This window comes from Solanum lycopersicum, chromosome 9, assembly GCF_036512215.1.
Source record: "Solanum lycopersicum chromosome 9, SLM_r2.1".
Taxonomy (NCBI): Eukaryota; Viridiplantae; Streptophyta; class Magnoliopsida; order Solanales; family Solanaceae; genus Solanum; species Solanum lycopersicum.
The window spans coordinates 6,671,744-6,743,832 of NC_090808.1; the positions used below are offsets into that span (position 1 = coordinate 6,671,744).

General features: G+C 30.5%; 3 protein-coding genes, 5 long non-coding RNA genes and 1 other non-coding gene across 9 annotated transcripts; 1 reads left to right on the forward strand and 8 right to left on the reverse strand.

The window, feature by feature from the left end:
- Window positions 1-7,634: 7,634 nt before the first annotated feature.
- LOC101249570 (protein yippee-like) lies at window positions 7,635-12,588 on the reverse strand. Its single transcript, XM_004246279.5, has 6 exons — window positions 12,403-12,588; window positions 12,177-12,295; window positions 8,714-8,757; window positions 8,285-8,393; window positions 8,131-8,186; window positions 7,635-7,959 (listed from the first exon to the last, which is right to left on the reverse strand). Exons 2-6 carry the CDS (start codon window positions 12,270-12,272, stop codon window positions 7,875-7,877), a joined length of 390 nt encoding a protein of 129 aa, XP_004246327.1. The 5' UTR covers window positions 12,273-12,295; window positions 12,403-12,588; the 3' UTR covers window positions 7,635-7,874.
- A 2,635-nt stretch (window positions 12,589-15,223) lies between these two features.
- LOC138338205 (uncharacterized) lies at window positions 15,224-16,379 on the reverse strand. Its single transcript, XR_011211631.1, has 2 exons — window positions 15,901-16,379; window positions 15,224-15,756 (listed from the first exon to the last, which is right to left on the reverse strand). It is a non-coding gene; the product is annotated as an uncharacterized lncRNA (long non-coding RNA).
- Window positions 16,380-18,068: 1,689 nt separating this feature from the next.
- Window positions 18,069-21,132, reverse strand: LOC101249291 (uncharacterized). Its single transcript, XM_004246278.5, has 5 exons — window positions 20,945-21,132; window positions 20,132-20,321; window positions 19,973-20,045; window positions 18,950-19,112; window positions 18,069-18,322 (listed from the first exon to the last, which is right to left on the reverse strand). Exons 2-5 carry the CDS (start codon window positions 20,295-20,297, stop codon window positions 18,218-18,220), a joined length of 507 nt encoding a protein of 168 aa, XP_004246326.1. The 5' UTR covers window positions 20,298-20,321; window positions 20,945-21,132; the 3' UTR covers window positions 18,069-18,217.
- Window positions 21,133-21,955: 823 nt separating this feature from the next.
- Window positions 21,956-24,016, reverse strand: LOC101249002 (chlorophyll a-b binding protein CP29.1, chloroplastic). Its single transcript, XM_004246277.5, has 2 exons — window positions 23,216-24,016; window positions 21,956-22,452 (listed from the first exon to the last, which is right to left on the reverse strand). Exons 1-2 carry the CDS (start codon window positions 23,705-23,707, stop codon window positions 22,087-22,089), a joined length of 858 nt encoding a protein of 285 aa, XP_004246325.1. The 5' UTR covers window positions 23,708-24,016; the 3' UTR covers window positions 21,956-22,086.
- A 377-nt stretch (window positions 24,017-24,393) lies between these two features.
- Window positions 24,394-24,465, reverse strand: TRNAM-CAU (transfer RNA methionine (anticodon CAU)). The gene has a single exon. It is a non-coding gene; the product is annotated as a tRNA-Met (tRNA).
- Window positions 24,466-25,334: 869 nt separating this feature from the next.
- On the reverse strand, window positions 25,335-27,129 carry LOC101248703 (uncharacterized). Its single transcript, XR_011211632.1, has 2 exons — window positions 26,768-27,129; window positions 25,335-25,818 (listed from the first exon to the last, which is right to left on the reverse strand). It is a non-coding gene; the product is annotated as an uncharacterized lncRNA (long non-coding RNA).
- A 15,520-nt stretch (window positions 27,130-42,649) lies between these two features.
- LOC138338265 (uncharacterized) lies at window positions 42,650-47,857 on the forward strand. Its single transcript, XR_011211702.1, has 2 exons — window positions 42,650-42,877; window positions 47,363-47,857. It is a non-coding gene; the product is annotated as an uncharacterized lncRNA (long non-coding RNA).
- Window positions 44,734-46,242, reverse strand: LOC138338266 (uncharacterized). Its single transcript, XR_011211703.1, has 2 exons — window positions 45,943-46,242; window positions 44,734-45,471 (listed from the first exon to the last, which is right to left on the reverse strand). It is a non-coding gene; the product is annotated as an uncharacterized lncRNA (long non-coding RNA).
- A 4,332-nt stretch (window positions 47,858-52,189) lies between the features above and the next one.
- Window positions 52,190-53,171, reverse strand: LOC104649051 (uncharacterized). Its single transcript, XR_011211484.1, has 2 exons — window positions 52,946-53,171; window positions 52,190-52,620 (listed from the first exon to the last, which is right to left on the reverse strand). It is a non-coding gene; the product is annotated as an uncharacterized lncRNA (long non-coding RNA).
- Between the last annotated feature and the right edge of the window lie 18,918 nt (window positions 53,172-72,089).

Consider the following 72,089-nt stretch of genomic DNA (forward strand, 5'->3'; position numbering starts at 1 on the left):
AAATAAACCACACATATGTATCAAATTAATTACATTATAAGAAATGTGTACAAGTTAAAGAATAAACAGATGTATCAAAATTTTTATTTTTTTTTTATTTTTGTAGATTACAAGGTTAGGCATATTCACACACTTTGACTGACTTTATTTTGTTGTGCTTATGGATCTTAAATTATTAAGTGTATTTATTTATATTAAAAAAAATTATATTTATTTTATTTGGAATAGATCTTGAATAAAGTCTTTAATATTATTAAAAAGATATATGTGAAAATTTTTCGACACTAGTCTATTCATAATAGTCGGTCATCATTATCAACTCTTTTTTTTAAAAAAAATTATGATTATCACTATATTAGTATTATCAACTATTCTCTTCGTTTAGAAAAAAAAATAGCCTAATTTAATTTAGAACGAAGTTTAAAATCTTTTAATTTTGTGGTTCTAAATTAAAGTATGTCAAATGTATCAAAATGTCCTTTAATTTTGTGATATTAAACATGTCACGTGGAAAGTTAAAGTCAAAGTGTTGCCAAAAAAGGAAGGGATCATTCTTTTTTAAACAAACTAAAAAGGAAATAGAGACATTCTTTTTGAAACAAAGGGAGTATAATTATCAATCATTTTTATCATCGCAATCATCATTGACAACTATATTGTTGTCAATCACTATTGACATTCGGTACCACACCTACCCACTGCCTCAAAATGATCTTTAGCGACAATTAATTAACGACAATAGTTTAATTGTCACTAAATATGTATTTTTAGCGGCAGTGCTTGTATACGTCCCTAAAGTCTTTAGCGACATTGAATCCAATGACAATTAACTAGTATCAATAAATACTTTAACACTTTTTGTTAATGTGTATATTTATTGCTGCAAAAAAAATTTTTTTTGTAGTGACTACATACATCATTATAATTATGGAATTGTGATGGTTGATGATAATGTTCGTTATAATGGTTGGTAGTATGGATTAAGTGTGGCAGCGGAACCGGTACCTACCGGTTTCTGGTCCGGTCCGTCCCGGTCCGGTTTGGTACCGGTTCGGACCGGATATTTCCGGTTCCGGAATAGGAACCGGGACGGAATTATGTAAATTCCGGAATTTACCGGTTCCGGTAATTACCGGTCCGGTCGGTCCGGTTAAATTTTTTTTTTAATAGAGCCGTTACTAGCCGTTGGGTAACGGCTAGTGAGTACATTCGTTTCTAAACATCAATTTTCAACTAACGTTCGGCTTTCGGCGGTCATAAACGTCTACTTTTTTAAGTAGACGTTCGGTACATTCGTTTTAACTTTTATTTTACGTTTTATTTATATTTAAATAACTATTTATTTATTTGTGATTTATTATTTGCATAATTGCATAACATTTTTCGTATTATATTTAATCTCACGTTTAATTTTTTAATATGAATTTCGGCAAAAATATTGTTCAAAAAGGAAAGGGGAAAAAAGTGCATTAGAGCGTGTAAGAAATATTTGTAACTTTACATCCTCCGATAATGCAAAAACCGATGGTGACGATGGGATTGAAGCAATGGAAGATCTTTCTATTCAACCTATTCCCGAACATGTTACTAAAGAAACGTTGAATGATTTACGAAGGGATTTATATGGTGGCACCAACTATTAATTCAAACTAATATTTTTGTAAATGTAATTGTAATATCAAATATATATTAATAAAAATATAGGCTATTCGCCTTAATTTGTTTTTTAATATTGTTGTATTAAATTTAATTTTTGATATAATCAATTTTAAATTTTATAACTTTAAAGTTTAAATTCAAAAATTTCAAACTTTAAAAGAGTTTGAAATTTAAATTTTATAACTTTAAAATTTGAATTTAAAATTTTCAAACTTTAAAAGTTTGAATTTAAAGTTTGAAATTTTAAATTTGAAACTTTAAAATTTAGAAAATTTTAAATTAAAACTTTAAAGTTTATAACTTAAAAGTTTGAAATTTAAATTTAACTTTAAAATTTTCAAACTAGTTTGAATTTAAAGTTTGAAAATTTAAATTTATGACTTTAAAGTTTGAAATTTAAAATTTTAAATTGCTTAATTATTATAATAAAAATTAGATTCAATTAATTTTTTTTTTTAAAAAAAATCCGGTTCGTCCCGGATACCGGTCCGGTCCGGTATAGTACCGGTTTACTACCGGACCGAGACAGAACAATAATTATTTTACCGGTTTCCCGGACCGGTCCGGTTCTGGTTCCGGAACTATACCGGTACACACAGTATCGGTTCCGGTAATTACCGGTCCGATTTTGCCGGTTCCGGTACCACTGCCACACATAGTATGGATAGAACGGAATGATCGTAGTGGTGATGGATGTGACAGTAACAATAATAACGATGATATTAATTGACATAAGTATAATGATGAAGATTATTTATTATAGTAAATGTGATTAGAAGTAGTGCTGCGTTAATGATTAACAAAAGTAATATTAATTGTGTTAGTGATAGTGATTGACGATTACGATAATAATAGTTATTAACAAAAGATAGAAATAATTTTTAACGAAAAATATATGGTCCGCTCCTCTCCCGTTAACAATGTGTTTTTTAATAACACAAAGAAAAGGATAGAAATCGAATAAGACAGTCAAATTATTGATGTGAAGAATATTTTGAAAAGGTGCACAAGGCCCTAGACTTAAACATGGGCTGTTTTGTGTATTTTTTTTTGTTATTTATTTTATAAAATAAATAAATAAAATAACTTGGGTATTTTTAATCTATGAAGTGTGGGCCATTCATTGCTTAACTGATTACTTGAAAAATATTTTGGGGCCCATCTTAAGGCCTAATGGGCCGGGTTGTTTTTTATTAGATGGTGATTGGTATAAATTTATACTATATAATATTTTATTAAAAGAAAAATTGTATATAGTAGCAAACTAATAATCTAAAATAAATAGAGTAGCTAGGGTTTGATTTAATCGTGCTTCATAACAAATGTTTGCAAAAAATTGTCACGCGCCTCTCTCCCAAATATCTCGCCCGCTACTCTCCTCCAATCTCTCGGTCGCTTCCTCACTTTGTATACAAACACAAGTGTATAAAAATTGTTTCTAATTGTATAAAGCAGAGAAAATTGTATAAATACATATATTTTTGTTCCCCTCTCTCCCCTCTTCCAGATCTCGTTCGCCACTCTCCCAAATCTCGCTCGCCACCCTCGCCTTTCTCACTTATACAAACAGAAGCGAAATGTATAAATTGCGTTTCTATTTGTATAAAACGTGAGAAAATTGTATATACACATGCAAGTACATATATTTTCGTCATATACACTTATAATTATACAATAAAAATACTCCCCTGCCTAGTTTCTTTTGTCTTTCTCTCTTTCTCGTTTTATACAATTTTCAAATTGTATCTAATTTCTCTCTTTCTCGTTTTATACAATTCAATTCGATTGTATATTCCTTGTCAAGTCTCTTTTGTCTTTCTCTCTTTCTCATTTTATACAAATTCAAATTGTATATAATCGTTATATACTTTTATAATAATACAATTCGTTTTATACACTTCGTTTTTATACAGTTCTCTGCCCTAGTGTCTTTCTCTTTCTTGTTTTATACACTTCGTTTATACAATTTGCTTCAACTGTATATGAATAGCGAATTATACAGTTTCGATGTTTGCTATGGAGCGCAATTATGCAAACTTTGCTATAACATACAAATATGAATTTTTTATTTGCTATATGTGAAAGTTGCCCTTTTTTATTAGATAGTGATTGGTATAAATTTATAGTATATTCTATTTTATAAAATTACGTAATAATAAAAATTGCATTAGCTTGATATAAATATCCAATATGAATAATTTTTATCCGTATTTGCATTTTTCATGAAAGAACATTTTGAGACCAAAAATCCATTAATAAGTTAAGATCATATATTATTAAAATAGATATAAATACATACATATGTACTTTTTCTTAGTTATCAAACATAACATGATTATATATTTATAGCATATCTAAAGAAAAGGCAATGTGAACGAACAGTTAGGAATGTCTATGACTTTTTTAAAATGGAATAAATATATACTACTTAATTATTCATCATATCTATAGTTTGTTATAATTATCATCAGTGGCGGGGGTCAGGATTTCTAATAAGGAAGTTCAAAATTCGTAGAAATAGACACACGGAGCAGCCGAAGAGGGTTCGACATCTACTATATATACATAAAAATATTATTTTAACCATATATAAATAGTTTAATTTTTCTTCGAAGGGGGTACGGATGAACCTTTTGAACTAAGGTGGCTCACAACTCACGACTAACATTATACATTAATTATGTGGACTTTTGAGTTGTATAATTTGCCACATTTGTATATAATTCACAGAATATGCAAATACATATGTATAATATACAATTATCTAATCAATATACATATACAATTCACCTCTCTCTCACTCTCTGCCTTCTCTCGCTCATCTCTCTCCTCTCTCTCCAAATCTCCCTAGCCTCTCTCCTCTCTTCCAGTCTCGTTTGCTTTTTATACAAATGCATATGTATAATATACAATGATCTAACCAATATATATATACAGTTCACCTCTCTCCCACTCCCTGCCCTCTCTCGCTCACCTCTCTCCTCCCTTTCCCAATCTCTCTCTCCTTTATCCTCTCTCTCCCGATCTCGCTTGCCATATATACAAATACATACGTATAATATACAATTATCTAACCAATATACATAAACAATTCATGTTTCTCCAACTTTTTGCTCTTTGTCACCTCTCTCCTCTCTCGTCTCTCCCAGTCTCTCTCCTCTCTCCTCCATATAACATGTAGCTACGAATTGTAATTATCAAACTATAGTTATGGAGAATAATTAGACTACATTTTAGTAGCTATATGTGAAAGTTTTCCTTTTTAAAATAATGAAACATTAATTTTTTAGCTTTGGAAGTATGAATTTGTCTAACATAATAAAACTAAATGATTAACTCATGTTTAAAGACCAATTAAATTAATCAAAATAAATTAATATATGTTTATTTATTAAAAACTTGATTACAATAGAACACTAAATAAGGGATATAATGGTAAAGTTACCTAATGTCTTAAAGAGACATAAACTCTAAATATGATCACATATAAATAGAAACGGAGGGAACATCTTATAAAACAAAATTAAAAACTAATAATCAGTTGATTGTTTTAAAATTTCTCAAAGAATAATTCACGCATTCGTTGACTGTCAAATTATTTTCTTAAAAAAGATTATTTTCTTTTAAAAATTACTTAATTTTTATGTGCACTTGTCGATAACAACGAAAAAAAATCTTTGTATTCCAATATACTATAAGCATGAAATGTGAATTCCAAAAAAGGGAATAAAAATATTTGAATAGCAAAAATAGAAATAACCTAAATTATCATCAATTTTATTTCCAAATTTGTCACTTTAAACATCAATAATAATTTTTATGTTTACACTTTTACCATATATAGAATATGTGAGTTTTCAGAGAAATGAGCTTGGTGTCTATAAATATGTAAAATTTTTAGTGTTGATGTGTATAATTCGGTATCTTCTTTTTTTTGCTAAACAAGTGAGATTTTTAAATTGAATTTTTCATTAGACTTTTTTTTTTGGGAGGCTAAAATTTACGTAAATTTGACATAGATTTTATTTCCTTCTTAAGAATGTCGAGTTCACACTTTATTTTGTTTCAATGCCCTTTATGTAACCAAATGATTCCCTCTAATCAAGACTTTATGAATCATTTTCAATCTCATCCAATGGAGCTACAACAACATTGGTACAAAATGAGACTATTAAACGATGAGAGTCAGGTATTTGGAGTACCACTGAATCATCATTATCCAATGAGTAATAACAACGTTGGCCAATGTGTGCAGGCCAACCGCGACGAACATGATGAACAATCAACAAGAAGAAACGATGGTCAAGTTTCAAATTTAACAATTACACAGAATTCTTCTGTGGTTACAAGACCTTTGATAGATCAATTGGATGTTCCTATCCAACGGGAACTTAATGTTGATGATGAAAATGACAAGTTAAACCTAACCTTAAGTCTTTGAAAGCAAATGTATCTGTGTCCAAGGGTTGGAGATTTAATTTTTGATTGTATGATATCCTAGGGATGATAATTGTGGATAATCAAATTATAAAATGAACCTTTTCAAGTATGTTTATATTCTGTCAAGGTATATTGTTGATAATCGAGGATATTTGTTACTTGTGGTTTACTATATATTATTGTGATTGTGATTGTGTTAGTGTGACTAACTATTAACTAGGATACCATACTTAATACATGATATTCACTGGTAGACTTAGATATCACGTCTTGTATATTGACACAATTATGCCTAGCTAGTACAGGGATGTCCATATGTGATTGGTTCGGGTACCATACCATTACATACTAACGGTTGGTACAAGTACATTAATAGTTTGTATTGCAAATTCCATGAAAAAAATTGAAGATATGTACTCCTTCGTGATGTAATTTTCTGAATGAACTAAATTTATTTATTGTGTTATATCTATCACATGTTTGATTCCTGGACTTTGGGGATAGTCCATGTGTAGGTCAGAATTGGATAGTAAATATCTTATTGATGTTTTAGAATCCTTGATGGTCTTAAGTTATCGAAAAGGTCTGTTTAAATGACGTTACGTGCCTCATGTAGATGTAGGTCACGATATTGACAAGGATTTTCACTTATGCACTGTACTGATTAGTCTAGGACAAATCTTATAATGGGGATGTAAGTCTAAGGTAAATTTAGTAAAAGTTTTGTAGGTTGTTTACTAAATTGGTCAAGAGCCATTGTATTGGTAAAAGAGCTTGAAAGCGAGTAGTAGAGTTGGTAAAAATCTTGTATTTGAGAAATCTCTGTGCGATAGAAGAATTAGGTTGTGATATGATATGATGATTGCATGACTTAGATGATGGAGTTGGCAAGTGAAAGGAGGTGGGGTGATTTGAGATAGAGCGTAGGGTTTCAAGGTAATAATACTTGTAGTACGAGTGGTGACTAAGTGGGTCGAAGTCCTAATTTTATCCCCAAGTCCATGTTTCTTTGATTTTTTGCATTAATGTTTATGTGGTGGATTCAAATCGATCGATGATGCCCTATCAATACGTGATGTATAGTTTAGTTGCAGGATGAGTATGTTACTTGGACAAACACAAAGACAAACTCCAACAACTTCTACTTTTTTTTAAAAAAAAAATTATAGTGGAAGTTGTGTCGTATTTCCTTTCATAGTTTGTACTCTCTTAGAAGTTGTTATACTTATTTAGGCTAGTTCTTAGAATGTAATACTTAACAAAAATACATTGTTTTAACTAATTTTGAGTATTTCTTTAGGGTGTTTAGTTTATATTTTCTTCAGGTTCACATTTATGTTTAAAATTAGGGTCTCCTATTTTAATGTTAAAATAGGTGTCAGCCGACTCGATGGTTTGGATTGTGATACCTATAGGCAAAAAAATAATCTAATTAGACAACTGTCACTTACAATTAAGTACATATCAGTGGATCATAATAAGCTTTAGTATGCAGGAACAGCTAAATACAAGTGATCAATTTACAGATTCTGTCGTTGAGGAATTAGGGGAAAATATAAGATATGAACAGTATTGGCCAAATATCAGATTTCGTCAAAAAGACTACAAGAGCAATTTCAGACCATAGAGACTAAAAGTAATTCGAAAATGATCCTGCAAAACTTGTCTATATATAAGCTACTTGCATCTGTACTAAAAGCAATTACAAATTGGAAGTTGAGAGGATGTACAGTTGTAATAGATCTTTGATTCTAAATGACAATGAATGGTGAAGCTCAAGGTTCATCTGTATCACTTCCTCCGAGTTGAGCATCTTCAAGTATTGAATAGTTGCTTCCATCTGGACCCAAGATCTTAAACCTAGAACAAAAAAAAAAAAACACAATTAGGTAATTTGAACATTATTTGGTTGAAAGTTGTTAAGAAGTATTTGGATGATCAGGTTGTGTTCACGACTCAGTATTGTGTGCGTTCAAACGTCTTGATACATGATCAGACACCAAATGTAAGATGAAAGTAACACTAAAATACCTCTCAAGGATGAACTTCCCTTCCTTGTACTTTTGGTCTCTCTCTTGCGCAGCTTCCTGAAATTATTCAGTTGATATTGGTATAACATATCATAGGATACATAAAAAGTCGAAGACTATTGCAGAGTCATGAAATAGTGAATAGGAGACTTTACATATTTCCACCCCACAATAGAGCCACATCCCACACAGAATATGTCAACAACAGTGTGCATTCCAGTTATCATCATCCGCTCTTCTTTCTCTCCAAGAGTAACATTCACACTGCAAAGCCAGCAAAGGAGTAGAACATAATAACACTCTTGCAAGTGGAAAGCATGTTATAGGATACAGTGACTAGGCACGTTTTCTGAGTTCCCGCAATACATAATTCTAGATATGAGTTTGGCTTTCTATTAGAGAGAGGATAAGACATTCTAATACTTCAAACATTCAAGCAAAATCCCAGCAGAAAGAAGTATTTATACAAATTTATAGGAATTTAGTTTCCCATATTTAATCTCAACCTTCAAGGGCCCCCCTGCAATAGCGTTAATAGAGTTGGGAAAATCCATCTGAAATTGTAGTTTATATTGAACACTTACACTTTATCAAAGAGGTAAGCCCTCCCATGCTTGCACTGAAATGCCTGGATAAAAGAGTGAAAGGGCGAATTAGGATACATGCCTGAGGTTGTAAACAGATAATACACGCCAGAAAGAATTACAATACAATCCAGCCAGTTTCCGAATAGTAGCATGAAGACAACATATACCAGAATCCAGCAATAGTACCACTCACAACAATTATAGATCATAAATCAGAATACATGAATGGTACCATTTAGGAATAATTCACTATGTAATCTAATATGTAACAACAAGAAGCAGTTAACCAACCTTGGCTCACCACGCATATAGTCAACTCCTCTCAGGCTGAGTGGTAATGCTTTTATATGAAATAGCAGATTGCTCTACTTATAATACAGAGAAAAAGAAAAAGAGAAAGAGGTTGGTATGTGTAATGAAGGATATTCAGTCTCATTGGACAGATATACTGCATAAGGTCATATTTCATTTATCATGTATACTGTAGTAAAGATTTAACTTTTAACAACAGATTTCCAGATTTTGATCCTTTATTTAGTCATTACATCTTGTACACATCAGTCAGAGATTTGCATTGGCAGGCTACTATGGTACATCTGAAGAAGTTTCTAATAGCAAGAATACAACAACATATGTAGTGAAATCCCATGAGTGGAATATGGGGAGAGTAGAGTAAACGTGCACCTTACCACTACCTCGTGGAAGTAGAGAGGCTGTTTCTAAAAGACCCCCGGCTCAAGTGCAGTAAAAGTACAAGTTAAAAAAAGAAGAAAACTTAGCAACTAATAAGGAACACAATGCATAGCCTACAAGAAAGGAATAATAACAACAATAAAATAATATGATTACCAAAAAAATAAAAAACAACTGATGGCGGTAGATATCAAAAGCAAAAACTGCTAGAATACGGCTAGTAGTGCGACAAACACCAACAAGTCTAAACCCTCGAAAGGCAAGACAACACTCCACTGCCTACTGCCTACTAACCTTCTACCCTAATATGCAACCTCCACACCCTCCAATCTACGGTCATGTACTAGGTAATCTGAAATTGCGCCATGATCTTAGATATGTTGGACATACTACAACAAGCACCCAAAATCCTATTCAAACCAATTTTTTTAAGGATACAGAACAAGGAAAGAATCATATAGCAGTACTATAAAAAATATTCTCTAACAATTAGTAACAAACTGAAAAGTCCAGATCACAACCCCCATAGTACAAACTATGCCTTAGTGTTTTCTAGACAAAAAAACACAGTAAGATATTAACTGTCAATTTATAGTCTAACAGAAAAAATAGTTATTTATAGGAAGCAATAATCTACAGCAAACTTATGTCAGACAACCTAATGTAGGAGACAACAAATCTTCAGCAGGCCTCATTAATCATGTCCATTCCGGATATTATCAAGCCCAACATATCCCAACAGACTAACTAAACTCAGAGCCAGAATTTCAATCATTGAAAGCTTTAGTTTCAAACTCCAGAGAAAAACATTATAACAAGACTTCAGTTCAAATTTGACAGCACAAAACAGACTTCATATTGGTTACCCAGCTTCCTCTTAGATAGTTTGCATCTTCCATAATGCTTGTTCTAAATAAAAGAAATCCAGCTGAATATAATTTTTTTTCCATATATCAACTCAAAGTGAAAGAAAGGTATACAAATAGCATGCACATTACAAATTTTTGGAATTCAAAAGTAAAATGCATCCAATCCATCTAATATGGATGTACAATACTTGTGTGGGCATAGAATTGAAGTTATTAATTGGACTTCGCAGTATAGTAGAGAAAGATATCAGCTTGGTAGAGAAAACATCACTCAAATTTAATGTTAGAGCAGGTAAATGAATTTGAATGATGAAAATTGTAACCTTTCAACAACAATTGCAAAGTTGTGTAGACTGTAGAATAATATTATTAGATGGTCTCAAACAATTTGGACATAACAAAAGAAATACCATGTAAATTTGAACAGCAGGGATAACCTACTAGGATTAAGACAATTAATATCCACACAAAGTTGAGGTAATTTGGACAGCAGGGATAACCTACTAGGATTAAGACAATTAATATCCACACAAAGTTGAGGTAATTTGGACAGCAGGGATAACCTACTAGGATTAAGACAATTAATACCCACACTAAGTTGAGATAAGGTACAGAAACGTTAGTACGATAAAGGATTTGGTAAAAACACATAATAAAAGATCAGGAGGCACAAAGTACACAATTTCAAACACCAAATGGATGGTGGAGAAACCAGAAAGACGGATGATCATTTCTCCACAAAGCTGACACCTATGCCAAAAGACAAAAATTAAGACCCTTGTATATGTACACTATAGATATTTTGCCACTAGCAAGCAAATTGAGACAACAATTTAATGAACCACCTGTAAAGGTACTTAGACGGAATACTCCCTTTCAAAACTAGACTGAAGGATATTTCAGAAGACAGGGAATAAAAGAGTTAATGAACCTGCAGGCAAGAAACATCACTGCATAGTTGAAAAATTATGACATTCCTTTCACTAAAAAGCAAATAAACTTTTCCAGACGGAACATAACCTTGAGAAGGAATTAGTCCAATCTTGCACCATCCTCAACCAGCTAGTTAGAGCTCAAGGCACTAGGATGCAATAACAGTGGGAGCAGGAAGATACAGCAGACAGGTGAACTAAAGAAGTATTCAAGCACTCCCGAAAAAATGAATGCTACTATAAGGACATGGATGAGTGCAACAATTATAACTGCTCCCCGCACTCTAAGACACCTAAATATCTCAGAAGTTCATGAACTAAGTCCTAAATGACTTCTGTTTCACACCCCCTGCCACCATATAATCCACAGGTTAAACGAACAAGAGCACCTGCTACTCATCAATCTTAACCATGTTGAGCTACCATTTTTCCCCAGTCCACACCCTGTGACCTGTTTAGATACTGAGAGTTCCAAGGAGGGAAGACATACTAATTTAAAGAATTAACTTCTTTCTCCATTCGCAACCAAGTTTCATGCAGCTACATTAGGCCTTGTACAACATGTTAGTTAGTCAAAAACCCGAATAAAGAGGACAATTCCTTCTAGCAGAAAAGTAACCATTCAACTATCACATATAAACCAACCAAATGTTGCAAAAATGAAAAACTCCACCTATGCACAAAGTATAGTACTACAGCCCAACAAAATATTTATCAATGACCAAAAAATATGAACTTTCTACTTATAATCAAATCAATTTAAAAAAACAAGGATTGAAATAGTCGATCCCAACTAATTTAGGTATTTAGACTTGATGCCTAACTCCACTACTGAAGCCTATCATATTCATATTACATATAACATAAACAACAACAACAACAGCATATCAAATAAAATTAAGTTCGCGAGTGCCGCAAATCAAAGTAGTTATATCGGACATGAATAAAAAAGATAAAAAGCAATACCTTAGAAATAATGTGATCAGCAAGAACCAAATGAGTTTTACAGTACTTGCAACTGTAGAAGTTTCCTTCAAGAGTGATAACAAAAAGTCTACCCATCTTCTTCGATCAAACTAAAACCCCTTTAAAAAAAAACAAAGTTAGTGTTAGCAAAATCAAGAAAAACCCAAAAATTGATCAAAATAAGAGTAACCCATTGCAGAAAAACACACAAAATTTATAGTATTACCTTTTGCAGCAGAGAAAAAGTAATCGACCAGAAGAATTAAGCCAAGTGTTATGCATATATTTATATCTGCCAAAAAAAAAAAAAAAAAACTTTTCATAAAACCCAATAGGAATTAAACTCTTTTTTTTTCTTTTTCTGTGCAATTTATTATCTGGCCCCTCGTCGTTTCATATTAAATCGAGACCTAAGGGGTAATTATTATTCTTTCGGTTTAAATTTTTTTTAAAAAATCAAATAATATGAATTTTGATGGAATGTATTTTATATCATAAAAGTATTTGAAACTTATATTATTTTTAATATAATTTTGAATATTTAATTTTTTTAGTTTTAAAATATTAAATTTATATAATTTAATTTAGCTTTAAAAATTAGATTAATTTTCGAAAATCGATACGTAAAAAATAAAATGAATAACTAATTTAGTGTACACATTCGGCACGTGCTCTTACATCAATCAATACTATGACTTTAAATTGATTATATTTAAAGCTAAATAATGGCGGAAAATATGAATGTGGAGTGCAAATAAATACACTTAATCATATACAAACAAATTCATAAACAAACAAATACATGCACATTGATCATATTTTTTAGTCCTTTGCATGTAATTTTTAAAAACAAAAGGACTGCTTATGCAACATTAACAGAAAAAATAATATTTTACCAAAAAGAAAAAACCAACAAATTAACAATTCTAGCCTCCTTAATATTATGCTCATATGAGGTTTTTTACATAAATCAACAGAAAAATAAATATGAAAGATAGAATTTAAATTACTTTTGAACTATTCGAAATAAATTATTGATATCTTCTGTTACTTTTTGGAATAAAAAAAATTCCTATAGTTATCTCAAGATATTATAAATATCCTTAAAACTACAAAAAATTTCAAACTACATATTATATAAAATAATATAGCTACACTATATTTTATTTATATTTTATGGATGTATTTAATTAATAAATAGCAAAATACAATTCACACCCATAAAATTTTTTATTTCCCACTTTTCACGCTTTTTCTTATTTATTTCCACTATTTCAGCCTTCTTTCATTATCTCTAATTCAAATTCTTTATCCCCAAATCAATTCTGTTATTCCTAAATCAATTTCATCTTTTAGTATGGTCCATAAAATCACAGACTTTTTGTCTATCAAATCCTCACAATCAATGAATTTGCTTAATTTTCGGTGGTTAATTATTGTTGAATTTTAACAAGTATCTTCTAATCCCCATTTTTTTTCTTTTTTTTCTTTAAAGGTTTTATATAATTTTACGTTATGACATATTATTTTTTTTCCTTCTATTCTAATTTTGCCTTCATTTCTCTTAAAGGTAATAAGGTTGAAGTTGGAGGTTGTATTTAATATTGCTATGTCGGAATCAATACCTTCTATTGTATTTGAATACCTTTACACTTTCCAAATTAGAATGTGAAGGATATACCTTTCAAATTAGTATATTGTGGCACACATATAACTATTAAATATTTATAGTGTGGCATACAATTACACTTTGAATAACTTCTATTGTTTTTGAATATCTTTACATTTTTGAATACCTTCTAGTGTATTTAGAGTTATGTTGTCATTTTGTTTTCTAAAGATGACTGTAGTAAGATGTAGTCATATGAATGTAGTGTAAGTTAAACAAGTAAGTTTATGTGGACTGTGGCGGATGTAGCTTCAAAACTAATATAACGTGGCATATGAATAACCACTGAATATTTACAGCGTGACATACCGTTACACTTTGAATATCTTCTACTGTATCTGAATATCTTTACATTTTTGAATACCTTCTAGTGTATTTAGAGTTATGTTGTCACTTTGTTTTCTGAAGATGACTGATGCAAATGTTGTCGTTCTCTTAATATACTTTTTTTTAAAAAATATCCTATTTACCAAGTAATGTATTCCTATCAGGGGTTGTGGGATATATTTGATAGCATTTGCAGAGTATCGAAGTGAGGGTGAAGGTATTCCAGCTCAATACCTGATTCTAAGTTACATCGCATCAGATACGACACACTATTATGGGAATATGCAACGAAGAGGATGAAAGAAGGGGTTGTTAGCAAGAATGAGGCACCACAATACTCAGGCCACCCACAAAAATCGATAATAGTCAACTTGTTAGGATTGATTAGTTTCTTGACCTAGTTAGTTTTGAACTTTTATCTTATGGTTAAAACTAATATTATTATTTTTTTGTCAAAATTTATCAACTCTTCTATTTATATATGATCATGTTGCTTTACTTTTTTGATAGCTACTTTGTTAAATTTTTTATTGGGAATATGGCATATAATGGTAGGAAGAGATGGATGCATATATGTATAAACACTTGGATATCTACTTTTGATAATTAATCTGTTTAGCTGTATGTATTTTTTTTATCAACATATTCAATAGTATGAATGTATGCTAGAGTCCTTTTTATGTCAAAATATACGAAAGTATTACTATATTTATTTATTGTCAATTATTACTTAAAGAAATTTGAATACTTACATTTTTAATAATGATAAATATATGATAAATGTTGATAAGAATTACACTATTATATGTTTTTAAAGTGATCTTTATCAAACACCAAAGTAATATGTAAGCGTAAACATATTTTTGTAGGTTGTGTGTTATATTAATCAAAGTACATGCTTTATATATGTATTCATCAACATATTATCAAGTATATCTATATTCACATATTATTACTAGTTTGAGTGTGTCAATACATATTAATAATATCAAATGAGTAGATGACATTCAAGTTAATTTATAATTTAAGAAGAAAACAGAAAAACATATATTTTAAAAGGCAAATAAGAAATTTTTATTCATTTATTCGGCATAATGATAATTAAGTACAAGAAGACTTCAATAGTGGGATGTATCAGGTCCTATGTATTCCGTGTTGGAGTTTGACATGAACTGCCTATTATGACCACGTTGTCCACATATACCACAAGAACTCGTACTCTTCCTTTAACTTAATTGACTAAATGACTTCTCCCGTTGCTTCTTTGGCCTTCCCGGAGGTCGCTTATATTTTGATGGCAACACAACTTTAGTAGCAATGTGTTCATGTAAATATATTACATTTACTTTAAAAGAGGATATACAGGCACTTTATATGCTTAGAATATTATTTCTGGCTTGTAGAAGTTTGAACAATATTCATGTGGAAGAATGTTTTTTTTGTACAACACCCTCCTAACGCATGTGCGCATGATATTCCGTCAACTTGAAACCTGTTGCAACTGCAAGTCTTCTTTTCCAAACATATAATATAGGTCTTTCCTTCATCACTTATGAAATAAATGTAATCACTTGACGGGATAACCTAGAGTCAAAATTTTATTTCATTTATACATTCTATATGAAAGTATACATACATCAAATACTTAAATGAATGAATACATAATCAATTGAATACGAGAAATATTATTTTTCTCACAAAAAAATAAGCTTTCATTAATATACATACCGTCATAAATTAGAATACGAAGCGTATTCCTTCAACACTATCCTGTCAATGCTATATTCTACATAGCAATCTTTACTCCATTTTCTGAAATGTCGGGTCAAAACTGTGATGGTAACCATTGAATTGTATTTTTCTTAGGCATCAATAGAAGAAGAAAGAGCAAACATAATTTTTATTTTTAAATAGATAAGAATCCTAAAACGTAGTGGTCAGTTATATACTTAAAGTACCAAATTAGTGGATTTAAGGGCCGAGAAAAAACCTTGTCAGTTACATTAACTAATTTACCTTATTTAATAAAAAATAATTATAATATATTATTGTATTAAAAACACAACATATATATGGATATAGCCATTTTATAACGTGTAGCTATTATTTTTAAATTTGATACTATAGCTATTTCAATCTAATAATACTAAAAATAGCTATTTATGTAAGTAACACTATCCTTAAAACTAATCGCTCAAATTTTTAATGATATAACAAGTTAAGTATATTGAATATTTTAAATTAATTCAAGTTATTTTAATTTATGACATAAGTATGTATGTCATTAAGTTGATGACTAATGTGCATACATCATAAACTTAATCACCAAGTATTAATTTCCTTTGCCTCCACATATAAATTTCCTTTGTCTCCGAGTAATGTTTTTCTCTTCTCCAAGTTTCAAAGCCTAAACTTTCATACATGTAAGTTGATGAAGTCTTGAGGAAATGTAACTAAGTGAAGCAGTAAGACTAAGCCAATTTTCAAACATTCTCTTTGACTTGCTTATTCTGTCCCTAATTACTTGTTTATTTTTAAATTGATATACCTATTAAGAAAATAATTATTAATATAGTGAATTTATAATTTTACCTTTATTAATTATGAAATGAAAAATAAAAATTAAAAATTTTCAACAAGTTCTATCTTTTTCGAAAGTAATTAATTAAGGTTATACTAGGTAGAAATATTTTGTCCTTTCTTGATTTGTCAAAATGAATAAGTAATTAGGAACAATTAAAAAAGAAAAATGGACAAATAATTAGAGGTAGAGGGAATAGTGTTTATTATTTTATGTGATTCATGTATCCTCTAATTACTTAGAGAAGACTTGTTTTAATAATGGAAAAATAGTTCACATTATTGAAATAATTTCTTAGGACATTATTATATTTGACCCAACAATTAATTTAGTAAGAATCTTAGTTGACACTGCGTAGATGAAATTAATGGCCCCATAGTAGAGCTAAAACTATCCATTCTTTTAGGATACCTAGCATTTATGTTATAGTCTATATCAAATATAATAAGAAATATATAGTAAAATAATAATTTTAAAAAACCATGAAAGTATGAATTTAAAATTATAGTCTACATATTTGTTCTTTTCATTTAATTTTAGGATCATATTCATCATCGTACTCCAAAACAAAATGATATGTATCCCTACGGAGTTAAATTTCATATCTTTCAATATATTTATCTTTACTGCACTAAATCTTCATTTTCCACCTTAATTTATGTGGAGCTTACATGACATTTTTCGTTTCTGATAATTATATTTACTAATTCACTTAAACTCTTTTAACCCACCTGTCCAATCCACTCAAAAATTTCATTTTTCTTTCATGGTGGATAGTGGATACAATTTCACTACTCAAATATCGTCTAAATTAAAACCCAATTTAGTGGTAGGTTCTCAAGAAACATAATAATCTAAAAGTGAAATGTATTTACATTCTCCATACTTAAAAACTAACATACTTTAACTTATATAAACTGATGTTAAAAATAATTTCACAATATAAATTTTACTTTAACAAGATATTCATCAGTTATTGGGATAAACCCTTTCTAATTTTGGCTGGTGAGGTTAATTAGTGATTATGGACTAGATTTTAATATTTTAGGATAAGCCTATTTATAAGCAGTTTTAATAGTTCAAATTGAAGTAGCAAAAATACAAAAAGTGCAGCAGTTTTTCATCTCTTTTGCACTGTTTCTTGTTTACTTTCTCATTTGATTTTTTCAATTGTGGCTGTTTAATTAGATAAATCAAATAATTCTCTAAAAATAATAGGCCGTTTCTGAAAGACCCTCTGTACAAGTGCAAACAAATCCATGTACAAAGGAGACAGTGACGAGAATATAGCAAATAACAAGGTAACAGTGCAAAGTCATGCCCAAAAGGAGCTGCAAACAACAATACAATAATGTGATAGTCGAAAGTTGAAACATTTGATTCTGTATAAAGAACAATGATTATGCAGGCTATAATACAATTGAAATCAATCAAATTGAAATCTATGATATACTCAAAATACAATTAGAAAGGTGTTAGGCTCTTTGGTGTCATTCGATCAACTTTACCAACCCGGTGAGGAGGCCACACAACATGGGTAACCCTTCCACGAACCAAACCAAGAGGGATCTGAAAAAGAAAGTTTTTTCAAGTCAATCAAACTAATCAACTGAGCTAGACGAAAGCTGATTACAAACACAGAATAAGCTCACACTAACATTCTCATTCTCAGAACTCCATTCGTTCTCTCCTTTCTTACGCACCACATAAGATATAGCATTGACAGGGTATAATCTATGTTTTACTTTAGGATATGTAATGAGCAAGTAACTTTTGGACAAAACAAGTCCAAAAGATCAATTTATTCATATGCAAAGGTAGGGATCCTAAGTTTTCATCCAAGAAGCTGTATTTTCGCTGGACACATAATCTTAAGACACACTTACTAAGCGATTCATCAAAAGTAGAATGAACATAAATATAAATCACCAACTCTTCACACAAACGGGAAGTTTAACACTTCATACTAGGATGTCCAAAAGTTAAATTCACAAGTGAGTAGGAGGCAGGGTCAAATATTGCAGCATTTAGCAATTTATCCCAATATGATTGCCAATTCTATTGATCTTGTATGTCAACTACATTAGCTAAAGCGTCTTAACGTAACCTTGTATTAACTTTACAAAGAATATTGGATTCTTTCTATGTTAAATTCCTCTTCATTAGCAAGAGAATATGGAGTATTATGTAACGTACAGGGCCAAAGGATCTTGAGTCCAAGCTCCACGCCTGATTGTCACCTTCAACCCAACAATGTCCTTCAGGGATCACTACTGCATCATAAGGGGGGGTACTGACCAAGTCACCTGATAAGGCTGTTATTCTCTTTATATTTTTCTCTTTATGATTAGTTGGAGAGCTGAAATGAAGGCCAATCACAAATCAAACAATAGTGCAAAAGATGGTTAAAGAAAATTAGAATATATTTAATTTCCAATTAACAATAAAAACATTAACTTATTTATAAACTGGCATCTGCTCTAACTCAGAAACAACATAAGGAGGTGTCCACATGGACTATAATATTGAATTCTGCTGGCACAATTTATCGAAGACCGCTTGAATTATAGAATACAACATCTAAGAAGTATAATATCAGATGACCTGATACTTAGGCTTTACCACTAGTTGAAAAACAAATATCTGACATGTCGCTGCTTAGAGAGGACTTCGAGAGGGCCGTATAAGGATGGGAAGGGCCAAAATATCGAACAAAAGCTGATCACTGACAAAAAGATTGTTTTCCAGGTCAAACAGGATCTGAAATCCAGCACAAGTTACCAGTGCTCATCAACTGAGTGGAAGCAGGAAATCTTGATTGATATATTAATTTTTACACCAAGAACATAACATTCAAAGAAGAACAATATGTGTTAGACAAACATATTTGTAATTCATACATATTTGTAAGGTCCGAAAGTCTAACAATTAAACTTGACTAACCACCTATAATAACATCCACAAGTAACTTAAGTCATACTCCAACCAGGTTCGTAAATGATATCTTGTGGGGACTCTCTAAAACAGCTGCCACACCCGTGTCGGATCCTCTAAAAATGCACTACTTTTGGAGGATCAGACCCGCACTCATTGACTCTTTCGGAGAGTTCGAGCAGCAACATAGAGTGAATCAACAAAATCTTTAAATAAGATGTAGACCAGTCAAGCGGTTACTAGAGTCAACAAAAAAAAAGCTTGGGGTAGCTTGTCAAGAGTTACCTGAAGACAACCACATCGCCGAGGGAAAACTTGTATTTTTCTAGGCAAAACTTCTCCACTACAACAAAGTCACCTGCACCATAATGACTAGCTGATAGTTTCATCCATGCACCAGCACGAAACTTTAAGAACATAAAAGAGAGAAAAAAGAGTAGTTACGAGTCAAGGATCTCATAGAACTGTCATCAAGTGGATTAAATGTAGGAGACATTGAAATGCCACCAACAGGAACAATACTAGCATAACGATCTGAGATGGTAAGGCCTATGAGCCCAAAGGTGAAGTAATTCTTAGTTAAATTCCAGATGAAATTCACAGTTCCCATATTCCGCCTAAATCATCTGCCACACTGTTCAAACCCAAGAAGAGATTTTAAAAAATCAGCAAAGATGTCTTTCCAAAGTAAGCATGTAATCAATCCTATTTCAAAATATGCAGTGCTTTAACAGTGTGAAAGACTTCAATCAACTTCTCATCAATCCCAAACTAGTCAAGATGAACCCCTATATCCATTCAGTCTGTTTAGGCCCATGTTATCCCACCCCACAATAACAGCAATGTAGCAACTGCAATTTAATTTTGGTCCAACAGAAAGGAGCATGTATTATCTGGCACCATCTGTGATGTATCTTAGTATGAATCTAGCGCTAATTAATCACTAGGAATTGAGCAAACCCATCAATATTTTTTCTAGAAAAAGTTAAATCCACAGCTATTAACAGAAGTTAGACTTTTCTTATTATTATTTCTTCCTGAAAGGCAATAACTTTTACAACTAGCTCCTACCCAATCCTCTAATAGACGCTTGCTGAATAACAAATACAATCAGAATAACTGAGCATCAGCTATATAACTCATCTTTATGCTCCCTGCTCTATTTAAGTTAAGTCTTTCTACAACTAATATTGCAAACATATCATAATAACTTCACTGTTGCATGAATCAACTAAATTGAGGGGAAGTGAGACATACAGATGATATAGAGACGCTGGAGAAGAGAGAAAGAAACAAAAATCGACGAAAGCTCCGGCAGCCGATGGTGGCTATCACTGATGAAGAATGATGGTAGAAGGATAGACCGATCTGGGCCTATTATGGACTCTAAATGGGCCTGCCAAAGTTTGCTGGGCTTGTGTCAACAAGCATATCAACTAACACAATCTCTACATTAAAGTATAAAGAGAAAAAATAAAGTTAAAAGACAAACAATTCAAACAGTTACTTTTTACTACCATATGTATTTGTATATATATTTTGACGAATAATACATATACAAACATGCTAATTATATAAACCCGTAGTCAGCTCACGTAATTAATGTAAAATGCTAGTTGTGAGTGATAACATAATTTTCCCTAAAGAAAATGTATATATAATTTTGGGTTTTTTGGTTAATTGATTCTTTTAGCTGAAAATCGAAAAACTGAAGTATTGAAATATGAAATCGAAAGCGAACGAAATAACGTCAAAATCATCATTCGGTAAAAAATTTCGATATTATACCCCGTCCTAGCAATAGTGTATAGTTAGTGTGCATTTCTTATAACTTTTGGCTATTCTTCTTTTTATGTAAATAAAACATAGTTATATTTATTGGGAAACTAATTACTTTATTATATACATTTGAAACTTTTCTTTTTTAAATTTTGTAAACAAATATTGCTTTGAATTTCGATAAGATAATGCAACTAGCAAAAATGTTTGAACATTTTCATGATTGACGTAATTTTTATACTTGATGATTGGGAATACTAGTATTAACGATAATTAGTAAGTAAAGTACTGTGCAAGAAAACTAGTCATACAAACTGTTACAGTTCCTTCCTTTTTTTGTGCAGATTCTATTGACCAACTTGTTACACCTACCATATCAGTTCTCATAGTTAGGTACACTGCTACATTTAAGAAAATTGAGATTGTCGAATCTCCAAATGTGCATCTTCAATATCAATAATGCAAAATTGAATATTTGAAGTAAAGATATTGAATGATAAAATAAAACGACAAGTCTGATATAGGCTTCTCCTTGAAGTGTCAAATTAATGTTACATTTTTTTACAAGATGAAGATTTAATATAATATACGTAAAAACCATCCTCATGCATGTTGCTTAATTAAGAGAAGAATCCGAAGGTGTCGAAAATGGTAGTGTGAAGCGGGTCACTCAAGTGGGTAGCCCAGTTGTTAAGTGGGCCTTTTCCAGTAGCAGCAGCTTGGACAGCAAAGCCCAAGAACGCAACCATGGCGAGCCGAGCATGCTTGATCTCAGCGAGTTGAAGGGTGGCTTTTTTCTCCGGGTCAGCAGCAAGGCCCAATGGATCGAAGAATGATCCACCTGGGTAAAGCCTTTTTTCTGGGTCAAGCTCGGCGTTCCTTTGAAATTCGATGTATCCAATGACAAGAACCTCAATCCAGATCAATGTTGTAATGGAGAATGGGAGTGGTTGCCCTAAGTAGGATGATCCCTCAACCAACTCAACCTATGCAAAATCGTTTCACAAATTAGATGTTCCTTTTATAGAAACTTATTCTTACTCGATATTTATATTTAATTAAATTTAGCTAGCTAAATATATACATATGTTCTCACCTTATTATACCATACACCTTATTGTTTAGTTATGTTTCCCAAATAGCTATTAATATGGAATTGTAATAAATTCACAATATTTGAAACAAGCTAGGCAATCATAGACAACGAGCTTGACTCAAAAGGCAAAACTTTTATTTTCGTTAGCAAGAAATTTTAAATTTGAAACCTCAAACATGGAAGTTCTAAGCTCAAACTACTGGGCCACCCCGAAGGATCAAGACATTCTCTTTTAAAACATATTTGTCAAAAAAATATTTTATTTCATTACGATAAAAAATTTAAGTTTCGACAAATAAAAAGTATACATGAAAAGGAAGTAAAACAACAAAATTGACATGAGGAAACGACAAAATACGAAACATGCTTACATTAGGTGTTCTAACTTTTATTTGGAAATATTAATTAAATTATACTTAAGAAACGATTACTTAATACAAACACTCTATTTAAAAACAAAAACTACTAAATTTATCAAAATCATACCAAACTTCTAACACCATCCCTTAATCCAAGATTTTGAATGAATGATACGCAATATGACTAAAGTATATATGTGCATTAACATGGAATTAGGTACTAGTAATTTATAGAGAATTTATTTTAAGAGGCATACAATAAAATTACGAATATCACATAAATTGAAACAGTACCTTTCCGGCATCTTGCCATGTAATACCAGTGAGCCACTCAACAGTGAGTGCACCAAGAGTAGCCAACATAGCCCATCTTCCATGGATCAATTCACATTCTCTGAACCTCTGTAGTCCAAAAACCTCACTGTAAGGCTGAAACGGAGTTGATTTCACATCAGCAACTTCAGTTCTCGTTCCAATAATGTCACCAGCCAAATTCTTCGCCAAATTCTGGTCCAGCGAATCCAAATCAAATTGCAAATACTCCGCCGGTTTCCCCAAACCGAACGGATCGAATCCGTAGTCACCTACAAGGCTTCCGTCTAGATACTCCGGTGCCTTAGCTCCTGGATACCACAACGGTCTGTCCGGAATTTGCTTCTTCGCAGCCTTTTTCGGTGCGGCTTTTTTCTGTCCGAATCCGAATCGGGCTTGGACTCTACCGGAGCCGGAGTGGATTTCCGGTAGCCGTGTTCCGATGAACGAGGATGTAGCTGCGGCGGTGGCCATGGTGGAGCTAGATTAGGGTTATGGAAACTCGATCGGCGAATTGGATGTGATGGAAATGGAGAGACTATAGTTGGTTATATTGGTGCAGAAGGTACTGATTTTTGATATATGGAAGACAGAATTTTGAGCGTCGGATGAGAAGATGAATTGATCTAACGGTTGAAAATACACAAGGCCTTATCTAATTCTTATCATAGCTGATTTTCAGGGGTGTGTTTGAAGGACACGTAGGATTTGAAGTCTTGTGGTTGACATGTAACGTTAAAGATTAGAGTTGAGTGAGAATATCTTGTATTTTTTGGGACCATGCATATAATAATGAAATAAAAGTAATAGGATTGGTGGGCTTCTTATTTTCATCTTACTAACATTGATTTCATCCGGTTTAAACGAACTCAATAACTTTAACATATGATATATCTCATGTTTTATACTCACTTTTCAAATTTACTTTGTAAATTTCAAATTATGTGAACTTTGACCAACATTTTAATATATTTTTAAAAATCAAAACTTGATATATTATTCACCTAGCTTTTTTGAATTTAAAAAATATAATTAAGTTGATCAAAATGATTTTTTAAAAATATATGATCAAAAGTGCAGTTAACAAAAAAATATGTTTGCTTATTTGGTGACAACATTTTTTTAAAAAATTAAGTGGGATTTGGAAGCTTGCTTCTGAATATCAGAGCCAGGTTTCGATCCTGGGACCTGTGGGTTATGGGCCCACCACGCTTCCGCTGCGCCACTCTGATGTTGTTGCTGTAACATCCCATCATAATTTATATACCATTATCATTTTAAATCTTCCAACTAATTTAATTTTTATTCTTGTAAAAATTACGAATGCGACTTCTAATTATCATATAATGTAAAAGAAATATATCAAAAAAACATGAAAACATAAACTACACATTCAGCTAAAAGCTCAATCAATTATGATTTCGCTCCCCTAATCTTATTACAACTTATTTTTTTCTCAAAAATATTCTTTCAATAACTTATTTACGTAAAATCAAAACGTGATGTCCCGTTTCAACGTTAGGAACCCAACCTATCAATAATTTGAGACTTTTTTTTTAATCGAGAATTCGTCAATAATCCATCTTTTGAACTAATTTACAACCTTCTAATTAATTTCGATGAATAATGGATCTGTTCCTTTACACTTCTCGCTCCTTTACACTTCTCCATTTAAATACAGAGCTTCACTTTGTATGATGTGAAGTTTGCACATACAAGCTAAGCCACAAATCCTCCACGTTTTACCACTCGAACTAGGCCTTAGGGGCTAATTTGAGTCTTTGAGGCATAATATGGCAACATAGTGGACAATTAATTAGGGGCTAATTTGAGTCTTTGAGGCATAATATGGCAACATAGTGGACAAGTAAATGTAAATCCAAATCATAATAGACAATCAAAGAGAAGATGATAATGAAATTAAAATTAAAAATAAGTTGATTATTTAAAAGTGAAGTCGGATTATTTGATTATGAACTTTACACATGTTCTTATATCTAAATGAAGGCAAATTTAAATGTCTAAGTTATAAAAATTAAAACTATTTCTAGTAGTACGAGAATATATTTGATACTCTTTCATAAAAAAATAAAATAAAATATTAGGAGGAGGCGAATATGAACTTCATATCCATGTCTTATTACACAACACAAAGGTTACATGAGAAAGACACAACCAACATAAAATCACCAAAGATAAAAGCCAAATAATCATTAAAGTACACAACCAACATATGAATTATTATTTTTACCATACAAACATAGCATGGAGTATTTATGTAAAGCTCACATGCAATATATATGAGATCCCATCAATTAATCAATTGACATGGTGATCATCAATAGCTTTGGTCATACCAATAATGAAGTCCAGCAAATTTACTAGTTCAGGAACATTCTCATTTGGCCTTTCATACTCTATTGTCCAACTTACTAAATCGATTTCGTCTTTTGTTTCGATATGAAGAGTTGCCTTAAAATTATCATATTTATTCACTAGATCTCCTTCAAATTCTTTGAATGTGATCACCTTTTTTTCATGATCTACGGTTTCAATTATTTGCTTGGAGATCTTCTTTGCTCCTTCTGTCTTACAAAAACAAGAGTTATTCCCACATTTCATCATGTGTAATCACAAGAGTTCTTCAGAACAGAAGAAGTTGGAAATGAGTAACCAAATAGAGTTGCAATGTTGGTACAAAAGGAAAAATGTTTTATTATTTTTAGAAAAGTCAGTGGTTTGTATTTATTTTTTTTGTATATGGTATGCAAGTAAAATATATATATTTTAAAATTTTTTGTGTATATCTAAGACAATTATGAGGATGGGATATGAGGGTGGGAAGGGCAGGGGTTGGGGGTTGGGATTGGAAATTTTTTTTCTTACTAAAAGGAAAACACAAATTCTTTCATATTTGGCTTGCCTTTTACTCGTAGGAAAGGTTTATGACTCAATTATAACAATAACAATAACAATAATAATAATAGGAAAAATCCTTTTAGCTAGAAAATATGGCCAAAATAACATTTTACTTAATAAATATTACCTTTTTGAACATTTTTACCATTTTCACTTTAATATATTTTAACTAAAAAAAAAGAAAAAAAAATAGTTTAAATTGAAAAAATATTATAGATTTTTTAAATTTTCTAGCCAAATTCTTGTCAAATTTTTCTGGTCATTTAGCATAATAATAATAATATTTAATTGTTAATTGGAGCAAGGTAAGTAAATATGACACTATGATACAGGAAAATTTTAATATGTATGGAAAGCAAAGATCCAGCTAAGATTTGAAGTAAATATGTTTTGAGTATGTTATCATACCCACTACTTTGTCTTAGTTATTGGATTCACACTTAAATATCCATACATATTTAATGAAATTCCTAACACAAGTACATGATCTAATCAATAGGTACTAGATTTGTTCGAATCGGTTGCTAATATTCTCCCTTCGTCCCTAGCGGAAATTTTCGACCCCTTTTTAAAGAAAAGTATTTTTGTTAAGAAATTTTTAAATATTCAACTTACCAAGGGTATATGTCCAACAAATTTTAGTTCCAACGATTCCAAAGGCACCCTCAAGAAGCTCACAACCTTGTACATGCAAAGGGCACATAGTAGAGACATGGTGTGGTTTATTTGTAAATGCATCATGAAACACATCCTTATTAGCCTTCATTTCTATCTTAGCACACAACACAGACTTAAGACCCATTTTACTAAAGATATGAAAATAAAAAGATGTAGTGACACTATAGAAATATTGTGGAGGAGAAGTGTTGATGTCTTACACAATGATTACTCAACAATATATATAGACTAGAGGGGGAAAGGGGAGGTTTCTTAATGGCCAAATACGTAAACAAATCTCTAGACTTGTTGAGTTTTTTCTCTCAGGTACCTCAATTATGTCATTTTCCTATTAAATCATTGAACCAACCATATTTTGTTCCTTTAAAATACTGTTGGTTGATTTTGATTGGTTTTTTATCGTAAATACCTTCAATTGTGTTCGAATTATAATGATTTTGATTGAAGGAATGAAGACAAATCGTGTTAGTCTCATTTATTCTCTAATGTGTTCACATGACTTAAACATTTTCACTATCAATTGGACTAATGTGTTCTGATACGACATATGTATCCTCTATCAATACCCCTCACAAATCTGGTTCCACATCAAATAACGGTGTCTGTTTAAACGAAACAAATTATGAGTAGTTCAATGATTTAAGCTTTTTTAACCTTTTTAAAAATCAAAGATGGCATAACATCCTAATCATGTCCCTTACTACTTTTAACTTTTTCAACAACTACATTTCTTAAAGAAAAGTGACATAAATTTCATTTTTCATGCATTAGTAGCAGTACTAATATTTTCTCTCCGGTCTCATTTTATTTGATTTGACATGGTATATATTTTAAATAAATTTTTTTTTAAAATTTACGGTCTAAAATAATTCTAAAATATTCAAGTGATTGAGATTTTTTTTTATTAAGGGTAAAAAAGAATTTTAAAGTTAAGTTATTTTTAATTATCGTAAAATAGTAATTTTTTTGTAAGGCAAGCCAAAAACAAAAATGTGTCATATCGGTGTCATATATATGCTATGCAATTACACTGTTTCAACCACTTCTAGATGATACAATTTTCTAAAAAGAAATTTTTATAATGCAAAATAAGATCTACGCTTATGCATTAGCTAAAAATAAAATTTTCATTTGAAATAGAGATAAGTGTTAAAAACACACTTAAACTATATTTTTTTATTTAGTTTCATATCTTAACTAATGAAAGTTTGAATTCATACCTGAACTATCATTTTTTAGTTTAAAAAACACACCTCTTTCTTTTATACCACTCTCATCATGGTATGTATAATACACTCTCTTTTATTTTAAAGAATTTCCACATCACACTCCACATTGAAAAAATATTTAACTTTGACAAAATATAAATAAATTATTAGTATTAGTCAAATTAAAAATTAAAAACTTTTTTAAAAAATATTTTCTTAATAAAATAAAATATAAAATATTTTTCTTACCCCACACCATCTTTTAAATTTTTTTATTTTGTTTGAATTTCTTTTATAAAAATATTTTATTTTTTACTTCATCTCCTCCCCCTCCTCAAATACTAATTTAGATATTATTTTATTTTCTTAAAAATATGATTCTACCCATCCCACTTAATCCTCATTATTATATTATTATTTCTTATTTCATTGATATTTTTTCATTTCATAAAACAATTTCTTTCTAAAATATTCACCATATTTGATTCATATTATTTCCTATTATAATCGTTTAATATAAAATTATTTTGTACTATAATTTTTTAAATAATATAAGTTGCTAGTAAATATTATACATTGTACATAATAATGGGTAATACGAATAAAAGTGAAATCATTAATGAAATACAATCAAATAAATATTACATAATTGAAAAAAATTATTTTAAATTATATATAAATGTTCAACTTTCAAGATTACTACAGTACTCCCACAAAAGCTCTAGTAATGCATTACGTAGTTCAAAATGAATTTTTTGTCCTTTATTTTTCTATATTGAGCTAGAAATTGATAATCTTCATGGATTGTCATTTCTACGATCAGAATTGGACCTTCCGACGCATCTTGAATTGATACATTAAGATCAAACTCATCCTTAATTGTATTATTTGTTTAAAAATTTATATGTTTGCATTTTAAATTTTTGTGAATGTTAGTTGTAGTTTATAAAATTTATAGCAAAATTAACATAAATATAATCTTTAAAAAAAATCATATATAGAAAAATTAATTTATCAAAAACTAAAGTTTATACCTAAAATTAATATTATAAAAATATTACATAAAAATAGTTAAATTTACAAGAGATTTAAATAAAACATACAACTATATAATGTTTATTAAAATTTTGTACGATGAATAATATTATAATATTTAAAAAGTTAATTGGTGTGATGAATAGTGTTACACCAAATTTGATGTAACAATATTCATTACACCAAATTTAATGTGAAAATTAGTGTAAGTTGAAGATAAAAACACCAAATTTTACATTGAATATAAAATTTAATGTAAAATTTGGTGTTGAATCAAAGATGTTGTAATTTAAGTCTTTGGAGGCATCATATGGCAACATAGTGGATAAGTAAACGTAAATCCAATTCATTCTAATCAAAGAGAAGATGATAATGAAAAAAAAAATGAATTGACTATTTAAAAGTGAGGTCGGATCATTTGATTTCGAACTTTACACATGTTCTTATATCTATATGAAGGCACATTTAAATGTCAAATTATAAATATCAAAACTATTTCTACAACACAAATTTTACATGAGAAAGACACAACTAACATGAAATCGACACAACCAACATATGGATTATTATTTTTACCATACTCTCAAACAACAAATATTGCATGGGGTTTTTATGTAAAGCTCACATGCAATACATATGAGATCCCATCAATTAATTAATTGACATGGTGATCATCAATAGCGTTGGTCATACCAATAATGAAGTCCAGCAAATTTACTAGTTCAGGGAAATTTTCATTTGGCCTTTCATACTCTATTGTCAACTTACTAAATCGATTTCGTCTTTTGTTTCGATATGAAGAGTTGCCCTTAAAATTATCATATTTATTCACTAGATCTCCTTCAAATTCTTTGAATGTGATCACCTTTTTTTCATGATCTACGACTTCAATTATTTGCTTGGAGATCTTCTTTGCCCCTTCTGCCTTACAAAAACAAGAGTTATTCCCACATTTCATCATGTGTAATCACAAGAGTTCTTAAGAACAGAAGAAGTTGGGAATGAGTAACCAAATAGAGTTGCAATGTTGGTACAAAAGGAAAAATGTTTTATTTTTAGAAAAGTCAGTGGTTTGTATTTATTTTTTTTTGTATATGGTATGCAAGTAAAATATATTTATTTTAAAAATATTTGTGTATATCTAAGACAATTATGAGGATGGGATATGAGGGAGGGAGGGTGGAAAGGGCAGTGGTTGGGGGTTGGAACTGGAATTTTTTTTTTCTTACTAAAAGGAAAATACAAATTCTTTTCATATTTGGCTTGTCCTCTTACTTGTAGGAAAGGTTTATGACTCAATTATAATAAAATAATAATAATAATAGGAAAAATCCTTCTGGCTAGAAAATATGGCCAAAATAACATTTTACTTATATTATATTACCTTTTCAACATTTTCATCATTTTTACTTTAATATATTTTAACTAAAAGATGAAAAAGATTTAGTTTATTTTAAAATTAACAAAATATTATAGATTTTTTTAATTTTCTAGCCAAATTCTAGTCAAATTTTTCTGATGATAATAATAATAATAATAATAATAATAATAATAATAATAATAATAATAATAATAATAATAATAATAATGAAGAAACCTTACCCCAGACCAAGAACCAGGTTCTTGTAAGTTGCTTTTAAGTAAAAACACAAACACTTATTGAATTAAAAACCTTCCTCACTCAAGGAAGGAAAAACCTCGTTTTATTAATTCAACTATAAGATTTTGTGATTACAACTCAATAATCAAAAGTCTTATCTCTACTACTCCCTCGATTGACTCCAATCGATCTCTCCAAAAGGCCAAACCCACCTTTTGTTACACCTCTTACTAACACTCAACCCTACAAAGAGCCAAACCGACCCTTTGTACAACAAACTGTAAATTACAATCAAAACAAAAAACAAGACAAATAGTTCTACACGATAAAACCTTCTCACTCAAGAATGTTTTAAACATTGCAATCCTATCAACCTTGAAGACTTCAATTTGATGAATAATTCTCCCTTGTTCTCTGCGTGAAGTCGTGTTGTTTTCCTCTGCCTCGTGCTCTTCTTATAGAGTTTTTGCCTTGTACAATCCTTGCTGATAAGGCAAGAAAGTTATGTTTAAACAAGAATTCTTTTTTTTAAAGTACAATCCTTATTATACACAACTTCCTTCCTTAATAATATATTTAAGGTTTTCCTTATTTGTATCAACTTACACCTTTAAATATATTATTTTTGGCTTTGACAAATAATTCTATTTTCTTGATTACTTGGCTGACCCATTTTACTCGATCTTGGACTCGAGCTTGGCTTCTTTTGCTGCGTACATTTGCTACTGATTATTTGCGCTTCTTGTCTATCATCAAAAAATGAATTATCATTCTATCATATTCTATCATATTCCCCCTTTTTGATGAAGAAAAGCAAATCTTTCTGTGTGATGCATGCGCAAATACTCTTTCCCCTTTTGACAAATAAAAAAGAATCCAACAGCGGCTAAACAAACCCAATCAACATCCATAGCAACAATATAAGCCCAGCCAGTTGAGCATAATAAGTTTAAACAACTAAGAGAACCAGGTTCAAACAAGATGCTTTTTCAATGTGAAGGTTGACCAGGCTTAGTTGAAGCAGAAGACAGCATATCCAGAACTCTGTCAACTCTTGTATTGTTAGCAAGTTGCTGCTGCACTAACTGATCCTTCAAACTGTGAATTTCAACATTTGAAGTGTCAAGTTCAGCACATAACTTCTGGTTTTCTGACTCAAGAGTGACATACTTTTCTTCAGCTACTTTAAGTTCCCTGAGTAACTGAGCAACATGACCAGATGTACGTGGAGACGCAGTTGCAACCTGCTCCGACTCCATGGGAATGCCACAATCAGCAAGAATAGTTTGAGTAAACATATTTGCACGAGTTAAAATCCTGCCTTCTCCCAATGGTACTTCAAATGCATCAAACACTCTAGTTAACAGATTTCCAAAAACTTCAATTTTTTGTCATCCATCAAAACTACAAACTTCATGTTTTCTCATTCCCCAAGAATTTCCCCCTTTTTGATGATGACAAACTATGCATATGTCTATCCACATTATATAATTTCCCCCTTTTGGCATCATTGAAAATCAATAACCAAAGAACTCGAATAACATTCAATGAGTGCAATATCATTTTTAACTCATAGCCACTTGGGCAACACTTTCAAGTACACTTCTGCTAACAAAATGGTTAGTTAATCTGAGGATATTAGTCATCTTACACTCATACACAATTAAGATCTTCAATGAGAAACGAAATAAACAAATATGTACCAGTTTATGCCCTTAATCAAAAACATATAATATCATGAGTATGAGACATACATAAGCACATCAAAGAGTCAAAAGAGTATAAAATTTGAGGATAAGGATTGGGACAAAGATTATTAAAGTGAGGAAGAAAGGGATGTTTACTGCCATTGATAATTTTTTTTTCCAGTATTCCCATTGTGCACCAGCTTCTTTATTCTGATCAGTTTTCTTAGAATGTGAAATTTCATCAAGAGAAACATGAGATACATCATCACCTTTTTTTTTGGATAGCCTTTTTCTTGATGACAACTTTGATGGAGTACCAACTACTAGTAAGAGATTCATCACATTTTGGTGCATAAAGAGATGTGTTTATCAATAATGAAAGCAAGCAACAATTTATTTCTGTGAGAATTGTTCCCCCTGAGAGATAGACAAGTTATACACTTTGAATGGATGAAATATCAATTTGGAGTTTGTGAACCTGGTTCAGATGTGGGTTGTAAAGCAAGATTCCCCCTAAATTAAAGCATGAGTGACTTCAATACTGAGATTTTCATCATTAGAGCAGTTTGAGATTGAACGATGCTTATTGTCAAAGAGGGTTCTTGGTGATCTTTAAGAAAGTTGAATTTTTGATGATCGACCAGGTTCATTAGTGCTTATGTTTGACCCAAACTCAAGAAATTAATGCATTGAAAAAGGATGGTACATACCTGAGTATTACAGAGAAACCAGGTTCCCCCTTTCTTTTTTTGTGTGTTTCTTCATGATTTACTTAATGGTGTTAGCAAAGAGTAGAGATAACGTCCACAAACTTTCTAAGCATTGTTTGAGATGTGACTTGAGTGTGTACTTGTTACAGTACGAGGTTGAGTTAGCAGATATTCATTGTATAATTACTCAAGCGTAAGATTATTCTTTTACTAACCAATTATTAAAGGAAATCATGATAATGCATCAACTTGTTTCGATAACACCATGCTTTGACTGATTTTTCTCAAGTTCTTCATATTCAAGGCCTTCACAAGAATGTCGCATCATCATATTCTCCCAGATCAAATGAATCTCAAGCTGATTCACAGAGAACCAGCCCTTGTCAATTTTTAATACCTTCCAATGAACAACAAGGACCATGTTCACACAACAAAGTTTCCCCAAAGGTGTGTCTTACTCTTACTGTCTCGATTGCTCTAATATTCATCCAATCTCCAGAACCATAGATAAGTAGTAATTCATGTTGCAGGTGTATCAATGATTGTTAGCTGTGAACCAGGTTCATATGCAGTGTTCCCTAAATTTGCATCATCAAAGATGTTTGATATCATGTCATTTTCTTCAACCTTTTTTTTCATTTTTCTCATCCTTTTCAAGGAATAAACTGCCTCCTTGAAAATCAAAGAGCGAGAGGAAATTTTCTATCATTTTTAGCCCCATTTTGGAGCATGCACTATTCATGTACCAAGTTGGTCTTTTCCCTCTCACCTTCATCTGAAACACTAGTCAAAGATTAGTCTTGGGAACCCAGATTAGATTGGGCCCCTTTATGTGAGTAAAAGGATGAATAAGATTTCTTCTAGCCCATAAAGGCAAATAAGAAAACCTTTCATTTGGAGCATTTTTTTTTCGAACCAGGTTCTTAGCCGTATCAGTCTTTTCCTTTTTGGTGAACTTAACATTTTTCTGAAAAGCCTCAAATAAAGCTTTACATTGATTCTTTAAATGACCTGAGTTTCCACAATGAGTGCATAAACTTTTAGACATGTGACTAGTGTGTGACACAAGATTATTCTGTTTTTTAAAACCTATCCCACTTCGACTAGTGGTTTGCTTTTCTTGAATCTAAGTTAAAATTTCAGAGGACCTGGTCCATCTAAGCTTTCTTTCCAGATCCAGTTTGGTATGATCAAGATTTTCTTGTAACAACCTATTCCTTTCTGTTAAAGCTTGATATTTTATGGTTAACAATTTTATTTTTTCTTCTAGAGCTAATTGAAGTTCACTAGCAGAGTTTTTGCCCTTGTGACTTAACTCTGAGATTTTAATCTGTTCTTTTAATTTATTTTGAAGAAAGTGATTGTGTCAAGATTGTCATTGACTTCTCTTAAAGATGCATAGTTTTCCATCACTTGTTCTCTTTCAAAACTGACAGACTGATATGCATCTATAAGAGTACTCAATAAGGACTCTAGTTCCTTTTTAGAATATGATTCAATATTTACTTTGATGTGATGAAAACTTACCTTGCTTTGATTGTCATCTTCTTTATCATCTTCAGAATCTGTTTCAGCAATGAGTGCAAGAAAATCATATTTATTTGATTGTTCTATTGCAAGTAGTGATTGATTTTCGAACCCTCCATCCTCAAATTCTTCTTCAAATAAGTCCCCCATAGCGGCAAATGCTCTTCTCGTTGAAAGATCTGCTTCTTGATTGGTCATTCTTCTGTTTGTGGGAATGTACTTATCATTCTTGATGTCTTGCCCCTTCTCAAAGTTTGCCTTTTTCTGCTCTAAAGCCCAAAGTGGACAGAATTTGATGAAGTGATCTGGGCTCCCACACTTATGACAAACCTGGTCTTTAGTGTTTTCAGATGGTTTTTGAGAAGTTTTCTTTTGAAAGGCCTGCCCTCTCTTTAGCATTCTGGTGAACCTTTTGGTTATGAGGGCAATATTTTCATCTTCAAAATCATCTGATGTAGTAGCCTTTAGAACCAGGTTCCTTTCCTTCCTTTTTCCTTCAATTTCATTTTCTTGGTTTTTCTTAAGTTCGTATGTGATGAGATTACCAATCAACTCATCCATGGCCAGTGAGTCTAGGTCGCGGGCTTCAGTGATAGCCTCGACTTTACTTTCCCAAGTTTCAGGAAGGACACTCAAGAGTTTCCTTACTGCCTTTCCATTAGGAACTATCTCTCCCAAGGAGTACATCTCATTGATGATGGAGGTGAACCTGGTGTGCATGTCTTGAATAGTCTCCCCTTCTGTCATCCTGAACAGCTTATATTGCCTCTTCAAGTTATCAATTTTGGACTTCTTGACTTGTGTTGTTCCTTCATGAGCGGTTTGTAGTGTTTCCCATATGGCTTTGGAATCTTGACAGGACGAGATTCGATTGTATTCGTCTGGTCCTATGACACAGATCAAAATTTTCTTGGCTTTGGCATTGTTTTGGATTGCAAGCTTGTCTTCAGCATTCCATTCTTTTCTTTCCTTTGGGATTTTGGTGATTTCATCAGTTGCGGTTTTCATAGGTATGGTTTGGCCATCTAGAATTACTCCCCATAGATCAGGGTTTTCGCCAATAAGATGGTCCATCATACGATTTTTCCACCATCCATAATATTTGCCATTGAACAGTGGTGGTCGTGTTTGTGAAGCTCCCTCTTTTGGGGTAGGTGGTGCTTCCATTGAGTCTTTTCAAGGTGTGAATCTTTTAACGAAAAGACCTGCTCTGATACCAATTGAAGAAACCTTACCCAAGACCAAGAACCAGGTTCTTGTAAGTTGCTTTTAAGTAAAGACACAAACACTTATTGAATTAAAAACCTTCCTCACTCAAGAAAGGAAAAACCTCGTTTTATTAATTCAACTATAAGATTTTGTGATTACAACTCAATAATCAAAAGTCTTATCTCTACTACTCCCTCGATTGACTCCAATCGATCTCTCCAAAAGGCCAAACCCACCTTTTGTTACACCTCTTACTAACACTCAACCCTACAAAGAGCCAAACCCACCCTTTGTACAACAAACTATAAATTACAATCAAAATAAAAAACAAGACAAATAGTTCTACACGATAAAACCTTCTCACTCAAGAATGTTTTAAACGTAGCAATCCTATCAACCTTGAAGACTTCAATTTGATGAATAATTCTCCCTTGTTCTCTGCGTGGAGTAGTGCTATTTTCCTCTGCCTCGTGCTCTTCTTATAGAGTTTTTGTCTTGTACAATCCTTGCTGATAAGGTAAGAAAGTTATGTTTAAACAAAAATTCTTCTTTTAAAGTACAATCCTTATTATACACAACTTCCTTCCTTAATAATATATTTAAGGTTTTCCTTATTTGTATCAACTTATACCTTTAATATATTATTTTTGGCTTTGACAAATAATTCTATTTTCTTGATTACTTGGCTGACCCATTTTACTCGATCTTGGACTCGAGCTTGGCTTTTTTTGCTGCGTACATTTGCTACTGATTATTTGCGCTTCTTGTCTATCATCAAAACATGAATTATCGATTCTATCATATTCTATCAAATAATAATAATAATAATAATAATAATAATAATAATAATAATATTTAATTATTAAATGGAGCAAGGTAAGTAAATATGACACTAAGGGGTCGTTTGGTTGGCTGCATTAGAAGAAATAGTCCATGGATTATGTAAGGTATTATTTAGTACTATGTTTGGTAGGAATTTGAGCCTATGTATAACTAATCCATGGATTAGTTATACCTCCAATATGGTATCATGGGATGTATTACTAATACCTTCCATTTGGAGGTATTAGTTCTAATACCATGAGACTATTCTAGGTAAAGACAAAAATACCCCTCAAATACTTTTAATATTTTATTTATTTTTTTGATTTTATATTTTATATTTTATATTTATACTAATAAAGTTATTTAAATAAATTAGCTTACAAATTTTATTATTTAGATATAATTTTTTATTTCTAAAATATGAATTACTTAATCTATTTATTATTAATATAAAATATTATAATCCGACTAATATTTTAATGTTGATGTATGAATTTAAGAACAATTCATAAGTAAAATATTGTCTCTTAATGAAAGTTCATTAAACATTACACAAGTAGTCTAAAACAAGAGTGTGTGTGTGTGTGTGTATATATATATATATATTACACACACATCTCGAGTATAAAAATAGTTTAATTTATTTTTCTATATTTATTTTATATTTTTATTTTATTTTATGATAAAGAGTTTTTTAAAATTTATTGATACAAAAGAAAGTTCAATAAATTTTCTCTATAATCATTATAGTTGTGTGACCTTTTGAGTTATTAACTCTAATTTATTAAGATGACAATTATTTACTCTCAAATAATTTAAGTGAGAAAATAGTGAACATGACAAAAAAAATTATTCTCCTAACTAGTTAAAAATGTTATAAAAAAATAATATACTCCGTTAATTATCTACTTTGACTCAATTACATGAAATACAAAATCTCATAATAACTCTAGGATATAATTGGAAAGTTTTTTTTTAAAAAACTTTTAAACCACACATAAAATTAGATAAGAAACAATGAACCAAACACTTGATAAAAATTATCCCTTCATTAATAATCCCTGCATTGCTAATCCCTGCATTATTCATTTTTGTACCAAACGACCCCTGAGAGGAAAATGATTTCATGAATGGAAAGCAAAGGTTGGGCTAAGATTTGAAGTAAATGTGGAAAGCAAAGATCAGGCTAAGATTTGAAGTAAATGTGTTTTGAGTATGTTACCAAACCCACTACCTTGTCTTAGTTATTGGATTCACACTTAAATATTCATACATATTTAATGAAATTCCTAACATAAGTATATGATCTAATCAATAGGTACTAGATTTGTTCAATTGTTTGCTAATATTCTCCCTTCGTCCCTAGCAGAAATTTTCAACCCCTTCTTGACGAAAAATATTTTGTTAAGAAATTTTTAAATATTCAACTTAACAAGGGTATATGTCCAACAAATTTTAGATCCAACGGTTTCAAAGGCACCCTCAAGAAGCTCACAACCTTGTACATGCAAAGGGGACATAGAAGAGACATGGTGTGGTTTATTTGTAAATGCATCATGAAACACATCCTTATTAGCCCTCATTTCTATCTTAGCACACAACACAGAAGTGTTGATGTCTTTCACAATGATTATTCAACAATATATATAGACTAGAAGGGGAAAAGGGAGGATCTTTAATGGCCAAATACATAAACGGATTTTTAAACTTGTTGAGTTTTTTTCTCAAGTATCTCAACTACGTCATTTTCCTATTAAATCATTGAACCAACCATAATTTGTTCCTTTAAAACACTGTTGGTTGATTTTGATCGGTTTTTCTGTTAGTCTCATTTATTTTCTAACGTGTTCACATGACTTAAGTAAAATACAATTATTCTAGAATATTTTCACAATTAATTGGACTAATGAGTTCTAGAACAACATATGTATCATCTATCAACACCCCTCACAAATCTGGTTCCACATCAGACAACAATATTTGTTTAAACGAAATAAATTATGGATAATTCAATGATTCAATAAAAAAATAACGTAACTAAAATACCTGGAAAAAAAAATCCAACAAGTTTTGAGATCTATTTATCTATTTGATTTTTTTAATCCTTTTTAAATATCAAAGATGGTACAAACATCCTAATCATGTCCCTTACTACTTAAACTTTTTCAACAACTATTTTAACTTTTTCAACAACTACATTTCTTAAGAAAAGTGACACAAATTTCATTTTTCATGCATTAGCAGCAGTATTAATATTTTCTCTCCGTCTTATTTTATTTGATTTGATATGATATATGTTATAATTTTTTTTTAAAACTTGTGATCTAAAATAATCTTTAAATATTTGTATGGTTGAAAACCTTTTCATTAAAGATAAAAATAAATTTTAAAGTTAAATTATTTCTAATTATTATAAAATAGTAATATTCTTTTTTAATACAGCCCAAAAGAAAAATGTGTCACATTGGTGTCATATATATACTATGCAATTACACTGTTTCAACTACTTCTAGATGATACAATTTTCTAAAAAGAAATGTTTATAATGCAAAATAAAATCTAGGCTTATGCATTAGCTAAAAATAAATTTTTCATTTAAAATAGAGATAAGTATTAAAAACACATTTAAACTATATCTTTTTGTTGAGTTTCATACCTTAACTATTAAAAGTTTGAGTTTCATACCTAAACTATCACTTTTTAGTTTGAAAAACACACCTCTCTTTTATACCATTCTCATTATGGATTTATAATACACTCTCTCTTTTATTTTAAAGAATTTTAACATCACACTACATATTGACAAAACATTCAATCTTGACAAAATATAAATAAATTCTTAGTATTAGTTAAATTAAAAATTAAAAAACTATTATAAAAAAATATTTTCTTAATAAAATAAAATATAAAAACTATTTTTCTTACCCCACACCATCTTTTAAAATTTTATTTCGTTTGAATTTCTTTTATAAAAGTATTTCATTTTTTACTTCATCTCCTCCCCCCTCCTCAAATACTAATTTAGATATTATTTTATTTTAAAAAAAATATAATTCTACCCATCCCATTTAATCCTCTGCTCTCAATTTTTTCCCCTAGTGTTTAGATACACATATCGAAAATAGTTTTATTTGTAGCCACAAGACTTTTTATATTTTTTAGTTGTTTATGTTATATTCAATACACTAGTAGATTTTTTTTCTTTTAAAAATATATGTACGTGCATATCTAACACAAAATAAGAAAAAAGGTAAAAAAAATAAAAATTAAGAGTGAAAAATTAAATAGGATAAGGTAGATTTTTTTAAATAAAATAATATCAATTTCTATCGTGAGGAGGGGGAGGGAGGGGGGAGGATGGAATATGAAAATTTTAAAATATTTTATAAATGATTCTTTTTTTAAAAAAAAGAATGGGATTGTTGTGAGGGAGGGGGTACATGGAGAAGGTAGTGGAGTGAGATAAGAAAATAATTTAATTTTTATTTGGATAATTTTAATTTTTAATTAATATTAAATTTTTATTATTTAGTTTTTATCTAGATAAAATATTTTATCTATGTGGAATGTCATGTGTCAAAGTTTTTTCATATAAAAGCGATGCATTACACACACCACTAATGTGTTTCTCAAACTGAAAAGTAATAGTTTAGATATGAAATTCACACTTTCAATAGTTTAAGTATAAACTAAAAAAAGTGAATAATTTAGATATGATTCTGATACTTTTATCTTTTTGAAATATAGTGATGTTTCAAGTGTTCACGTGGCAAAAAGATAAGATTTATAAAGTTATGTGTGAAGCTAGGTCTCATTTATAAGTGGTGATGTTTCTTTATTTTCTGAAAATTACAAGAGGAAAAAAAAGGTCATATCTATATTTGGTCTATGATTAGATCTACGAGGGGTTGAATGGTTCGAATTTACATTATTATTGAGCATCATACTTATTTGATAGACTTAATTAAAAAATATAATTATATATTTATTATCAGCTATAACATTTTATACAATGATAGACACTTAATCTTAATTATTAATGATAAAGTATCAAAATAACGATTATGAATTCAAATCACTCTGCATGAGGCAGGTGGTTGGAGGGGATTGTTGCCTTGACTCTAACAAGGGGACATGAATTTATTGTTTCATGCACTTCCTAGCGTAGTGGCATAATGCATTTATTTATTTGACATTTTCAACATATTAGTAAAATATATATATATTTTTTTTTATGTTTTTCTTAACATTAATTATTTATTTTTAAAACAGAAAAGAATTATATTTATCTCTATAATTTCAGTATCAGATTATATTTACTCCTTGTTATATTTTTTAAATATATTTACTTTTGAAATTATTTAATTCATTTTTCTTTTTCGAAAATACATGAATAATCTCAAAAAATATCGCCAACAAATCTTTAGCTTTGAGGGAGCTTCTATTTGACATTTAAAACTATGGGACAAATCTACAAAGAAATTTATTGTCTCCCCTACATATATCCACCGCAATAATTTGTTGTTTTAACCTCTATAAATATTTTTACATAAGGAATTCTTCTTTCACATCAATTTAAATTTTAATTTCATTTGCCTTTTAACATTTCAACTTACTTCTAATTATTTCGTTGGAGTTACATTCCTTTTATTTCAAAGATCAAATTTAAATTAGGGTTGTTCAAAATCGATAACACGAATAAAAAAAAGTTATTAATTTATTAGTATTGAGTTATTGGTTTAGCAGTTAAATAACAATTTTAATTATTTTTATTGGATTATCAATTTTGTTAATGGATTGAGTTTTTTTTTGAACGTGTTAACCGATAACCGATAGTAAATTAAATATTTAAATTTATACTATCTTGTATTTAAAGTCCGTCACTTATAGTTTGGTTTCCTATATTTATACACTTGGTTATTCTACAATGTAAAAATGTTTGTTTTTGGGCAAGAGGTAACTTGTGAACTCATGTGCATGGTTCATTTGGTTTATTACCTTGTTTCTAAGTGATTTTCGATGGGTTTTTTTTGTGAGTCAAATCTTAACGGTTGAACCAATAACCAAACCAATAACGATAAAAACCGATAAATCAATAATCGATAAGCCAATATCTTAATAGTTCAATAACGGTTTAGCATCTCTAAAAACCGATACAAATAAGCCAAATTGATAAATTTTAAAAATTGTACTGATAGATATGCAACCCTAGCTAGTTTAAGCCCTTTTAATAGTGAAGACTCTTAATCTCTCGAGGATCCTTAAAATGATTAATATTTAATTTTGTAAAAATTACATATTAGCATCTTAAAATCATATCGCATGGAGCGTTCAATACAATATTCTGAATTTGCATATTGATAATAGACAAAATAATACAAAAATATTACTAACTGAGAGTTCTAGTTTGTCATTAATAAAATCGTCTATTTATATTCCTATGTCCAGCAATGGTTGTCAACTGTGAGTTTGACACACATCTTAGAAAACAATAAATATTAGGAGTAATATTACTTATCATCCTTTCACTTTATTAAATTTAATGCTTTGAGAAATGTGTTTGATGATAAATAGTATTTAATAGCAAGGGTAAAATAGATATAAAAGATCAATTATCTCTTCATTTTCTAAGCCATACAAGTATTGTTTGACGACTATCTTTAATATAGCGGACAACAATTATTGGACGAAGAGAGTATAAAATTAGAGATTAGTAGATATTCCGGGGAATATGTAAGGGGAGAGCTAAGTGGTTCATCATATCACTTTTTATCGAAAAACTATACTTGATATAATTCCTAAAACATTTTCATAAAAATTGTTTTTATTATTGGCCTAATTCATCGATAACCCCTTAAACTTGGTACAATGTCTCACAATTAGGATCCACGTGTGTCACTTTAACACTTTTTGCACAAACTTCGCTAGACATAGGCACGTGCAACACAACCGTTCTACGTGGATCAATTATATGATGCCAACTCTTAAACCTCTTTACACTTTTTTTTTTTGCAAACTAAAAGAAAAACTGAAAAAGGGAATGTTGATCTTTCAACTCCTTCATACGATTCTCTCTCTTCTCTGATGAAAACCCTAAGCAAATCTGTTTTCACTTCACATGTATTCCTTTGTTTTTCCTTCAATTCGTTCTAAGTAATAACCATTGTTGTATTTATGTTGCCATTTTTCAGATTTAAGATCGTATTGACGAGGTTTTGGGTTGTGCGACATTGGAGAAATTGAAGGTAATAGTGTATTTTGTTTTCTTGAAAAAGGTGTATTTTGTTGTTGATTCTGTTTTCTTTAATTTCATATTTAATCTAGGTTTTGACTTAACTAGTGCTGATAAAGTAAGTGACTTTTTGGATATTTTTTTTATTGGGGGTCTTCTTTTCGGAATATGTACAACTATATTTTAACTTATTTTCATCATGGGGTATGTTGTTGGAAACCTACCTACTTACTAACTAACGAGAAGTAAATGTATTTGATGTTAGCATAGATAAAGATCCTTTTAGTCTTGCCGAGATTCTTTCCTACACTAAAGACCTTAGGTAAACAAACGTAAAGAGATTTTAGTGTGAATAAAACAATGAATTAGTTCAAGTTACTTCTGATACTCAATTGTTAGAATTTATGAAAGACTTGGTAGATGGTGATGAGTTTCATGTGTATGCGGTCTATGAAGTCAATGAATTAATAGAATTTCTAGCTTCAACTGGTCTTTTACCATGGTCTGAGGTATAAATACTAAGGGAACTTTGGAGAATGATTCAGATTTGAATGGAGTTGATATGTAACTGTCTGGAGGTGATACAAATCACAATGAAGCTAAATTGAATCTACCTAGTAGTGGCAGATATGTTTATGCTATTCCAGATGAAAATGATTCAGATATTGATAAAAAATTGAGATCCATTAGGGCTAAAAGGAGAAACAAAAGAATCTATAATCGTAGGAAGAAAATAAATGCTAATCTTAGGAAAAGGAAAATAATACCTGAAGAAGTATCAATAGGTGAGGCTGGTGTGGATAGAGACTTCGAAGATATTGGAATAAATAAGAAGGATAGTTATGTTGGCAGATTGGAAGGAGATGAAAGTATATTGAAGGCTTAGAATGTGATAGTGTAACACATATATACTAGATGCAGAAACTGTTAGAGATGTTGATCTACTATGAAAAAGAAAGAGCAAAAAGGTTAGGTATGATGATGAATGTAGTGTTACTATTTTTGAACTTGGAATGATTTTTGAAAATGCTAAGAAATTTAGAAAGGCTTTGGCAAAATATGTTGTTGAAATCTTTAATCAAATTAAGTTAAGGCCTAATGAAGTGATACGCTCAAACTAACTTCGCAAATAAGAAGTAAAGCGGTCGTATCAAGTAAAGAACCCAACTAATGAGTTTGTGATCGTTCTCACGAGGAAAATAGTTCAGACTTAACTTTAATCTATTGTTACTATTGTTCAGTCAATTATTTCCTTAGAAAACAAAAGACAATAAAGGGGGGGGGGGGGTTTATTTCTAAATTAATGAAAATAACTAACTAAGTTAAAGTAACACAACTAACAGATTCAAATCTTGGAGTTTAATCAATTAATCAAAATAACTAGGGTTTAAGTGTTCCCCACAGGTTCCTAACTTGATAACTCTAACTATAACAATTCTTTCCTAGTATCTTGCATGCAAAGTGATAAGTTATGTATTTCTAAATCCTTGGTCCGACATCTAGAAAATTTCACTTCGCACCTTGGTCCGGCTACGTGTGTTGCTTTACTAACCCTTACCTTTACCTTATATTAAGCATTGTATTCGATATTTGACAAAGTTATTACCTCGACCAATCAATACTAACCTATTAGATAGTATACACTAAATCTATGTTGATAATTCTTTTCCTATTGTCTACCTCCTTGGTCTGGCAAGTAACATTCAGGCGAGTTCTAACATTGGTCATCCGTTAAAAAGGCTTCTAAGCGAAAGAATTATCAATACATGCAAGACACTATTGTAGAATTGTTATTTTAGTTAGGTTTTACCTCATTATTTGCACATGGTTCCCACAACCCTAGTTATGGAGTTTAGTTACCCATAATCATAATCACAATATTCATATATTTAATATAAGAATTCGTGAACTTACTTTGATGAAAAAGAATAAAATCCAAAAGTTCACTTAATTAATCAACAAAATCACCAACAATTAATTCCAGAAAAAGTGTAACAATTACTGAAATTAATCCTTCAATAAATCAAAAGTCTAATATCCAAGAGTATCGTAACAAAGATGCTAACAATAACCAAGAGTCTAACCCTAAAAACGAGGTTTTTTCAACTATTTATAAACAACAAAAGCCTAATAAAAGAAGGACTCTAATTGCTGAAAATTTGTCAAAACGCGTCCGAGTCGACGGACCTCGTGACGGGCCGTAGTGGTCACGAAGGGCCATCATGGCCTCCGTCATCCTATACTTCACAACTTCTTCTTCTGCTTTCTTCATTACCCTCGACGAACAGGTATGACGGACCATTCCAAGCACGACGGTCTGTAAAGGGTCTTCGTTCTATAACACTTAGACTTCTTGGAATTTGGGTACTGGAACTACTCTCTGATCAGCACGACGAACCAACAGGACGGACTGTCGTGTTTATGATGGTCCGTCATGAACTTCGTAATCCCACAATTGGTCAGACTTCCCCATCTTCCTTCAACAACTTCACCATGATGCCACCTACGGACCGTCACACGCTCGACGGACCGTCACAAGCTCCGTAGGTGGTAACTTTTCTGCATTTCTTGCTCAAAAATTTCCGCGTTCATCTTTAGACAGATTTCCTGCAAATAAAGAGAAACTTACATAAAAATCAATACAAAAAGGCTTTTGGACACACACTAAACTTAAGGAAAAAACATTAAATATACCGTGAAACCACAGTATATCATGAAGCTCATAAACTGAGAGCTAAATACAAATCCAAAAAATGCAAATTGTTGGGCTGTGATGCTATTTATAAGAATTCTGGTAACTTTATGATTCAGAATTATCATTCTATACACAAGTATTCTACATCAAATAAGAACAAAATGTGTACAACTAAGTTCATGACAAGTAGATTCATGGATTAAATAACTAAGAAATCATCTTTGAGGATTTGAAAAATACAAAAATTGTGCAGGAAAATTAGGATTATATGTGGGTAGAACAATTTGTTACAAGGCAAAGATAATGATTTTTAGAGATATCATGTGTGATTTGTATATGTAATTTGCAAGGTTATCTGATTATGTTGAAGTTGTAGAACAAACCACTTCTGATATATAAAATGTTTGGATAAGGATAGATAGTGAAACTCATGTACTAGGAAAGAATTTGTTTGTGTACTTATATGTATGCTTTGATACATTGAAGAAGGAGCGGAAGGAAGGATGTAGAAGATTAATAGAATTTGATGGATATTTCGTAAAGAGTGCTTGTAAGGGTGAGCTTTTAATAGCAGTTGGAAGGAATGAAAACAATCAGATATTTCCTATAGCCTAGGCAGTTGTGGACAAGGAGACAAAACACAACTGGAGTTTTTTTATCAACTACTTGACAGTGGACCTGCAATTGGGTACTAGGCAGGATTTTATTGTAATGTCAATTTTGTAGAAGGTAATTGTCTATTACTTTGATTATTGTAGATATGTAGAAACGTATTTTTTTCGTGAATTGTATTAAATTGTATTATATTGTAGGGTCTTCTAAAAGTTGTTGGTGAACTGCTATTAAATATTGATGTAAGAGTGTGTGGTAGACACATCTGGTCTAATTGAAGTAAAAGATGAAAGGGAAAGGAGAGGAGAAAATAATTCTGGAAATGTCCCAAGGCAACTTTTGAAGTGAAATACATTAAGGAGCTTCATAAAATGAGAAGACTTAGTAAGAAAATAAATGATGATTTCTTACATCATGCACAAATGTCACGGGTTAGAGCTTTTCAATGTGATGCAATTTAAAATAATACGTGAGAAATTTTAACTCATGGATCTTATCATGTAGACACAAGTATCTATAATAACTGTGTTAGAGAAAATTAGGAGAAAACTAATGACTAGAACTGTGGATAATGTTAAGTTTGTTGACACCTGAATATATGATATTGCACCTATGACTAAACTCATATTGGAGGAGAACAAGGACAAATCTAGGATATGCAAGGTGCTTTGGAATGTTGATGTTTGGTTTGATATTGGAGAAAGGTATTATATGGATACAATCAACTTGACTGATAGAGTTTGTTGTTTTAGAACTTTGCAATTAAGAGACATTCCATGTCAAATATGTTATTTCTATTTTGTGCCACATAAAACAGGAATCTGAACCACTTGTGAACCATTAGTATAGGAAGGATACCTTATTAAAGGCTTATAATCATTTCATTTAACCAATTTTAAATATGAAGATGTGGCCTGAAACTAGTAATTCAAGGATTGAGCTTCCTGAGCCTTAAGAAATGCCTGGTAGACCTCCATAGAATAGAAGAAAAAATAAAAATGAATCAAGAAAAAAGTATGAAAAGATGTCCAAACAATGGGTAATAATTACTTGTTGGTGAAAATTACTTGTTCCAACTGTAAACAACAAGGCCACAACAAAAATATTGCAAGGTAAAATAATTTATTATTTGTTTGTGCCTCTTTAAATTCTTGTTGAATGTAACGAACAAATTTTATGTTTGATATTTAGGTTGGTGCCCATACTTCACAACCAGCTAGATCACAATTGACAATTTACTGCTGGTTAAAGTTTACAAGGAAGTAGACATACTGAACCAACAAACTCCTACCAACCTGGACCATTAAGATTCAACCAACCTGCATCAACAACATCAAGCAACCATGCTTTATCAACAACAACAGTTTGTGGTGATATTAGTAGAGTTAACAGGGTTAGAAAAATTACAGAAACAAGCCAATCACCACCATTTGCGGATACAAATATTTCTGTTACAAGAGGAATAACTAGTCAACTACCTCCAAGGACAAGACAAATTTCCAGACAAAAAAGGAAAAGAGTAGCAACTGGAGAAGATTATGCAAAAGGGGGACCAAAGAGGCCAACTAATAGTGGATCAAATAATGTTGAATTTTGCATCTACAAACGTGAAAGCAAAATTCAAATACTAAACGTAATTTTGTCACATACTTTATCTCTTAAATGAATACAAGTTTATATATTAATTTTATTATATTCTTCAAAAAATAGTCTGAGGCTTTAAGTCAAAGGATTCTACCAACAGGTTTAAGTTATAAGAATGCAAGTTTAACGGATAGAGGCTTGAGATGGAAAATAAGGATGATATCACCAATTCCCAATTGAAACAAATGGCTAACAAAAATAAGAAGTAACACAAACTTAAACTAGATTGATTTTGGGCCTTATTTTGTTGTCTAATATTTTTTGGAATATGCTAGCTTTTCTTTGGTACTAGTAAACATTTTTGTGAAGGTTGTATATAACTTTTGATTATGCTAACTTTATTTTGAGGCCTTATTTTAATACTGATATTAACTTTTTTGAAAGTTGTAGCCTTGAATGGTATGTAATATAATGCTACTTTGAGCTCATTATAGAGCATGCAGTATATGTGTCTACATTTTTATGTATTTTGGTTTACATTGTGACGAATATGACTACATTTTGAAAATATTGTGATGAATTGGTTGTTATTTGTTTTTGGTGTTATATTGTGAGAACAAAATTGAAATACGTATGTAGCTAAAAAATCAAATTTACTGCAATAATAACATAGAATTTCATTGCGTTCAAAATGCACATTTACATCGAAAATCTACAGCAACAATAACATTAAAATACTTCTAGACTGAACACCATAAAATACTACTACACCTCAAGAACACTAACAATTAGTCTTCTACTTTCTATTCCAAACATCACCAACCTAGTAGCAATGACACCAACAATAAATATATTTCTTGCTCGTATTAATTTTTCATCAAATGCATTGACTTTCTTCAACAATCCTCACATTACCCTGTTTGCTTGAAGAGGGTGTCGATATTTATAAAAGAAAAAGTCACAACCCTCCATTTTCTATAAAACCAATAAAAAAGAATTAGACGGTAATCTTCCAATTGACTTAAAAAAATATAAACTGAAAATTTTACCTTTGAACTTCAACAAGTAAACAAGTAAAAAATTTACGTTCTGGATTTAATTGGATCCATGAAGTCTTTAATAGTGCTTCATTACCATACCTAAAATATTGACCTGTATCCACAGATTCCATGAAAGAATTGGAGAAGCTCGACATGAAAGAATAAATGGTCAAGAATTAAAGAAAGGCTGAAAGAGAGAAATTGAAATCAACGGAAAAAATTGAAAAAGAAAAAGAAATTGGGGTCTTAATTAAGGTACAATTGGAGAAAATATAATATAAATAGATGATGTGGAGTAATATTATCATTGGGGATGCTATATCAGACGAAATATTGATGTTTATGTGCCTTGAAACAATGAAAATCACGCGACATTTTAGTTGTGCAAAAAATGTTAAAGAAACACATCGGGATCCTACGTTAGGTGTTTAAACTGAAAATCCTTCAGTTGATGTGTCTAAGTGAAAGATTGTACCAAGTTTAGAGGGTCACTGATGAGTTAGCCCTCTATTATTTATAGTCCCATAATGAAGAGAAAAAAAAATACATTCGTAGAAGGACACATGCAATTTATGTGTAGTGTTATGAATATGTTTTTCATATTATTTTTCTTTCGTTTTCTTTATTTATCATTTCTCAACCTTTACTTCTTTCGATTTCAAGTAATTATTTATTTTTGAAATTTTGAATTTATTTTCTGTATTTTCTTAAATAGTAATAACTGTGTTAACACATTGACTATATATGATTATAGAATTTTTGATTTTCTTAATTAATTTTAAATGCTTGCAAGATACCCCTTCAAGTTTGCTGGGCAATACTAACATCCACTATATAATAAATAAGAAAAGAAACTATATAATTAAACATAATTTATTATCATATATATATATATATATATATATATTTTAATTTAATTGTCTCCTTTGATCATTGATGAGCAAAACTTACAAGATTAAGTTTGGCACCAAACTGATTACATGTGCATAGAATAGAGAACAATTTGTTCCACTAAATTAATTAGCTATTGTTAGATAATTATAGGGATGAAAATATATCCACGTTTAACGATTCTTGTGGCACACACCATTTGATTCGAGAGGAACAACGTTGATATATTTAGAGTATGTTCCACCTTTATAAATATATAATTAAAGACAAAGAGTATTCATAGATGTTATACCATATTCATTGTCATACTTCGATCGCAAAGCAGTCATGACATAAGCGCATGATATCTTGATCGATTCATATTCCCTACAAGAACATGCCTTTTTCAGAAGTAGGACCTATTCTTTCTTGTTTATCAACATGAATCAGCAATTTGTGGTCATCACAATCATATCTATTGTCTGGGTAATGTTCCCTGTTCCACTTCTCAAAACCAACTTCATACTCAAGGACGATGGCTGCATCGAGGCATGGATTCTTGAATTCTGCAAAATGACTATTGAAACTTCTCCAAAATTATGTCTTTGTCGCATTGTAGTATAGAATGAAGGAATCTCCACAATGATGATTTACCAAAAGATTTTCTCCCAGGTGCCTCATGCAATATCCGTTCTGATCGTGATTGTAAATCTTTGCAATACTATTGAAAATGCTCTTGTGTCTATCGGAAATTAAATACAAATGTGATTCATCGACTACAGTCTCCTTCAACTTCTCAAAGAAGAACGTACAAGATGCATCGTTATCTTTGTCCACAAAACAAAAGGCAATGGATAAGCATGGTTCTCCATATTTTATGCAACAATGCTTATTAAACATGTCTTTCTTTTTTCCATGTAAATGAGTGTCCTCAATCTCAACTATCATTCTCATGTGGGCAAATCCTTTAATACAAGTAGCAAAAGCTAAGAAGTAATACATGAATCTATGAGTATCCCTACTTACCTTGATATAATAGCTAGAACCAATATTAAGAGAGTCGATCATATATATAGATAAAAATGATAAAGTATGAATATCCGTATTTCTGTCCCTCGTACCATTTCCTTGGAAATCACACCTTATTTCCAACTTTTCCAATAGCTTAGAATATAATGAATACAACTAAAATCAGCCCTTTGAATCTCTTTATCATTTGGACCCTTGATACTGAATGTTTGATACATGTAATAATTAGTTGCATCAGAGAAGAAAATATGATTGGTTTGTGATCTCAATTCTTACTCTCCCTACATTTCTTTAAATAAATCGAATTCTTTCGTATCTACTGACTGATCTTCAACATCCACTGAATGATAATACCTATTCATTAAATCATCACCAAGCTCTCATTTGAATGATCGTTAAAGCTCTCTTTTTATTGATCACCCAAACTTTCATTTTCAATCAAGTCATTGTTGTTTAATATATTTGTTAGTTCAATCAGGGGCCTCGCAATGACAATTATCCTTAATATAGGCCTATCAACCACAATATTCATCATGGACAAGACAACATGCATACCATTCTTTATATGAATATATGATGTGTTTTTCCCTCTCTCATTCATTTGATAGCTAATCACCAAGTCGTTTAGCTTGTAGACTAACTCACTGGCCTCAAACGCTTGCCATCATATGGTCATATGAACCCTTGCGATGCAAAGCAATGAGGACTATTGTCTTGCTAAAAAAATTTCAATACCAAATATTGGGAGTCTCCTCTCATACTCATTTATAATCACCGACAGCAACAATAAATTTAGCTACTATCGTTATATATAAACTACATTGATAGATACTAGATTACGGTATCAATAATTAGCGATCAATGACTGAGAAATTCGTACGAAACGCGAATGAACAAGATTGGGTTCAAATCAATCTCCTGAAATGGAGAACGTGTATAAATAGTCCTTTTAAACTACTAAAGTTTATCTAAAAATGAGTTAATGAAGTGATTTTGAAAGATTTCTCAATGACGGAATTTTTTTTCATTATAGCTATTTGAAAGAAACTGGTGTAAAAATGGAAGCAATGAGTAGAACAATAGTGACTTCACCTATGAAAGAGATTTTCTCCATTGGAATTGATTTTTTAATATAAGAAAAAAAAATTCCATCTTTGTTGGATGAATGGGGATAAAAAGTGTAGTATTAAAAACTTGACAGTACAGTGTTGTATATTTTGAAAAAATAATAAGTGATGTTATATTTAGTGTCTAAAGTAACAATTTTGGAAAACTTGTATCTGAATGCTCGATTAACTATTTGCCTAACTCTCCGAGCTTACAAGTATCCCCAATCACCTTCCAATTCACCATAGTGCTTGCGATCTTTGGATTGTAAATAGTAAATTTAAATGCCAAATTACAATAATAAAGAGCATATTTCGACTATTTTTGATAATACACGAATGTATTTGATTATTTTTAAAAAAATAAAAATAAAATACCGCTATGAAAATTAATATATAAACTTCACACCCGTGTCTTATTACACAAGACAAAAATTACATAGTTGATAAAGTATCAATTACAGAAACAAACATCAAATCACCAAAGATACCAACATGGATTATTTTTTACCACTCTCAAACCGCACACATGTGCATATATGATCCTATCAATTCATCTTGACATGATGGTCATCAATACCTTTGGTCATACCAACAACGAAGTCCAACAAATTTACTAGTTCAGGGACATTCTCATTTGGCCTTTCATACTCCATTGTCCAACTTACCAAATCAATTTCGTCTTTTGTTTCGATACGAAGAGTTGCCTTAAAATTGTCATATTTATTCACTAGATCTCCTTCAAATTCTTTGAATGTGAGCACTTTTGTTTCGTGATCTACAGTTTCAACTACCTGCTTGGAGATCTTCTTTTCCCCTTCTGTCTTACACGAAAAAAAAGAATAAGTCATTCCCAAATTTAAGAGTCCTTTAGAAAAGAAAAAGTTGGTATTGAGAAACTAAATAGAGGATACAGTGCAACTTATCTCCGTACTTAATTTTCTTATAAAGTCATTTTTTCTTATTAAGCTTGCATCCCTAAAGAATATAGGAGCTCGTTGTATTTTTAATTTTTTTTTTAATGAACATGAGTATGTGATCTAAACAATAGCTACTGAATTTTCAAATCGATAGCTAATGTCCCTCCACCTCTAGTGGAAAGTCATTCCCCCCTTTTGACGAATTTTTAAAAATATTTGGCTTACCAAGAATATATGTCCAACAAATTTTGGATCCAACCGTTCCAAAGACACCCTCAAGAAGCTCACAACCTTGTATATGCAAAGGGCACATAGTAGAGACATGGTGTGGTTTATTTGTAAAGACATCATGAAACACATCCTTATTAGCTTTCATTTCTATCTTAGCACACAACACAGACTTTAGACCCATTTTACTAGACTTGGAAATAAAAAGATAGAGTTACACTATAGGAAAATTGTAGAAGATAAGTATTAATATCCTTTACAAAGATTATTCAACAATATATATAGACTAGAAAGGGAAAGGGGGAGCTTTTTTAAAAAAATATATATTCTAATTTAAGATTATTTTATTAGATATGTTATTATATTTTGGAATTATTTCAAAATAAACATTTCTCCGATTAAGCATTAGCTATGTGACTTTATTGTTTTAACGGTGTCAAAAATGTCATCCCATTAGTTATATTGGGAAAAGAGTCTGAAAAATATTTTCATTTTGATCAAAATTATTATTATGATACTAAATTTTATGTACAACCTTTTATCTCTGCACTATTTAATAGCGTATTTTAAAGGTATATATGTGTCCACGTGGACACATTACTAATTATAATTACGCAATATTTTTTATATCCACATAGACACATATATACCTTATATATACACTATTAAATAGTGTGGGGGGGGGGGGGAGGTAAAGGGTCATTCCTAAAGTTTGATATTCTTACAACAATTTCGATCAAAAATCGGATATATTTCAAACCCTTTTCCCAATTATATATAAAATATAATTTTTCGACGAAGGATGCTCAGTTGCAAACCTTTATATAGTGTTTTTGGTAGAAAAGACGATCACAGGAAGAAATGCCCAACAAATGAATAGATTAGTCTACTAACGTCAACAACGGTGTTTTAAAAGACAGGGGCATGAAGCGAGACGTTTTATACCGTACAGGACGACACGTAAGCCCCGAGACACAAGACATAAGTCTCATTGATCTTAGCGTAGTCCCTATATATATATATATATATATATATATATATATAAATAAGTAAACCTTTTAATAACTTATGATTTTTATATGAAATAAGTATTAATAATCAATAATGAAGAAAAAAATGTTGTAATTATTATTTGAGAAATTTCATTACACCAGTAATAAAAATATGATTTAAAACAAAAGAGGTTAAAAAATAAATTTAAAACATTAGAGTGTACGTTTTTATACAAGGACTTATGCCTCAAAATTTAGGACTTATGCCTTATAGATCTACGTCTTTAATTTATGTCTCAGAGCGTTTTTGATATGCCCCACGCCCCAAAAACATTTTTAGAAACACCGATTAACAATATCTTTCTTCATATATGAGACTGTCGGCTTTTATATCCTAAACTATAGATATGAGAAAAAAAAGATAGATATTTCCGAAAAATTAACTTTGATTCGTCAAGTCAGCAGTTGGCGACGTGTTTATCTTGTGTGACAACACTACAAAGCGAGTTTCTTTTTAAGAGAAAAATATGAAATTTTTATTTATGATCGTTATAAATTGAATTATAATCAAATTGATTTGATGGTTTACCAATGTCGCTTCCCCCCTGATTTCAACCACTTCTAGCACTGATGCTATGCAATTATGTCTCAACCACTTCTACAGTATACGGTTCTTTTAAAAAATGATTATAATGCAAAATGAAGATGCTCATTTATTAGATAAAAAATAAAATTTTCATTTCAAAATGGGTGAAGTTTGAAGTATTCATTGCCTTAAATGAGTTAGGATGGAGAAAAAGATAAGATTTATTTATTAAAGTTACGTGGGAATCATCATTTTTCAAGACAAGGCTAGGTTCCTTTTTAACGAAAAAAAAAAAGTTGTGATGTTCGTCTAATTTGAGGAAAAAATAGAAGGAAAAATTACGCGATTAAACAAATTTATATTATTTAATTACTCATTATAGCTTTAGTTTGTAATTATCAATCATGACTAATATTATACATTAATTATGTGGGTTGATTTTGAATTTGTATTATTAGTCACGTTTGTATATGTATAATTTACCAGAATATACAAATATATATATGTATAATATACAATTTTTAACTTATATACATATACAACTCACCTCTTTCCTACTTTCTACCCTCTCTTGCTTGTCCTCTCTCCTTCGGCTCCCAATCTTGCTCGCCTCTCTCCTCCCTCTCCCAATCTCCTTGCATATATACAAATGCATATGTATAATATACAATTATATACATATACAATTACCTCTCTCCCACTCTCTGTCCTCTCTCGCTCGCCTCTCTCCTCCCTCTCCCAATCTCGCTCACCTCTCTCCTCCCTCTCCCAGTCTCGATTGCCTCTCTCCTCCCTTTCCAATCTCTCTTGTCATATATACAAATACATATGTATAATATACAATTATCTAATCAATATACATATACAATTCATTTTTCTCCAACTCTTTCCCCCCTCTCTCTCGCCTTTCTCTCACAGTCTCGCTCGCTTCTCTCATCCATATAACATGTAACTATGAATAGTGATTATCAAATTATAGCTACGGAGACTGATTAGACTAATTTTAAGTGGCTATATGTGAAAGTTCCCCAATATAAAATAGAAATCTATTTATGGGAAAACTCCTCTTGACCAGAATGATTAAATAACATATTTTACATTTTTTTATTTTTTAATATTAATATCTTTTAAATTAAAAATAGAAAAGATCTTATTTTAAAATAAAAAGAATATTATAGACTTTTTAAATTTATGGTATAATTCTAGCCAATTTTTTTTTATCCATTTAGCATTATCCTATTTTTTATTTGAAACTCCCTCCTTGATATTACTATATTATCCTTTAATTTTATTAAATTTAATGTTTTGATAAATCTGTTAACTGATACCCTCTGTCTCTAATTAGTTGTCCACTTTTGAATTGATACACCTATTAAGAAAATAATTATTGACGTAGTGAGTTTATCATTTTACCTTTAATTATAAAGTAAATGAATTAAAAACTTAAGATTTGCTAGAAGTTCTACCTTTTTGAAAGTAATTAATTGAGTTTATAATAAATAATTTTTTTTGTTCTTTCTTGATTTGTCAAAATGAACAAATAATTAGAGATACAAGGAATAAATATACTTAACAACAAGGATATAATAAAACATAAAAAATAAATTATCTCATAACTATTATTGAACGGAATAAAGGATGTTGATCTTCTAAAAAAATTATTTGAAGTATTCTTGAAAATTGAACTTGCTATTCATTTCAATTATGATATTTCGAGTAATTTCCCTAGATAGTCACCCATGTTTTGAAAATTACCTAGGAATATCACTTATGTTTATTTAGGACTATAATATCACCAACTTTGCCTATTTCTCTCAAAATATACTTGACACAAAAAAATATATTATTTCTCTTCTACTAGGGTGTCATGTCACATTTTTTAATTTATTATTAATATTTTTTTAATTCTTTTAAAGAATAGGAGGAACCTACATATCTTCTTGAAGAACCGGAGGAACTCATATCATAGTTCTTAATGTAATTTTTTATATTGGGTATAATATGTGGGTTTGTCTATTTTTTTAAAAACAGAAATCTATCAATATAAAATAAGAGAAGTAAAAAGTGTCACATGTCAGAACTACAACTATTCAAGAATCTTAATTTTTCAAAAAACATTTTAAATATGCTCTAAAAATACAATTAAAAAACAGGAATTTCAATATATCTATTTTAAATAGAAAATAAAAGTTCTTGTTAAAAAAAAACTGTAACGACAAAAAATGGATGATTTTTAAATGTCTCTAATTTCAATTTTAAAGGAAAAAATGAAATTGAACTATTTAAAAAAAAAACAGTAATGACTATTACAAGAAAAACATGAAAGATCTTTAAACGCTTCAAATTTCTAGTTTTAAGGTTAAAAAATGAAATGTGAAAATTGATTTATTTTATAAAAAAAGCTGTAATGTCTATTTATATTTATCACACTTTCAGTGATTTTAAGGAATGCTCCAACAAAATAGAATGTAGAAATATCTATCTAAATGGGAGAAGAAAAAGTGCACCATAAAAAAACTCTAATTATTATTTAAAAAATTAATTAAAAAACTTATATTAAAAAATAATAATTATCATTCAAAAATTAAAAAATTTATTTTTAAAAAATAGTTAAAACAGTTCATTACTAGTTAGTTGTAGAAATGGGGTACTTTATTTTTTATTCATTTTAAAAAATTTTCTTTATATATCTAAAAAATAAAATATTTTCAAAAAACATAAATAGAAAACAATATTTTATTTAAAAAAACATACTGCAACCTAACGTTTAAATAGGTTTAAAGAATATTTTTTTAATAAAAATAAATAAATAATGTGACATGACATCTAATAGGAGAGAGATAATATATTTTTTGTATTAAGTAATATTTAAGGAAAATAGATAAAGTTGGATGAATTATAATCCTAAAATAAACATAAATGATATTTATAAGTAATTTTCCATGAATGAATCTAGGAAAATTACTCTAATATTTCTAATGAAAGAATAATGTTTTGTAAAAGGTCAAAAATATACAATAAAGGCAATAAAGGCACTAGTAGGCATACGCATAATTCAGAGAAAAAAAAAACTAAAACTAAATAGTCAGACAAAAAGATAATATTGTTATGATTATTTTTCCATCTATTTACTTGCTTATTTTTTAAGTTAATATATATATATATATATATATATATATATATATATATATATATAAAATAATAAATAATATAATAATTTTATTATTTTATTTCTATTTATTAATAATATTTTAAAATCAATTTACTAATTAAAAGAATTTAAACCTTTTTCAAAAACATAACTTTCTGATAAATTGAGGGTATAAAAAATTATTGCTTTTTATGAATTTATCAAATATTTATAAATAAATAATCAAAATTAAACAAATAACAAAAGACAAAAGGGAGTAGATTAATTGAATGCCTACTAAATGTAATCTTTCACTATTTTTTACAACTTAGTAAATTTAATCGTGTTACGTACGGTGCATAAAAGTTTTCATTTTTTAGAAAATTTCAAATCCAAATAAATTAGCTAATAAATTTTACCATTTAGATTTATAATCTCAACTCAATTGATGAATTGATTTTATCAAAAAATAAATATCCTTAAATTAGTAGTACAGTCAAATACCTATACTTTTTTTTATTGAATAGTACCAATTTTTTTTTATGTTAGTTATAATATATAACTAAGAATTTATGACTTTAATATCCATTTGAATTAGTTCTCAAAATTAAATATGGTCACCTTTGATATTTTGTTAATATTTTTAAAGTGAGATTTTTAGTCTTTTAAATTTTTTTAAAAATATTAAAAGAATTAAAATAGTAACAAATTCAAAAACAGTCTTAGAAATATGAACAATTATTTGTTATACATAAGCTACCTATAAATTGAAGACTTAAAAAAGTACTCCCTCCGTCCGGAATCATTTGTCATGTTGTGCTTTTCGAAAGTCAATTTGACTAATTTTCAAAGTTAAATTAGATCATATTAATTCGATATTTCAAATAAAAAATTGAATATTCTAAAACTATATGGAAAGTACTATAAATTGCAATTTTTTGCATATTAATATGATGAAAAAATACATCTTAAAATGTTAGTCAAAGTTTTTATAGTTTGACTCTAAAAAAGAAACCACGACAAATAATAACGGACGGAGGGAGGAGGGGGGGGGGAGTACTTTAATATTTGTATATTAAAATATAAAGTTTTCTCTCTATGTGTTGATTCTTTAGAAGGAAACGGGTAATACATGACTTTTAGTTCGGTAAAATGATTTTTAGTGATATAGAATTAATATAAAAATAATATATTGTTGCTAAAATACATAATAAAATAAGTAATAAATGAAAAATTATAAATGAATGATAAAAGGTTTTATTTTAAGATTTAAAAAAATCTTATAATATCTGACAAAAACTTATAAATAGACTCTTGAATTTTTTCTAAATAAGGTAAATATAAAAAAAATATTCACAAATAATATAAATATTTATAAGTATTAACGATAAATATATTTTCATATAATTACAGTGTAGGAGAAAAAGTTAAGTAATTTTCATTATAATGGAGGATGAATGTTTAAGTACTAAGTATATTTGATATAATTATCTGTATTAATTTTTTTCTTGATAAATTCTTTTCTATAATTCTACGTTTTTTAAAATTTATCTCAACGCTATTTTTTTAGCCTCCCTTTTTTCTTATTTTATTTTTTCATTTTTTAGTCTTTGCTTATTTAATTCTATTAAGAAAAGATTAACAATTAACATCGTAATTAAGAGAGTCAAGTTTGCTCATCTTTAGTATTTTTACTAATTTATAAATTTTAAAACAGTAACAATTAACATTGTATCTTAACATAATCAAGTTAGCTTGTCTTTAGCTTTTTATTAATTTCTGCAAAATGTTTAAAATGAATTCTCTTAATTAATTTTTATTATATTTTTCATGAGTCATATTTTATTGAAAATTTAAAAATAACTTCATAATAATTTTGATTATCTCCCGCTGCTAAGTGTATCTACAAATACATTTTAAATTATTTTTTAGTCTGACTATTATTAATGATATGACTCTTAAAATATTATACAAAAAAACAAATCAATTATTGTCTTTTATATATCTTATTTTGTTCATTCTTATTAGAAGTAAAAATAATTACACAAAGTAGTATTTGTTGATAGGTTTTACATTACAAGATTAAAGTAGAGGACAATTAAGCTAAACATAAATATATTTGATTAGAAATATTTTTTTAATGTGCTTTTAAGATGTCCGAAATTTAAACTTTAATTAATTGGGGTTATGAAGGTATAAAGCTGGAAGTTATAGGTATTACTAATAAGTATTAATTAAGTATAGAAGTTATGAAAGATGAAGAGATGTGAGTTTATGATAAAAAATAAATGAAAATAAATATATAAAAATAAGAGAAAAAGTAATAAAAAGTTACATATTTGTTTAATAAACTTTTATGTTTAATCCTCCATCATTTTTATGATTTAATTTTATTATATGACATATTTTCTTTTTACCTCATTTTAGAAATTTCAAATTAATTAAAAGTCTCTAAATATGCTTCTACTAGTAAATATTATTTTTAGTAATTACTATTATTTTGAACAATATATACTTTTTCTCTTATTAAAAAAAAAATTAGAAAGGGATATAGAATTAAAAAGTTAATCAAAATGAACAGAAAAAAATAAAATTGTCAAAAAAAAAAAGTAATCCTGCGGATGTTTTAAAATAGAATTAAAAAATAGTTAATTTTTTGTTGATTAAATTCTCAAAATTGTGAAATAGCTTTTTGACCTATAAATAATTTCTATATAAAAATAATATAATAAATAATTCAATTAAAATTATGTATTTTTACCATATCATTGTTATGTGTTTGTGAGATACGAAATTGTAAGATCAGGAATCGTTTTATTTGATTGTTATCTATATAGCATGTTTACATTTAATATTTTATTTACTTTATATTGAGATGTGATATATTAGTTTTTTTATTACTTATATTTATTATATATTTGTATAACATTTTTATAGCTAGCGAGGAGGGAGATATTGTTAGATGAAATTAAAAATAAGATATATTGACGTTTTTTCAATTAACTAATTAAGATGATAAGGAACCAATCAGTTCTTATTGCATTGGAGGTTTAACCAGAGAACTATGAACAATCCTCACAATAATAACAACAAAAAGACATAAAATTATGGTTAATTAATCAAGTAAAATTTTTAAAATATTTAGTTATATATGATTTGAAGGGGAAAAAAGGATCATGTTCTCAACATAACACAATTCAATTCTTCAAAATTTACAAAGTGAATAAAACAATCAATGTCTTTAGGAACTACAAGAATAAAAAAAAAATTCTCAAAAAACTACAAAGAGAAGCAAAAGAGAAAATGAACAAATTATTTTTTCTATAAAAAAATCTTGATTTGTATGATCAACAATATCAACTAATAATATCAAATGTATAACAAAAGTGATAATAATAATTAGACATGTCAAATTATTTTCCTCACAAAATAAAACTATGCAAAATATCTAACATTTTTCATTATACATCCCTCTCCTGCAAAAATCAGATCAAAGAAGATAAAAAAATTAATAAATCAAAGAAACAAAAATTGAAGAATAAGGAAAATAAAAATAAAATGATCATCATTCATGTCTCAAAGTGGATTTTTATAGGTGCAATATTTAGGAGTTATAAATTTTTATATTAAATAATTTGAAGGTTATGAATATGAAAGGTTAGGAGTTATATATATATATATATATATATATTATTAAATTAAAAGATTAGGAGTTATATATATTATTAAAAGGTTAGGAGGTGTAATGCTCATTAAGTAAGTTATTAATAGCAATCTATATATACATATAATATTATTGTGTAAAGAATTTTAAAAGCCCTATTTTTTTAAAAAAAAATATTTCTTATCATTTAGACATACCAGGTAAGCGGAATGAAGATCCTAATATATATATATGATACCTCTTTGATATTCTTCTATGCAACCTTATAAATATAGGTAATGAGAATCATAATTCATACATAGAAGAGTGTATAAAATAACAACATTTTTAGAAGAAAGAAAGAAAGTTCTCTTTTGCTCTTTGAGCTTGGATTTTATAATGTGTTATTAGTAGGAGGCTCACGAATTAAAGATATGTATTTATAATTTTATTCTTAGATATATTTTAATCTAACCACCAAGGGCATTATTATATCTTTCAAGAATATGTTTATATGTTTAAACTAGAATAATATTGCATATAGTTACTCAATGACTCAATTTTGAATAGTTCACATAGAAAGTCAATCAATTTTAAATTGTTCACTTGGAAAATCACTTAATTTTATTTTATAACTCAAAAGTCACTCAATTATTAATGTTTCATTTAGAAAGTTACCCAACTATTAATATTTCACTTAGAAAGTTAGTCAATCAATTTAGTTAATATTTTTATCAACGATAATGTTAAATGACCAGAAATATAAAAGTCTATAATATCTTTTTTTTATTTTAATATAAACTGAACCTTTTTTTATTTTTTATTTTTAAATTAAAAGATAATAAAGTTAAAAGGGTAAAAATGTTCAAAAAGGTAAAATAACATAGTGTGAAATATGTCATTTTACTATTCTAACTAAATTTTCTGACCAAAAGAATTTATTCTTTTATGAAATCTCGTAAAAATACAAATAATAATTACACAATTGTTTAAAAATAAAAACAATATGCATATTTGAATAATTTTACTAGATTTTGTTGAAATATATTTTTTGTTTTTACCTTTTCTTTAATATAAAAAAATAGTAAAACATTGCTACGTATTGCGCGTTTATTTTTAGTTACTTCTTTATCAATTCCTATTTTGATAATTTTTTAACATATTTAATATCAGTCATACAGTTACTGGAACGGAAAAGGTTTTTTTTTGGTTCAATTGTTGTACGTTTTTTCAGAAAATTATAATTAAATAATTGGGGCAGATCAATAAGATAATTGAAATTGATATCTTATTATTTCATTATAAAATGCTTAAAATAAAATTTAATGTAAAATTATTTAAATTGGTTGAGTGACTTTCTAATTAGTGAAATATCAATAATTGAGTGTCTTTTGAGTTATAAAATAAAGTTAAATAACTATTTAAGTGAACAACTTAATATTGAGTGACTTTATAACTAAATTATTCAAAGTTAATAAAGTGATCTTTGAGATATTAACTAGTAAAATTGTGTTTAAATTGAAGCAAGGTTTGAGGGGTATTCTTAAGTTAAAAGAATAGGCTGGAGGTACTTGTTTTCTTATTTTAAATTTCTTCAACAAAAAAGTAATTTTATAAAATAAAATATTAATTGATGAATAATAATCTCAAAAATCAACTTCTAACTTTTTTACACATGATTCTTGCGTGTTACTAGTTTATGCATATTTTAATACTACGTACTTACCTAAAGTTCACAATCCAATCTGAAATCACCTCATAAACCATGGTCAAACTAACAGTTGTGTATTACTCCTTTATTGATAGCATGTTTGTGAATGGCAAGATAGAACATTCGAAAATATACATTTTAAAATATTATTTAAAGTAAAACATAACAAAAAATTTGAGAGGGAGAAAATATATATTTTTAACGAGTTTGAGGTTCAAGAGATGAAAGTTTATCAATTTCTAGAGACCTTACTTGAACCATTAATATAAATTAAACAAAACAACCATAAAATTATACAAAAGAAAGATTAGATTTTAAAACTTAAAATTTATATATTTAAAAGTTAATTGAAAGTATTATAAATTGTATTTTTTTTCTCATGGCAGTATGATGAATAGTATATATTTTGTTGCTTTATAAAGCTAGATATTTGTCCTCATCTACCCAATAAAAATAAAAATAATGGGAAAAGGATTAATATATCTCTAAATTATCGTAAATAATATACAGATATATTCTGTTATATTTTTGAGACATTGGTTTATCTACCGTCCAAAACTAAAACATATATATCTTTTATGCTAACGAACAATACACGTGTCATAATCTTATCCACTGATCCGATATTTATTAAATATCGTATCGATGGATAAGATTGTACCACGCGTCTCTATCTGGTCTTTCGTTAGAGTGAAGGACATATGTGCTTTAATTTTTAGACGACAAGGGCACCAGTGTTCTAAAAGTATGACAAAGGATATATACATGCCATTTACGATAGTTTGAGGGTATATTTGTTCTTATTTTATTATTATTATTATTATTATTATTATTATTAATAATAATAATAATATTTTTATATAACTTAAATTTAAAATGATACATAACAAGATGTGTCTTTGGACATATTTGTTGTCGATTTGGGGTTCTAATGAAAAATATTGAGATAATTTATAACGACCTGTTTAGTCATTTTGAGCAGTAGAGTTAATTTTCTGGTAATAACTGTCTGAGTCGACGGATCCCACGACGGACCATCGAGGGGGTCTCGTTTCAAAACACTTAGAATTCTGAAAAATTGGGTACTGAGAACAACTCTCTGAACTTCGCGACGACATGGCAGGACGGACCGTCGTGGGCACGACGGACTGTCACAGGCCCTTTAGTGAGAAGTTAGTCTCTGAACTTTGTGACGAAAGCAGCAGGACGGACCGTCGCAGACACGACGGCCCGTCACAGACTGCGTAACCCTGACTGGGTCGGATTTCTGTTAAAAGTTTTAAGGGGCGTTTTGGACTATTCCTGCTTATAATTATAAAGTTAGTGGTTGAATGTTAATAATTCAATTTCTTGGGGGTTAAAGGAGATAACCTTGAATTAATTAGTGGGTTACTTTGGTCATCTTTTATACTTAATTATATGGTAATTAGGGTAAAAGAAAAAGAGTTTGAATAAGGAAAAATCAGAAAAAGAGAAAGAGAGGGACGAACGAGTGAGAGGGAGAGGAACGAAGAGGGAAGCAAAGCTTTGGAGAAGTAGATTTCTTGACTTCAATTCTTCGGTGGAGGTAGGTTATGGTTTATGCTATCTCATAGTAAACTCTTAATAGCGAATGATATGTGTTGGGTAATTTTGTAAAGTCTTAAATGCTTAATTGTGTGCTTGCATGATATGATTATGTAATTGTGATGAAATAAGCATGATGAGGCTGTTGAATCTTAAACCTTAAAACCTCTCTATTAATGATGATGCCTTGGTATAAAAGAAGGCTTGATGAACTAAAAGAAGGAGGTTAATGAATCGGGTGTCACGAACCGATATATAGAATTAGGGGATCGGGTGTCACGAACCGACACATAGAATTAGGGGATCGGGTGTCACGAACCGACACATAGAATTAGGGGATCGGGTGTCACGAACCGACACATAGAATTAGGGGAACGGGTGTCACGAACCGACACATAGAATTAGGGGATCGGGTGTCACGAATTGACACATAGAATTAGGGGATCGGGTGTCACGAACCGACACATAGAATTAGGGGATCGGGTGTCACGAACCGACACATAGAATTAGGGGATCAGAGTGTCACGTTCCGACACAAGAGGAATAAAGAGAATTAATCTTGAATTATGTTAATATACTCAAATTAATGAACCTATTTCCCCAAATGAGTATGGTATGGAGGCTTGAGTCCTCATGGGTGTACTTGGCGTTATTATCAATGATTTTTGTACTTGTCGCTGCTACCTGTTGAGTATTGTAGTTGATTTTATAATATTATCTGATATATATTGCTTTCTATTTTGAGTTGGCCGATGATATCTACTCATTACTCGTGTTTTGTACTGACCCCTACTTATATGTTTTCTCTTTGTTATTTGTGGAGTGCAGCAAACGTACCGTCGTCTTCAACTCAACCGCAACTCTAGCCAGTCTTCATCACGTCAGATTTCAGGGTGAGCTATTGTTTCTAGCTTGGACTGGATCTTCTTCTTCACGTCTTGATGCCTTGAAGTTCTGGCATGGACTAGCTGTTCAATTATTTTAGCTTCTTAGATACTCTTAGATTTAGTAATTTGAGGATAGATGTTCTTGTGATGATGACTTCCAGATTTTGGGGATAATGATAAGTATTGAGTTTTAGAAGTTAGTTATTGATTTCGTTAATGAGTTTTAAGTCTTCCGCAGTATATTCTGTCTATTATGTTTGAAATGTTGGGGTTTAGATGGGTTGGTTCGCTCACATAGTAGGATAAGTGTGGGTGCCACTCACGGCTCGTTTTGGGTCGTGACAAACTTGGTATCAGAGCATTAGGTTCGTTGGTCTCATCACACAAGAACGAGTCTAGTAGAGTCTTGAGGAACGGTAGGGGGACGCCTTTACTTTTCTTTGAGAGGCTACAAGACTTTAGGAAAATTCAATTCTTTCTTTCTTTCGTGCTATTACTTGGGTCCAATTGGTATCTAGGTGATACAAATTGGTATCTGACCATCTTCACTCTATTTCGCAGATGGTTAGAACTAGAGCAACAACCGCGCCAACACCAGCACCGGCAAAACAAGAGGCGTCTGAGCCAGCCACTGAGACTGTAGCTCGAAGAGGAGTAGTGGCAAGAGGCCGTGGTAGAGGTCGCGGGAGGACGTCCTCTAGAGGAAGAGGACAAGCACCTGGCCCATCTAGTACTAGGGTGGTGACTCCTCCACCGACTGAGGAAGTAGTAAGAGAGGGGGATGAAGGGTAGAATGAGCAAGTGCAGAATGAGGAATTACCACCCCAACCTACCCCAGAGATGATTAATCAGGTTCTTGCTTATCTTAGCGGGTTATCTGATCAGGGCCAAACACCTCCAGTGTTTTATGCACCAGCACCTTAGGTTTCGGGAGTACAACATGCCGCTGCTGTAGCTCCCCGCATGGATGCCTCATTGGAAATAGGCACGTTTCCTCGGTTGACTACAGGGCCTATAATGACAAGTGATCAGCATGAACTCTTCAGTAAATTCTTGAAATTGAAACCTCCAGTCTTCAAGGGTACTGAATCTGAGGATGCCTATGACTTTCTGGTTGATTGTCATGAGCTACTACACAAGATGGGCATAGTAGAACGATTTGGCGTCGAGTTTGTGACCTATCAATTTCAGGGGAACGCCAAAATGTGGTGGCGATCGTATGTTGAGTGTCAACCAGCACAAGCACCACCTATGACTTGGGCATCATTCTCTAGCTTGTTTATGGAAAAGTATATGCCCCGGACTTTGAGAGATAGGAGGAGAGATGAGTTCCTGAGCCTAGAGCAAGGCAGGATGTCGGTTACTGCGTATGAGGCTAAGTTTCGTGCATTATCTAGGTATGCCACCCAACTTTGCTTCAGTCCACAAGAGCGGATTCGCCGTTTCGTGAAAGGGTTGAGGTCAGATTTACGAATTTCCACCTTACAGGTAGCTGCTACAGCAAAATCCTTTCAGGAGGTGGTAGATTTCGTGATAGAAGTGGAGGGAGTGAAGCCAGACGACTTCACCATGGCATCGACATCTAAGAGGTTTCGTAAAGGAGGTGAGTTTAATGGTTCTTACTCTAGAGGGCAGAGTTCAGGAGGTTATCCAGCCCGACCTATTCAGTCTTCACTACAGACTGTAGCTGGGGGTCCACCGCAGACCGGTCAACACTTCTCTGAGTTTGGAGGTTATCCCCAGACTCCGTCTTTCTCACAAAGACCTCCGCTTGAATCCAGAGATTGTTATGGATGTGGAGAGACGGGACATATTAGGAGAAATTATCCAAAATAGAGTTACAGACCACCAATAGTCAGAGGTAGAGGTGGTCATGGAAGAGGCCGCTATTCGGGAGGACGTGGTGGCCGAGGTAATGGTGGTCACTAAAATGGCCGGGGTGACGGGCAAACTGGATCTACTGCAGCGCAACATGGTAGGGGCAATGGACAGACCGGTGATAGGGCCCATTGTTATGCTTTCCCTGGGAGATCTGAAGCGGAGACATCTGATGCTGTCATCACAGGTAATCTTTTGGTTTGTGATTGTATGGCTTTTGTATTATTTGATCCTGGATCCACATTTTCATATGTATCTTCCTCATTTGCTACTGATTTTAATTTACATTGTGAATTGCTTGACATGCCTATTCGTGTTTCTACTCCGGTGGGTGAGTCTGTGATAGTTGAAAAGATGTATAGGTCTTGTCCTGTGATTTTTATGGAGAACAATACTCATGTAGACTTGGTTATCCTAGAAATGGTTGACTTCGATGTAATTCTGGGTATGACTTGGCTTTCTCCAAATTTCGCAATCTTAGATTGTAATGCTAAAACTGTAACGTTGGCTAAGCCTGGGACATGTCCTTGAAATGTAAGAGCTCTAGCTACTTCAAGTAAATGTCTATGTTTCCTTTCAGCCACACCATTATTCTGAGGAGTATAGACACAGGTTTTCTGATGTATAATACCAAGATCTTGAAGAAATTTTTGCATCTCAGCATTGACAAACTCACTGCCATTATCTGTTCTAATCCTTTTAACAGTAGCCTGGAATTGAGTGTGTATCATCTTGAAGAACTATCTCAATACTAATACCACATCACTCTTAAACTTTAGCAGAAAAATCCAGGTAATATAAGAGAAGTCATCAACAACAGTCAAAAAATGTTTATTCCCATCAAAAGTTTCAGCATGATATGGCCCCCAAACATCTAGGTGTAACAACACAAAAACTGCAACAGAAGTGCTAGTAGAATGCTGAAAAGAAATTCTGGTGTGTTTAGCTAAAGGACACACTTCACAATCAGCTACAATAGCTTTACACTCATCTAGTTTATAACCAAACAAATGCTTCATAGAAACACTGGAAGAATGAGCAAGTCTTCTATGCCACAACAACATATCTTCCTGTCTCTTCTCTGCAACATTAACTCTGTGAATTTCTACAATTGAACTATTAGAGTGTTTATCATTTGGCTGTGAGAACATTATGTATAAACCATCATTCTCCTTACCAATCCCCTTCAAGGTCTCACTGGTAAGGTCCTGGAACAAGCAGAAACCAGGATAAAAAGAGACAAAACAATTAAGTTCTCTTGTTATCTTAGAAACTGATAAAAGATTATACTTAAAATCTGGTATGTACAAAACATTATCAAGCATCCCTATTCCTCCCAAACTGCATTTTCCTATGTGAGATACCATTGTCACCTCACCATTAGGCAAATGAACTTTCCTTTTATGACATGATCTCACAGATTCTATATCATTAAGTGTATCTAAACTAGCAGTCATATGATTTGTAGCTCCCGTGTCTATTATCCACTTTATCTGCTTTACTGTGGACAAAGTTTTGAAATCAATACCTGCCATATGAGCCATGTAGTCTGGTTGCTTATCATTGTCAAGCATCATTTTGATCTTATCCTGCTGTTTCTCAATCAAGAATGGTGCTCTTTGAAAATCTCCTCTTCCACTTGAGGATTCAGTATTAAATCCTGCATTCATATCTGAATGTACATTTTCAGTTTGAGCATTATAGGCAGTAGCTTCTCCCTGATACCTCTGTTTACTATTATCTTCATTTTGAGCAGTGTTTGCATTAGGAAAATCTTCCTTCAACTTTCCTTTATATCCTGGTGGATATCCAATCAGTTTATAGCATACATTCTTTGTGTGACCTTTAAGTTTGCAGTAATCACATTGAAGATTCCAATTCTTTGGAGGTCTGTGATGAATGTTTCATCTTCCTGCCATCATAGCTCCTAATTCAATTCTTTCTCCTGAATTGATAATTGACCTTTGACTCTCTCTTTCAATTAACATAGAGTAAGCCTTATTGATGTTAGGAGTTGGACTTGTCATCAATATTTGGCTTCTAGCACTTTCATAGTTTTCATTGAGCCCCATAAGGAATTGCATCACTTTTAACCTCTGAACATGCAACATAAAATCCTTAGATTTAACACAATCACAAGGAGGTGGTGTCATACTATCAAATTCTGCCCAGAATTGTCTCAATTTTGAGAAATAAGTTGACACACTATCAGTTCCTTGACTCAAGGTCACCATATCTTTATGCAATTGATAAATTCGTGAAGTGTTTACCTTATTAAATCTTTCCTTAAGATCTTCCCAGATCATCTTTGCATTTTCTGCATATACAATCCCTGCATGTAGTTCTTTTGTTACTGATCCTAATATCCATCCAATCACAATAGCATCACATCTATCCCATTGATGAGCTAAATCTGAAGGAAAATCCTCTTTCTTCCAGGTTCCATCTCCGATCCCAAGCTTGTTTTTTCCAAGCAACTGAATTCGCATTGATCTACTCCAGATTGAGTAGTTTTCAGATCCTATTAATTGAATAGGAATAATCGGACCTCCAGTTGTATCTGAAGGATGTATGAAGAGTTCAGGTGTATGGTCGATCTTCGTGGCTGCCATTGCTGTTCTGCTTCAGCAATTACACTCACCTTTCAACTACAATGCTACTCTATCTAAAACAATCGATTAACAACTCACAACAGTGGTTATTGCTCTGATACCATGATGAAATCTATTAACAACTAACAATCAAACTTCTCTAACTTCCATTAACAGCCATTAGAGGAAGCTTCAACAAGAAGGAAAAGAGAGAAGATGTTTATTGAGTAAAAATGAAAAATACAAACTGAATGCTTTGTATTGTAACTTGATGCAGTACATATACTGTTTTCCTAACTAAATTCCTAACAAACTTCTAACTAACTACAGTTAACAACTTTAACTAACTTGATTAAAACAGTAATGACTAATTTGCCCTTGTGTCATGTGATGCCTATTTCTTTAGAAATTTAGGGCAAATAAAACCCCACAAATGCTTGGCTTGTAAATCTAACTTAAAAGGGTAATTTTAAATGCCAAATTACAAGAATAAAGAGCATATATTTAAACTATTTCTGATAATAAAAAGAATATATATATTTGATCATTTTCAAAAAAATAAATTAGGAGGAGGGGAGGAGTAATATATAAACTTCAGAACCATGTCTCATTACACAACACAAAGATTACGTAGTTGATAACGTATCACTTAATACATGGGGAAGTTAGACAACAGACATTAAATCTATAAAACGTACGTACTCTCTAACAACAAACAAACAACTATTTAACCTTGACATGATGATCATCAATAGCTTTGGTCATATCAACAATGAAGCCCAACAACTTTATAAGTTCAGGTACATTCTCATTTGGCCTTTCATACTCCATTGTCCAACATAACAAATCGATTTCTCCTTTTGTTTCGATATGAAGAGTTATCTTCAAATTATCATATTTATTAACTAGATCACCTTCAAATTCTTTGAGTGTGAGCACCTTTTTTACATGATCTATACTTTCAATTACTTGCTTCGAGATCTTCTTTTCCCCTTCTGCCTTACACGAAAAAAATGAGTATTATTCCAATATTATGACCATGAGTCCTTACCAATGAAAGAGAAAACAAATAGAGTTGCCATTAAAGGTAGAAAAGAAAACAAAGTGGTTTCTTAATAACTTTCTTCTTTTTGATGTACAAAGTTAAGATATTATCTTAAAAAGAATTTTTATACATATACAAGATAAAATTATGAGGATGGGGTGGGGGTTGGGATCACACCCGTCATTAACTCCTAGGACACTAAAGTCGTCACTTGGGCCTCATATAGTTTGGCGCCTCCATTTTAAAAAAAAATTAATTACTTATATATGTTATTTTTTAAAAAGTAAATTATACGTACTATGAGTGTTATGACTTATGCTAAGGAAATTGTGTAGATGAAAATAAATCTTAATTTTGTAAGAAACAATTTGATGAAAATATGGATAGTGAAATCACAAAGTCTCTTGAACAATATTTTAGTGTTTATTGCTTTATATATGAAGGGTGGATCAAACTATTTTTTCACTTCAAAATAGATTCAAACCAATTGAAGCATATGGAAACATTTTTGATTTCTTATTTGATGGTAAAATATTGAGATCACTAGATGATGAGAATTTGAAAAATATTGTCTTAACCTTGAACTTTCTTTAACATGTATTGGTTATTCTGATATTGATGGTTTAGATTTATTTTTTGAATCAAAATTGTTAAGGGAAATAATACAAGTAGAAGATAATTAATAATCTACTGAAAATACTAAATCAAATAAAAAGACTTGATTGTTTTTCAAATACACATATTGATCATAAAATAATGTTAACAGTTTCTGTAACCGTTACCTCAGCCGGAAGAAATTTTTTCGAAATTAAAATTGATTAAATCTTTTTTAAGATCAACAATGTCTAAAGAGAGATTAAATGAATTAGCTATATTATCATTTGAAAAATAATTATTAAAACAACCCTTCGGGGTGACCCTGTTTGAGCTTGGACTTCCATGTTGGAGGTCTCAAGCTCGAAACCCCTTGCTAGCGAAAGTAAGAGGTTTGCCTTTTGGGTTGAGCTTGTCGCACCATGCTTGCCTCGTGCGGGTTACCTCTCCTATGTGATCTGCGAGCTTTTGTATGGAGCAGGGGTTTTACCCTGTGTGCACCCAAAGGGTAGCGACCG

Bases quoted from the DNA above. Each gene is read 5' to 3' on its own strand.
- LOC101249570 (XM_004246279.5), bottom strand. From the start codon at position 12,272: ATGGGTAGACTTTTTGTTATCACTCTTGAAGGAAACTTCTACAGTTGC. The intron at 8,758-12,176 runs GTATTGCTTTTT...TCTTTTATCCAG, and splicing joins CTGATCACATTATTTCTAAG to GCATTTCAGTGCAAGCATGG. The intron at 8,187-8,284 runs GTAAAGTCTCCT...GAATAATTTCAG, and splicing joins CTATTGTGGGGTGGAAATAT to GAAGCTGCGCAAGAGAGAGA.
- LOC101249002 (XM_004246277.5), bottom strand. From the start codon at position 23,707: ATGGCCACCGCCGCAGCTACATCCTCGTTCATCGGAACACGGCTACCG. The intron at 22,453-23,215 runs GTACTGTTTCAA...GATTTTGCATAG, and splicing joins CATGGCAAGATGCCGGAAAG to GTTGAGTTGGTTGAGGGATC.
- LOC101249291 (XM_004246278.5), bottom strand. From the start codon at position 20,297: ATGGGAACTGTGAATTTCATCTGGAATTTAACTAAGAATTACTTCACC. The intron at 20,046-20,131 runs GTAACTACTCTT...ATTATGGTGCAG, and splicing joins TTCTATGAGATCCTTGACTC to GTGACTTTGTTGTAGTGGAG. The intron at 19,113-19,972 runs GTAACTCTTGAC...CCTTCATTTCAG, and splicing joins GGCGATGTGGTTGTCTTCAG to CTCTCCAACTAATCATAAAG.